At 27.9% G+C, this 50948-nt stretch overlaps 5 protein-coding genes across 5 annotated transcripts; 1 reads left to right on the forward strand and 4 right to left on the reverse strand.

The window, feature by feature from the left end:
• Nucleotides 1-1524: 1524 nt before the first annotated feature.
• LOC132926336 (cytochrome P450 307a1-like) lies at nt 1525-6577 on the reverse strand. The gene is made up of 3 exons (XM_060990684.1): nt 5577-6577; nt 2901-3752; nt 1525-2132 (listed from the first exon to the last, which is right to left on the reverse strand). Exons 1-3 carry the CDS (start codon nt 5956-5958, stop codon nt 1783-1785), a joined length of 1584 nt encoding a protein of 527 aa, XP_060846667.1. The 5' UTR covers nt 5959-6577; the 3' UTR covers nt 1525-1782.
• Nucleotides 6578-14598: 8021 nt separating this feature from the next.
• On the forward strand, nt 14599-17787 carry LOC132927320 (seipin). Its single transcript, XM_060991833.1, has 5 exons — nt 14599-15132; nt 16095-16240; nt 16339-16541; nt 16622-16853; nt 16929-17787. Exons 1-5 carry the CDS (start codon nt 14909-14911, stop codon nt 17060-17062), a joined length of 939 nt encoding a protein of 312 aa, XP_060847816.1. The 5' UTR covers nt 14599-14908; the 3' UTR covers nt 17063-17787.
• Nucleotides 17788-18759: 972 nt separating this feature from the next.
• LOC132925035 (cathepsin B-like cysteine proteinase 6) lies at nt 18760-21907 on the reverse strand. Its single transcript, XM_060989466.1, has 6 exons — nt 21890-21907; nt 19828-20058; nt 19522-19722; nt 19291-19438; nt 19063-19173; nt 18760-18968 (listed from the first exon to the last, which is right to left on the reverse strand). The coding sequence occupies exons 1-6, from the start codon at nt 21905-21907 to the stop codon at nt 18760-18762; spliced, it is 918 nt and encodes a 305-aa protein (XP_060845449.1).
• Nucleotides 21908-27999: 6092 nt separating this feature from the next.
• On the reverse strand, nt 28000-34870 carry LOC132926817 (cathepsin B-like). Its single transcript, XM_060991221.1, has 6 exons — nt 34682-34870; nt 29102-29326; nt 28803-29003; nt 28589-28736; nt 28387-28497; nt 28000-28297 (listed from the first exon to the last, which is right to left on the reverse strand). Exons 1-6 carry the CDS (start codon nt 34799-34801, stop codon nt 28089-28091), a joined length of 1014 nt encoding a protein of 337 aa, XP_060847204.1. The 5' UTR covers nt 34802-34870; the 3' UTR covers nt 28000-28088.
• Nucleotides 34871-43632: 8762 nt separating this feature from the next.
• Nucleotides 43633-45707, reverse strand: LOC132926567 (cathepsin B-like cysteine proteinase 3). The gene is made up of 6 exons (XM_060990936.1): nt 45506-45707; nt 44923-45141; nt 44598-44798; nt 44373-44520; nt 44166-44276; nt 43633-44037 (listed from the first exon to the last, which is right to left on the reverse strand). The coding sequence occupies exons 1-6, from the start codon at nt 45623-45625 to the stop codon at nt 43829-43831; spliced, it is 1008 nt and encodes a 335-aa protein (XP_060846919.1). The 5' UTR covers nt 45626-45707; the 3' UTR covers nt 43633-43828.
• Between the last annotated feature and the right edge of the window lie 5241 nt (nt 45708-50948).

Consider the following 50948-nt stretch of genomic DNA (forward strand, 5'->3'; position numbering starts at 1 on the left):
AAGTATTTATCGATATTGTTTTACAATTCATTTTCTGGTTTAATGAAACTTGATTTAATGTTTATATTAGATAATGACAGTTTTTTTTTATAATTTTTTGATGTAAAACATCTATTATCGACGTGTCTTGGGAGTAAATCGATCCGCGACGATTCGATGCCGTCAAGATCTTTCACCGTGACCGTTCCTGTGGCCTACTGCCGTTGTTGAGTGGCGGCGGCGCTTATTAGTTATTAGTAAATGTAGCCTAAAACAACGGCGCACGGCGACAAGTGTTTCCCTTCATAACATTTTCATACGTGTGTTGTTTATTGTAAATTGTATGGTCGCCACTCGTACACACGGTATAATTACTAACTTTTTTCTAATATTTTTGTTATTGCATAAGTGTTTTATAGACAATGTTAATGATTTTACTCCATATTAATTTAAAAATATTGTGCTTCTCAACAATAAGGTTATTAAAAGTAAGATTAATACTGTGACATTTATGTGTTTGTTACGTATGTATTAGTTATATCATATATGAAATTATACTTCGTTCTTGAGCACTGGACATTAACTGATTTAAGGACAGTAATTTTCTGTCCACGTAGGTAGATACTCTGTTTAAAATTTGTGAGGTAGATACATACCTAATATTAAAACTCGATATCTCTACTTACGATATAAATATATAACCATGGTTTTGTATTACTTGGTATTGAAGATAAAAAGAATAAAATAATATATTTTTTAAGTTCAATAAAGCATGAATAAATTAGACGTACATAATGTATATAATATAGAGGTATATTACGATTAAGACATTCACTTAGGAAATAAATCTTAAATATAATTTATATTTAATTTATTAAATTTATTAACATAATATATTAAAAATATATAAAAAAAATATATATACGTAAAATAATTAACTGCACTATGTTAAGCAATTTATTTTAAAAAAATGACCGATATAAAAATACATTTTCTTTAAATTACAATTCAAATAAATATAATATTATAAAATATTACATTATTACAATATTAATATAGGCCAGTGGTCGGCAACTTTTTTTAACTTTCGGGCCACATTTTCACAAACAGCTCGTGGGCCGGACAAAAATAAAAATTTTAGATTATTAAATTATGTACTATGAAAAAAATTTTAAAACTATAAAAAAATTTCGTCATTCAAGAATTTAAAACAGACCGTATACAATAGCTACGCGGGCCGCCGGTTGCTGACCACTAATATAGGTCACGATATTTATTATTTTTTAACATTTTTTTGTATGTATACAATTATTAAATATTTTTTTTTCAAAAAGAAAATGTGAAGAAAAGAACATAAAATATCCTCAAAGTTTTAAGTAGAATTTTTATCAGTATATTGAATTTGGATAATTCATACGAAGAGAATAGAATGGTTAATTATTTTAACCTAAATTTAAAATAAAATTATATTATATAAACTATCATATCATATTACATTACATGTACCTACTAGATACAAAAAGTTCGTATGCCAAATCTAAACAGTATTCTTCAGTTTATTTAAAAAATATATACCTATTACCTATCAATATTCAATACGCTACTGAATCCTACATCAACGTGCTTAATATATTTTCAATTCCTTGCATATACGAATAAATTAAAATCAAACAGTTTTTTAAATCAGTATCTATAAATATGTACTTGGATATTAACAAAAACTTACTAATTCAATGAATAGTGATAATGAATGCCGTTTTAACCTAATGTCGATGATATATACCACACATACAACATCCGATTCTATAGAGATCCGTCGAGCGGTGTCAATATCAACGGATACGTGTCGGGTGGAAGAGCCAGCCGCGCCTCGGGTATCGCTAATTCAGTAGTGGCCTTTACTTCGTATCTCTGTAGTATGCCCGCGAGCAGTACGAGCCCGAATCCAGAAACCAGTTGCTGTCCAATGCACGTCCTTTTGCCGGTGCTGAACGGCAGAAAGTATTCCGGTTTTCGGATGCATGACTTTGCCCCGGATTTGTGATGTATGAAACGATTGGGGTCGAATACGCTAGGATTATCCCAGTACACCGGACTGGTGTTGATTTCATAGTTGTTAATGATTACACACGTGCCTTTTGATATTTTGAATCCTATACAAAAGCAACCAAAATATAAATACATATTTTATTAAAACAAAATATATAATTTATCAATGTGTAAATATTATTTAACCAACCCTGCGGACAGGCGCGTTACCAGAGTGGTGTTAAGGTGTAGTAACACACCTCCCCCATCAGCCATGGTAAACAGGTAAACTCATAGATTTACATTTTTTTTTATTAATAATAATAATATTTACATTTTTTCTCATAAACAATTATCTATTCACTTATAATGCGTTTGTACAAAAATGTATACGTAAATTTATTAATTGTATGTGTATAATTTTGTCAATTAATTTTGAATAACACCCCCCCCCTTGAAATTCCTGGCTACGCACCGCCTGCCTGTCCCCCGCAATTAGTTTTGCATCGCGATTGGTTTTAAATATTTTTCCCTATTGCCAATGTGGCATGTTAAAAATTGTTATGTTTGATAAATTATTAATTTAATCATTGCAACCATCATGAAGATCGAAACATATTTTGTCAATGATTTGCTACATTGGTGGTAAAAATTTAAAAACTGTATTATTTATTATCGATTGTAGTTTACTGTATATATAATCTCTAAATTTACTACTTTTATCTAATACTGTCTGATTTGGGTTTACCACCCATTAAAATTAAGTATAATCGGTTAGGTTAGGTACAGACTTGTTGTAGAAACCCTCACGACATCGTAAGGAATTTTCAAGTAAACCAAGATTTTAGTCTCTTCATTAAAATTCGAATTATCTAGACTATTGTTTTCCTCACCTCTGATAGTAGTGTCCTCGGTAGCCACGTGAGGCACAATGGGTGATGAAATGACACGTAGAGTCTCGAACATAGTGGCCTCGGTGTATGGCATGTCCGGTTTATCATAGAGACGTACCAAACGTTGACCACCAGTGACTTGTTCGGCCTCGTCCCGAATTGCCTGGGCCACGTGTGGCCTTGTGGCCACCATGGACAGGGTGAGCATGACCATGTTGCCGACGGCTGAATGACCACCGATAAAGTCTTCCAGTTCAAATAACACGTGGTCCATTTTGAGCCTGGGCTCCTTGCGCAAGTTTATGAGCAGAGCATCCGTAAAGTCTGTGGGTTCTTCCTCGTCATCGTGCTCGTCATCATTACCTCGGCAGCCGTTATCCATTGTAGCTGACATAGCCTTTGTGTAGCTGCTCCTCTTTGATACGATCGCATCCATCATGAAACGTCTAATGTACACCGACCATGTAGACAGCTTTCGAATGTGGCCCACGTAAAATGGCTTTAACCACGGTAAGAAGTCCATCGCGTAACCTTGGTTGATGTCCCAAAATATCTCGTCAAACGTTCGGACCATGGTCTGGAACTCTTGGTCACCGTAATCAAACTGTGTCGAACACATGAACCGTGTGAACATGTTTGCACAGGCCATCAGTAAAGGCTGTTTCACCTGCACCACACGCTCAGAACCGTGAACGGTGATAGCAGCCAACGATCTTAAAAACACTTCTAACTCATCAGACGCTATAGAGTCTAGCAGACCATAGTTGGACGAACATACTTTGGGTGAACAGTATGTTCGAGCAATCTTCCGTCTGGTCTCTTGAAGCCATGACCAATCGCACAATGCCAACGCTAAAGAAAAGACAAAAAATATATGTCGTGATTAATCAGATTTTCCAAAATTGTGATACGGATTTTACGTAAAAAATATTTGCTAACTTATCAGATAATTTACGTACCGTATCAAATTTACGGTAACTTTTATTAAAAATTGATTTATAGTGTAATTAATGTTGAATTTTGTTACAATATTATGTAAAGAAAGCAATACAAATATAAAATAAAGCAATAGCAGGTAGTCTTTAATCTCTTTAGTAAAAATAACAATTGATAATTGATAATTGTCGTTTTATTAAAATGTAGAATAACTTATTTATCAAAATAAAAAATATTTACAATAATTCTTATCTCTTTATAAGTATAAATATAAACATAATTATCAAATATTACGCTACTTATAGCGTTATTATATATAATATTACTATTAAATACTATAGAATACTATACGATTAAATAAATAAATCATCAAGTAAAAAACAAGCGGCTGAAGTTCATGTACAATATTATAATATTTAGTATTTAAAATCGATATATTGATGTTTAGTGCTAAAACGCCTAAAACAAAATACTCAAGAAGAAAAGTCCAATAACTTATAAAATTATTTTCAATAAAGTTAACTATTTAGTCTAAAATGAACATTGTTTGAACTCAAATAAATCCTTTAATAAGTAGTAAGTATTCAATTTTTTGTATACAAAATAATAAGATAGTAAATCTTTATTTTGACGTTTAATTGGTAATTTGATTAACAATTAAATCAGTAAGCGTAAATATATATATACAATATACATATATAATTATAATAAATAGTGGCGTTAGATACAGGTTTATCGAATCTAGATTCCTCCCCCCTCTCGAAATTCCGAAAAACTACGAGTGACCTGAAAACATTACAATATATTATTATACCTACAAAACCGCGAAAGGAACTAAGCTTACAAATTATTTTTATAACTTACAACATTATTGAAGAGATGTATTGTCGTCTATATATATAAACATTATAAGTTACTATTTATTTATTCATAGGCATCAGCTCATCTACAAAATATGTAAAAAAATAAAATATAACAAATGAAAAAAATTGTAATCTAAAAATAAATATAACATGGTGTATTAGTGAATAATTTAAATGGTACATAAATAACACTATTGTTCAAGTTATATAAGGAAAAATTAACAATATAAACAAAATATTATAAAATATAAAAATAAAAAATGACTTATTAATTTAATATGCACCTAATGACAATCGTACACAATCAGAAACATATAAGGTACAGTATTTTTTTTATCTTTCTTTTAAATTATTTTTTTCTTCGATTTTCATTTTGGTATTTACTTATAAGTTATAACTAATTAATCTTTCCTTTTTTTCTTATTTTTGTCTAATTCCTGATTGTTATTTAATATCTAAAGCTCAGATTCCAATGTATTTGCATTTGTGTCTTACAAGATCCTTTCCATACTACACATGTATTTCAAGTACTAGATACTCCGTGTTCTGATCGCAAAATTTGTTTGTATACTTTTGCATTTTGCTGATTCTGTACTTTTTAGGACAATTTTTGACTTTTTTTATGCATTTTTTTAATTTTATAGTACATTTATGACTTACTTCTCGTATTATGGCTGAAAAAATTGACTTGTATAAGTACTTAAAGACTAAAGTATTACATAGTACTACGTAATATAAATTATTTTCATGTTGAACTTAATATCAGGTAATATTAGGCATTTTTTGAAAGGGCATTTATATCCAAACCTTATTAATATGGTATTTCAACAACAATATCGATTTGAATTCAAAAACAGTTATATTATAATATACTCACAGTTGTTTCGGTCGCCGGCGAACAGCACGTTGTACCGGAGAAAGTCGGGCCGGCCACCGAACTTGGAACCGTTGGTGATGAGCACTTCCTTGATGGACGGATAATCGTTGACGATCACGCACGGCACCGATCCCATGGTCATGGCGTAGACGGGCCCGTACTGGCGGGCCAGCTCGGCGAACCGTCGGAACGGCCTGTCCCGGTGCCCGTCCATGGCGTGCAGAGCTCCGATGATCGGGTAAGCCGCCGGGCCGCTCAACCCGGTGGCCCGCCGACGACACGCTGACACGGCTGCCAGCACGAGGAGCAGCACAAACAGCAGTGAAGCCAGCACGACGGCGACGGTACCGACCCCGTCCACTTCCCAGTTCGCGGTGTTCATTGAAATTCTGCGCGTTTGCCGCCCGTTGGCCGGTGGTGGTTTACTGAGCGCGTCCCCGATGACTACCCCACACGACGGTGAACACGCACGCACGCATGCGCGTCAACGCGTACGCCTGAGAGTGCTGCGACCACCGTAACAGTTGGCTCAGTCTCCCACCCACAAAGGCGCTTCCTTGGGGATATTTTTTGCAATATTATCGCGACGACGGTTTGCGGATGATGTGACAGAGAAACTCGACCTCGACCGGTTGACCACTGGGGTATATTATCGTAAGCGATGCAAACGGATGCGGAAAAGCAATAAAAATAAAGTTTACAGTAAGACCTGAACCGTACAGGAAATGTCGAATGTCGCAGACGACGTAAAATGACTTCTGTGGAGCAGGAGACGGTGACGGAGATGACGACGATGGTCGATGACAAAGAGACTTCACGCTGTAGAATATTATTTAATATTTTATACGCTCGTAGATGGCAATATTATTATTTCGTATGATTATTAGATTCTTTGGCTGATGTGTTGTGAGTTTCGACGGTGCGAGAAACGAAGACGAAATCGTGCCTCGAACTTGCAGTGCAGTCAGCGATACTGGCGATGATCGGCAAAGGGTATTTATTTGTTTATCTCAAAAATGTAACGTAACATATTATCATATTATAAAGCAATTATTTTATTATACATCGCATATTCTGTAAAAATCGGTTTTGTTGAAGTCACGCGCGCGCCCGAAAAATGAAATCGCAGATCACACTATAATAACAACATAGGCGCGTGTCCGTGTTTGAACCCAGCTAAATAGGTGAAATAGCGGTTTAATTTCTTAGTATTAGGCCCCCTCTCACTCCCCCCAATGGTACCACACTATTTCGTACGCTCATTCGTTATTGTGAGTGAGAATCAAACGGGAAGAGGAAGAATATAGAAATTTAAAACGAAAATATAGTATTTGAATTGGAGAGGATGAATAGCTGAACGAAGCTCTTCTACTATTTTTACTATTTTTTTTTAATACTTGAGAGAACCCTTTATACTATTCAATTATTTTCATCTAGACTGGAAACAATGGAAACCTAAGATTTATTTTGCTAACATAATTGTTTCATTAAGAATTTATTGAATAACATATCCAAATCCAATTTGATTAAATTGACAAATTATTACTATGATAACATTGATAACAAGATTAAAATTATTCATTCAGTTTAAAAATCAATATACTCAGTTACTTAAAGACTTATACATAATATTATAAATAGAACCAATTGGGTGGACAATAATTTCGATATTCAATATGCAGATAATTCTATTGGAATATTAGCTGAAACGTTCTCATAAATTTAAAGATCTTATAATCAAATCTAATACATTTTATCTATATTATGTTATGCTTAAAACGAAGTTATAAAATGGTTCATCTAGTTTCTCTGCTTAATAATGATAGGTAATATATTATAAAATCGATGTTAAAATTTGTTTTTCCGTCCCACAATAAATTTTATGCATTTATTTTGATCATCCTTTATAATAAGGATTTTAAATTTTAAATATTTCCAAATTGAAAATTGTACTCTTCTTGAAATTTTGAAAAATACTTTTTCTTCTTTTAAACGTGTTCGGTGATAGATGATTAGAAATAATATATTGATTACACACAAAGCATATTGATAATAAATATGCAAAAATATAATATTCACTATAAATTTTTAATATTTTTTTCGTAGTGTCTGGGAAAAGATTTCTAGCTTACTAAGCAATATATCTAATAGTCCAAAAAAACATGAAAATACAATTTCCAAGCCTTAGTCTTTATCATTTATTAATTGGATCCTTAATGGCTATTATTATTATTACATATCATATAATAAACCAATTTTTTAACATTTGCAAGTTGACACTATAAACTTATAGATATAATACATTTTTTATATTTTCATTCAAATGAAATATTTCAAGAAAATAAATTTTATGAAATTTTAAAACCTTAACTATCATATACTCGTCGTAACGTTGTAATTCCATGTATACCATATTTGATATCTCCAAGCAAGGATGATAATAATAATAAACAGAATTTTATTCAGTAAATATCTTATAAAATATATCATATATGTAAGTATTTATGGACAAACTTCTCGATTTAAATTTATAAAAACTTTTTTATTTCAATTAACAAAACAAAATATTTTATTCTTGTGAAAAATATTGATTTGAATTTATCAGCACACAACTTGTGTTAAACTTTATAAAACAGTTGGGACTCAATTCGTGTATCCCTCTTTTATCACTGGGACACAACTCGTTAACTGCGAGACCGTCAGGGTCCGCGATGTTAATTATAGGTACCTGATAAGATTTACAGATTATAACGAATCACAATACCTATTTGTTTCCAAACACGATTGTCGTTTCAATACTTTTGACGAAAACCTTTTGAGAAATTTTTAAATTAATATAATTTAAATAATTCTGATTACGATAAAAAAGGGTAAATTGAAAGACACAACAAAATGTATTAAAATCACAAGCTACATTTTTTTCAAAATATTGTTAATTATTTATTATTTATCGATAAGCCGTGGCTACCATAATCTAAACTACTGACTATTTTCATTAGAATTGTATCAACATATTATGCATTATCTTTATACCCATGACAATCTTAAGTGTATAATGTATTTATTATTCATTGATTTTTAGTTGTACCTACTTAATAATATAAAGTAGATAAATATTTTATATTTATATTTTCTACCCAAAATCAGTGACTATAAAAAGTATTGAGATATGCACAATTATTTCTTATAGACACTTGAAGTTCAAATTTGTTGAAATTACATATTTAAACAAAAAATAATAGACTCAATAATTAATAATATAAATATAATAATATGGTATAAATCTATACTATTATAATAATTAAATATAAATAACATAATAAATCCAATGCTTTCAAAAAACATTAAATTAATTATATTAATATTTTCAATTTTTATTTTGGTTCTTTTTCTATAAATATCAAAAATAAAAAATTCACTCAGTCAAATTTTTAAAAATACAAGGTTCCTCATCATATTATGTTGTTTATTTACAAATCAAAAAATATCTTAAATACATATTATTATAGGTATAAATGGTATAATCCGGATCATTTTTTTACACGTTTTAAATTACATTTTTTTTTTCAAAATTGTAAAAATTTGCAAAATCATTTTGTAACTAAAAATTTATAAAATGTGTAATTTTTATAGCTAAAAAAATAAAATTTAAAACAAGGTTTCTTTTAAATTGGTTATACTATTATAACTAAAAAATTTTAAAAAATGTATAGATATAGTCTTTATACTAAAAGCCGGATAAAACATATCTTTTTTTCTTGCTTTTTCCGACTATGGTAATAAATTCTAAATTTGACTACACGAATTAATGAATTAATCGATATCAGTTTTGACAGTAATATTATATTATTATGTATACATTTTGCATGTGCTCAATATATTAAATGCTTATTAAATTTTAAGATATATGATGTCTTTAGTCTTGCAATTTATTTTTTAATTATTTCGTCGTGTTTTTTGTTCACATGTATTTAAATTTAAAAATTGGTGAATTTATTTCACGTGTATTTACGACATGACATTTATTAAACTTATTAAATTATAATATAAAACTTAACACGTGCAATAGAGACCTCCACTATACCGAGTATAAACTTAATTGACTGCCTGAATGGTCTTTTTATTCTATACTGATATTCTAGGGGATAATATAATAAGGAACAATACCTTTTTTTGTATCGATATAAATTTAAAAAAAAAACTTTTTATTAATATTCAACACAATGGATTTTGACAAGAAAAATATTAATATTTCTAATTTCTATTAGTTATTATGCATAATACATTAATATCTTATTAATATATAGTACATTCTGCATATATCTTTGGGCTCGATATTTTATTCGGCATAATTGAAAGCTTTAAGTGCATTAAATACACCCTCTAATAATTATAATAGGTGAACTATTTATAACAAATGCTAGAGTACTATTGATTTAACTATTTAAATAATATAACATTATTTATTAACATAATGAACCACTTGTACGAACTCCTTGATAAATATTTAGTTCTGCAACTTGACAAACACCACAATCAACAATTATTAACACATCAGTATAATATAATTTTATCATTCTATTTTTTAAAGGGCCACTAAGAAAACTCCTTAATGTTTCCAGAGGACTACCGCTCCTCGAACACATAAATATTGAAATATAGCGACGGTTTATGGTTACGCCTTATAGTCTACAGCCACAATACTGTAAGCAACAAAACGTACTCAACTATACGCATTAATGCATTATGATGTACGACAAAAACATGCGGGGATGATTAAATTTTAACAAGGTAGGGCATTAATGAGTTACAATGTTAAAGTTAAGGTGTTTTACATAACGAGTTACCTTTTATTTTAAAGAAAATTCTAACTTGACAAGTTGAATTGTTTTTCATGATACGCAGTTTTTAATTAATTCATTCATTTTATATATACATAATCTCACGACAAGTTAATTTTTCCCAATACATAAACAGTAAACACTAGTGAACACACAGATTAAAATATATTTTGTTTTGTACATCATACAGTTTTATATGATATATAAATAAAATAATAATTATAAATTAATAAATTATAATTTATAATGTTATATAGAATAATATTATGAGATTATGACGTGACGTATTGCAGTAAATACTAAATATTTTACTGTCAAAGTATTGAATCTTGAATACACTATTTCTGAATTTCATCTGAATTTCAATAGAGATCAAAGTAACGTATACAAAAAAATAATTAGTACAAATTTATATGAATTTCCACAGAAAATTATAATCTTACACTAACACATTAATTTAAAATCTTTTATGAATATAATATTACCAGATAACCCAGATTGACGTTTAAAGAAACGATAGTGCAATAATATTGTATTAACCTAAATAATTATTAACTTTTGTTCGCAAGTTGAAAATTATATCATTGGATAATGGATATCATTGCTTCCTTCCCGTTACCCTTTCTTTTAATAATTAACTCTTAGTTCTTATATAATATGCAAGGCTGGACATTAACGAGTTGCATTAACTTTACTAATTTGTCTGTACATTAACTTAAAATAAACTTTTATTTTTTTTATATTCTCAATAAATTAGTTAAATTAAAATTTCAATAGAAAAAACCATGGTTAAATATTATTTGAATTTTTTGGCTGCAATATTGAATAATATAAAATTAATTTAATGCATGAGGAACTTTATACTAAACTTTCAAGCCTTAAATATAATAGTTGTACAATTAAAACATTTTCAACGGCAGCAAATTTTCGTGATTTTAACGAAATTTATAAAAATATGAGTTTCAAAAGTTTATAAAAATAAATTGTGCATAGCTATGTATTTTAAATATTTATATACATATTTGTATAAGAACAACTTATGAGGAACTTTGTATTATATTTTCAAGCATTTTGACCCAGTGTAAAATGTTAATCGAATTCAAAAAAGAAAAATTTGAGAATTTGAGAATTGAGAATGTACATAAATAGCTATAAAAGAATTAATAATTATTGAAAATTGTATTATACATAAAAAAAATTATCGCAAAAACAAGTGGTGGACATTTCAAATATCTATACGTTTATTTATTTTTGAACTACAACAATATATCAAATATTGTCTGAGAGAAATTACCATTTTACTTGTGAATATCTAATAAAAAATTTTTAATTTCAAATGCTCATAAAAAAGAAAAATGACTTTCTAGTAATTTTTATTTTATTTTAGGTAGAACAACTTATAAGCACTTGTATTCAATTTTCAAATCTATGGTATAAAAATAAAAAGTTTTATCGAGATTTTATAAATTCCAACATTTATAAAAAAATATTATGCCTATATATTTCACTACTTTTTAATTAATAAATCGATAACTTATGAGTAACGTTTTATAATTTTTTTACTTTTGACGTAGTAACAACTTTTTTGCTGATATTTATAAAAAAAAAGTTTTAAATATCTGTAGAAATGTCCAAAAGAATACAAATATTAAACGTATTTTTATACATATATTATAATACATTTATTATATATATATGAAATGCGGATTTAAATATTACGTGAAAACTTCAAGTATCTACGATTATTTGTTTTTGAGTTACACGCATAAATCCATTTGGTCAACACTAATTATGCGTAAAAATTCCTACTCTTTCTTAATTTTAGATTCTGAACGGAGTAATGAATGTATTGATTTTACAATGATGTGTGTTTTTTTTTTTTTTTGTGTCTGTCATCACTTTTTGGAGTAGTAATAATGCTTTGATTTTTGACTTCAGCCCCTCTTTGAAAAGGAAAATTCATCTAGTTGGTACTTTAGGGGATTTCCAATAGTTTTCAAAAGCGTCGGGAAAAACCCTGAAAAAATTACGGAAAAACGGGAATTTTTACGCATAACCACTTTTTGACAAAATCAAATTTTTGATTTTGCTGTAACTCAAAAACGAATCATTGTAAATACTTGAAATTTTCACCAAATGTTAATATTATGATTATCTATTTACGATTAAATTTTCAAAATATTTAGAATTTTTTTATGCTACTTATAGACAATTGACATTTTCGACTTTTTAAAGTTTTTTTTCTTAAAATGCCGATAAAAAAAATTTGGCTATCCAAAAAATCTTTAAAATTTAATACAAGGTTTAAGTTGAACTTATCGTAGTAAAAAAAAAATCAAAAATCTTTGGTCACAATTTTTATTTATAAACAATTAAAGTTCAAATATTTACGAAATATATCAAAATCGCGAAAATTTGCAAGGAATTTTGAAGTTGAAAATTCATAAAATTATTGTGATTTATACTTAAGGTTCAAAAATCCAATACAAGGTTATCAATAAGTTTTCCTTTAAGTAATTGTAAAAAAAAATTCCAGCGTCAATATAGAAAACATTTTATGAGCATATGAAATTTAATTTTTTACGAAATCGCGTAAAATAACGATATATTACAATATTTAAATATAAGTAATAATAATATAATATATCCAACTAATTATCATTGACTGACAAATCATCTCCGTTCAGAATCGTTTTTCGTATACAATGATACCCGTCATTGCATTCAAATTTAACACATCCACACGACCAGTGACCTACTCTCCATCTCTACTATACAGCAGAGCGATACCCACTTGCCCACTTTTTTTTCTTTTTGTTTTCCCCGAATTTATTGAAAAGTATACTAACATTTTTTTATTTTTGACCCCTCATAATATCAAGTATCAACTAAAAAATCTAATATGCTATTCGGTATTTGTAAACTACTCCCAAAGTTGAAAATTGAAGTATTTTTCTACCTCCAAAAAGTGATGGCAGACACGTCATAAAATCAATACATTCATTGTTCGCTTAGTATCTATGTAAAATATCTAGGTTATATACTGTACTGAAAAGTTTTATTCTTTCGCCAAATTGTCACCGCTCAATCGTCACAAATTTCTTAATTATTTACATATTCAATTTTTATTCCTTCTTCAATAACAACTTTTACATAGTTAAACTGAAGATTTCAATCGATGACCCTGATATCTTAAAATTGTTGTTTATATCGTTCGAAAAAAGTTTAAATGTTAAATACAATTTAAATAACGATCTATAAATATCTACGTAAAAAGTTTCATCATTAAGCTATTACTTACGCTTTCAGTTTTCAGATGATTTATCGCCATACATCTAATTTTATTATACTTATCTTTATACAATATATATATAATTTTTTCGAGTAAACCTTTTAACTTCTCATTAAATTAATTGCAATACAGTGCTTATTCGCGGTTTAATATATACATATATTAACACTTTGTAGTAGGTTCATTAGCGAGAAACGGTCAAATTAAAACAATAAAATAATTGACATTGATTATATATACATTAAATATAAGTATATTTAATCAATATGTAATTGATGTAATTATTATAATACATTTATCGTATGACAATTTTGTATGATACCGAAATAACTGCAGCATACCCAATTGAGTATAAACAAATATTTGTTTAAAAAATAATATTTTAATAATTTATTATTGTTATGTACCTACAGAACACAGACCAGTATTACGCGCGGGCTACAGGTGTTTAAATTAAAAACGATAATATTTTCGATAACACTATTTATAGTACTATTTGAATTTTGAATTTTTTCCAATTCAAACACTCGGTACCTACTTGACGTTGAACGCCTAAAATAGTATTGGCTGGACGTACCTGCGGCGATATTATATATATATTATATAATTAATTATTCGACGATGGTATTTCACGTCTTATCGTAAACGATGATTGTTATGCGGTGCAAAGTGCGGACTTCCTTTACGCAGATTAAAATAATAATATATTCATTAACATTTAACTGTGTTGTGTTGTCTCATTGCTATCGTTTAACGTTTTGATCTGTACCGTTTAACCTTAATTATCGCGCCGTCTATCGCGCGTTAACGCACACACACTAGCGCGGAAGTCGTTATCTCCGACGCTGCTGCCGCCGAACCGTTATCAATTTTGTTTTTTTCAAACCTGTCACTTTTCATAATATTTTAGTTCGAACTCGAAATGTTCGACGAATAGTATTCTTTATCGTCGATCGTCGTTATTATTTATTACCCGAAATCGTTTAACGCCAACCAGCCACGATAAATCATGTAGACTCCAAAACATAACAATAAATAACCATATTATTACAATATATTATAATTATATAGTGCGCGTGGTGTGAACGCGCGCTAGACTGCGTACAACTTGTTGCTGGTTTTTTTTTTTTTTCACGTATTCCGATTATAAGTCATAACCGAAAGGTACGGTGTTATAGATTACAGACGCATCGGAAACGATGAAAATGTTTGGATTAAAGAGAATCGTCGACGAGAAGGTCGACAAAACCGTCGATATGGCCTCAGACATTGTTAACTGTTTGCTAGACACGTCGTATAAAGGTGGATTGTTCTCGATGATTATTGTTACCATCGTCTGGGTGTCTATATTTTTGTATATAGCTTTCTATTATGCGTACATGCCGTCTCTAATGTTCAGCCGCCCGGTTCACATGCAATTCAAGTGAGTATCCAACTTATAAAAAATGTAGTCTGTCCTCTCCGATTGTGTGATTTGCATACTCTTTATTGGCTCTGTATACTTTTCGACGTTGATGTGAATCGAAATCGCTCGAGTAGAAAATAAAACATGGTGCTCAAAGTGACAAAATCATCCAAACACGGTGTAGGGATAGGAATAAATTCCCCGGCGACACAAAATTTAATGTCTATAATATCAATTATTCACCGTTATCGAACAACTGTGACCCGTTTACGAATAAAGGCTGGTCAGTTTAAACTATCAAATAGATATCCAAAATCTGAATAAAATAAAGTTGTATTGATTTGTAACTTGTGAGAGTCAAGTCACTATGGACTTTTAATGATAATAGTTAATAATAATTATATCAAACGTTTTTATGTTACTAATGATAGTAAACAAATTAATTTAAAACGCATAATAATTATTTTAATTTCTATAGTAATAACAATTATATTTGTATATTCATTATAACTTATACTTGAGGCTTTAAATTGGTATTATAATTGGTAATACAATATAAATGGATCTGCTCGATGTCTAATTGTAGGTAACATAAGTGAAAATTAATAATTTAAAAAGAAATGTATCAATTAAAGAATATTACCAATATGTGACTGCTGTGTTTATATGAAATATTAAATATAAAACTTTTAACATCAAAAGTTTTGTCTTGGAACACAATAGAAAACCACTGTTATTAAATATCAAACACAATCTTTAGAATTAAGTAGGTATGCTTATAATACTTGAATATTTTTGAAGTAGATTATACAAAATTCTAAATAAAAACATGTATAATAGATATTGTATTATAAAATACAATATAAAATTATTGTATAATATATTATAAATTATTAACATGTATGTACAATAGTTAAAAATGTAATTACATTTGTATAAGATTTAGATTTGAAATAATTTTTGTAACGTTTTGATTACAGATCATGTTATAGCAACAAAGGTTTATGTGATTATCCATCAGCACATGTGCAGTTAACCAAAAACCATCAAATGTTAATGATTGGTCAAAAATACAAAATGACTGTTTTTGTTGAGCTACCAGAATCGCCAGTTAATGAAGATATCGGTGAGTTGTTTGTAAAAACTTCAGTTTTGTAAATACTCTTTCATATTCTTCCCCTTGTCACTATACAATTATTAAATGTTGGCTTAATTTTATTTTAGGAATGTTTATGCTTTGTGTCCGTTTGGGTGACAAATATGGTTATCTTATATCGTCTTCCTGTCGATCCAGTAGATTAAGGTACAAAAGCAAACTGTATCGTATTATTCATACATTGTTCATGATACCATTTTACCTGACAGGATTATCCTCGGAAAAACAATTAATCCAGTTAGAAATGTATACAGATTTTGAAGAAGACCAAGTATTTATATACCTACATTTTGTTGGGCATAGTTTTGTATTAATATTTTATTATAATATATGATATATTTTATCTATTAGTTACATCCAGTTACAGACATTTACTTTGAGATGTTAAATCATGATATTCAAATTTATTCTGTCAAGTTAAATATTATTGCTAACTTGGGCGGTTTACGTTACCTTATGTTTCACTGGCCGATAACGTCTGCTTGTCTAGGAATTGGATCAAATCTCCTTTTTGTATTTTTTGTGTTTTCAATGTCATGGCGGCATATATATGGATCTGAAGTGTATAAAAATGAATCAAATGGTAAATAATTAATAATTTTAAAATAATTTTGTTATTATTCATTATTTAGTATTTTTAATTTATATTTATTTGCAGATTTTTTGGATCGCTCTGAACATTTGAATGAATTTGACTCCGAGGACGAATCTGAAGAATCAGATGATTTGTGTAAAAAAGGTTTTCTCCCTTATAAATTTTCATCTTCCCGCCTAATGATTCCTGAGCAATAATTAATTGTCTTATTTTTAATTAAAAATATTTTGATTTTCACAACTAGATTATGGTACAATTTTATAACTGATAGGTTAGGAAAATTCTTTTATTGTACTTATAATACTTTTGTAATCTTTGTTTTGGTTTTGAAACTGATGGGTACTAGAAAAATTAGAGTATAGAGTATAGACTATTAAACTATTTCTGTGGTGCTTTTATTTAGTGTTTTATGTTATACCTAAGATTAGAATGTTTACTATTTAATATTATTCCTTTCTTTATTTTGTTTTAATTGGTTATTTTTTAATAGTTATATTTTTTTTAGATTTATACGCCATTGTAGTTACCAAATTGTTAAAATACTTATATAATTTATATTCTGAATGGTTTATTATTTAAATTGTTTTATGTACCAATATAAAAAAAATTGAGTACCAGTCACTTTATCATAATTTTAATTTAAAAATGAATGTATTTTTTACAATTTATACCGTGCAACATAAAACTTATATTATATGAATTCATATTATTTTTAATTGTACGAATAAAACATTGAATTAATTTTTCAAATGTTATTCATAAATTATTTTATATTATTGTTAACCAAATGCTCCAGTGCTCATAAGTTCATATATTTGCATACCAACTTTACTGAGTCATATATTTAAAGCTATATGAAATTAAGATAGGTATCTTTTACAAATTATGTTTTACAAAAAATACAGGTTTTTTATTAATTTTATATGTTTAATTATTTAAGTATTTTTGAGAAAACCTTGTTTTAAAATAAATATATTAAAGTTCTCAAGTGCTTCCATTATATTCTATTAAATTCGGTTTTAAAAATATAATATCATTTTTATTTGTCCATTTTGACACTACAACTCAACTCGATTACTGATGCTCAAAAATAAGACAAGTTATTGTCAATGGAAAAAAAAAAATTACAAAAATAAACATAACTATTTTATATTGTACATTGGTATATACTATATAGATTGATTACTTGCAATTTACAGTTTCTGAGCTATATAAAATTGTAATTGGATGAATATTTGAATCGCCTAATATTTACACTAATTCATGGACATTGTCAAAGTTGTGTATTAACTACTTGACGATTTTCATAAATATTATGTCGTACAGTCATATACACCTATTTTAATAGAAAAGCCTTATTTTATATTGATTTCTATTCTTTTTAGTAGGCATGGGCACTTAATAATTAATATATTGACAGATCTTTTATAACGTGTTAGGGCACGGTATGCATGATATTTTTTTTAATTATTTCCCTTTTTTTTTTATGGAAATATTCTAAGTTCTGCTTTAAACGAATTGGAAACTGTCCGTTATAAAGTAGTTAAACATAATAGTTAATACAACAGTCGGCGAGCACAAGTGGTTGTGTATTTTTCTGCATAGAGTAAAAGTAAAATAGGTAAATGATCATTATGTGCAACACCGATTATAATATGCATTATTTAATTTATTTATGTATTAATAGGTGCATGATTAACTGTGATTGTTTGGCACTGCTAAAATATTAAAATAACATTGTTTGTAAAATTAACAATAACGAGTACCTAGGTAATAAAGGACGAATAAATATTTATTTCAAGTACAGCCGAATTATTAGCTTGTAAGTATCTAGTTGAATGATTAAAATAAGTTGGTTTAAACAATAAAAAAAACATTAGTATAATATAGCATGTTAGGCATAAGGTACACCTCCGGTAGTTGAATTGTCGATTCCGCATTCATTTGTGCCCCTTCGTATTTTGAAAAGCCCATTCTGTCCCCACTCATGGCCCCATGAGTTCACCATTAACCAATAGTCTACACCATCTTCGACTCCCCAGCCAATTAACTTAACAGAATGGCCTGATAATAATGTCGCGTTCTCAGTTTTTGAGTAAACACCTGTTGGCAGATGACAGATAAATGTCGTAAAATTCATTAAATCGTATAATATTAATATTATAAAATACATGAATGTCTGTGTTTATAAACTAACCACTTTTGTAGTGCAAAAAATCGTCGTATACCAAGAACGATGCTTCGACTGGCCCGTAAGTTAGTACGTCATTTTGAATAGCGCCGAATGAAAGGTAATACGCGTCTTTAGCTGTAATATTCAGTTATAATGTATAATATTATACGAATAATAAAGAACGTCACAATACTCGTAAATGTCAATCGCATCAGAAAACTATCATTATTATTAGCTACGCTGTAGACTTACTCTTCACGTGATCACTGTTATAATCGATCGTTTTGTTGCCGTAACACTTTTTGATGCATTTATGATTCTTTTCTCTTGGAAGGCTGTCACACGAGCCTTCTATTTTTGTATGGTGATGACAAGGTGCAACTTGGTACGGTTGACATCCCTATACAATGCGATAAGTATAAAAAAAAAATACCGAACGTTCTATATTATCTATAATATACTTTAATCGATTATATAAATTACTTCGGCTGAATTGTAGTCGCCGCCGGACACCAAGCCGTGACTTCTGAAATATAACCAAGCTCGGATCGGGAGGCCTCCATTGCATCCGTAACCGCAATTGCGACAGCAGAACGTTAGCTCTTCGGTGGACACGAGTTGATTGTATTTTCCTTTTGACGCTATACACAGTCTGTCCGAAAATGCCCCGGTGGTGCCAAAAGCCTGTCGAGGATCGATGGTTAGTAGGACTATTTTATTTAAAATGCACTTGCTTTAATTTTTACAGGTATACGGTGTTTTCAGCAAATTATCGCGCGGTATATTTACCCAACAAGAACCACAGTTTCCTTGATCGCGGACTGTGCCTATCGTTTTGCAGTGGCGCCAGTATTTTCTCGCGTCAAATTTCTTGGGCGTTCTGAAGTACCACCTGGGGTACATGGGATCATAGGTTTTTTCAGGACCAAGAATTGATTTACCATTAGTTCTAACTCCTTTAGAACCAAACAAGTTAAAAATTACTTCTTTTGGCGTATTCGGATCAAAATTTTCACCAGCCTGTAATGAGATATTATGGTTTAGCTAGTTCTCTAACTCCAGAGGGCAGAGATTTTCTGAAAATGAAATTCCAAGGCAAGTGAAAACTCAGAAAATTGGTAACTGATGGCTATAATCTTTTTTTTTAACATAACATTTTGAATTTTGAATTTTGATTATTGAATTATTATAAAAAATGAAATACCTATTTTTCAAAAAACCAATGTTTTATGTACTTACCTATTAATGAGGACAATTAGTTAGGTACTATTAATTAAATTGTGTATAATTATATTTATTTATGTTTATTGTACATCATATTATATTACAATATTGCTATACCAATATTTTTTTAAGGTAATGTTCATTATTAATAATTATTAATAATTATGGTGTAAACTGTATGTGGTTTTATTTTATTTTTTTATTAATAATGTGTACTACGCTATACCCTATACAATATTTAAATTAATTTATCTATAAACCTATTTATACTTATTTTATTAATCAGTATATTTTTGGTTGAATAAACACTTGCTTAAACAAACTACATTTTAGGTCGACTCACTAAACGATCTATATGTGCCGTTTTTACGATGTAGCAAGTTTAGTCACGGAGTACAAATATTAGACAACAATTTATTATCAATATCCAATCACTCAATTTTATATAGTTTTTTTTTTAATTATTTTAGATATTTTATTATTTCTTAATTTATAATAGTTCATAAAAAAATTAATGTGTGGAAATTATTCATTTGTTTGTAGATATACAAAAAAGTGCACCTGATAGTCGTAACTGACAAAATACAAATAATGAGATATCGAATTCAATAATTTAAGTATTCGCAATATGCTTAATGTCACAGTAGTAAAGATGTTTATTGCTTATGGTTGAAAAACATAGGTTAATTAATTTGTCAACTAATATAATAATATTATGTATTTACGTTGGAGATAAAGGTATATAATAATTATTGCAAGCTGCAAGGTAATATAATGTGAATTGTGTATCATTAAAATATTAAAGCCTAAAGGCCGATTATAATTATAATTCAAAAATATTATTTTAGTTAATTTTTGTATCAATCCCATATTATTCAAAGTGAAAAATAAACACAAAAATAGATCACTTTTTACTTTACAGATAAAAGGAAGATATATGATTTGCAATTACAATTCAGACACATATAAATGCTACTTTCCGTATGAATTCAAAAAGGTCGATCAATATTTTATGAATTGCCTTTTGGTCATATTATTCAAGGTCATTGGCGTAATTCCGTTAAATTTTAGCAGAGGAAAACAGGCATTGAATCAAGGCATTACACATGGGCTGCTAAGTAAATTGAGTCCGCGTTAATTTTTGTTCATTTTGAAAGCGGTAAGTTGAGTCCCGGGTATAAAAAGGTAATTGGTTAGTTGGGTCCCGGCTATAAGCCATCGGCGCAACTACGTCTAAAATATTAAAATTTTTATATTTATTATTTAATATTTATACAATTTACTTTTAAATAATTCAGTTACAATAATACGTCATGTTGCATATAGTAGTACTGGTACACCGGCCAGACCTATTAATTCTACGCATCATGTTAGTGTGTGTGTGTGTGTAGACAGCTATTCTTATCGTGGATTTTATTACACTGGGCACTGGCCGTAGTTTTTTTAAACATTTTTGAAATGAAAATAATGGCTAGTGAAAAATGTGTATTAACATTTTTTTGATTATTTATACCATATATTATTTATTTAGAACCTGGTATTATAAAAACCACATATATTTAAATTTATAAATTTTTCTTCCGGGACTCAACTTACCTACTACCTTTTTTTTCGGGACCAAATTTACCAATCCCGTGGGCTGCATACTTCCTTCGTCCCCCCAAAAAGTATATATTTTTCAACAGGTAGACTAATACTTAGATTAGAATAAATGTACACCCTAATATTTTCAAATATTCTTATGAACTATAATTTTGATTAAATATGATAACTGGTGTACAATATAATAATATATTTTTAGATACATTTGTACGTTAATGCATTATTGATATCTACAATCTACAATATAACAGTGTGTGTAGTATCAAACGGTTGATTTTAGAATAACTGTGTGGAATTAGTGTATAAAAATGTGTGGATTTGAACGACGACCTTTTTTTTGAAAGTTAATATTAACGGTTCAATTTTAAAACAAATAAATGTTGTAGGTGGCAAAAAATACAACATTTTGGATTGGAAAATGAGCATAAAATAAATAAGAAATCGGTTTATTCTTAGAAATTGTTCTGTACTGCCGGCATTCCGGCAAAATGTTTAGAATTTACTGACTATATATTAGAAAATTATGTATCTGAAATATTTCCTCCAAGTATGTGGGTACAATGTTCGTCTTGTGTACAACCATTAAATACATATAGTGTATATATATATATATATAAATTATTTATATTATATATTTATATATACTCTAAGTCTATATTATAATCAATGGTACAGCGAACACATGAGAAGCATTTCATTTTAAATTCAACTCATCTTTTTACTCAAGTCATCCAAATGTATTATATAGGTACATCAAATATCAATATATAAATGTTTTGAAATCATTTAAAATTAATATTTGTGCACTTTATAGCATAAGTACAGTGTATACACCCAAAAAAGACTATAAAACAAAAAATTACCAAAAAATTTACTATATTTAAGTAAACAATTAAAAAATTTAAAGAAAAATAAATTCCGCTTATATAGGTATAGTAAGTACCTATATTTCAAAAATGTTTCACTCAAATTTCAGCCAACGTTATTTTAATAAAGTAATTAATAATTGTTGGTAGTGCAATAGTTTTTCTACACATGTATTTAACATTTTTAACCTTATAAAATAAATTTTAGAACTTTTTCAGTTTACTCTTTATATTGTTGTTATTAAAAATGCATTTAATTAATTCAATTATATTTATATTATATTATATTATATTATTTTAATAACATAGTTAATAGTTATACGTAATGGTGAAAAGTTTTGAATTCGCGATTAATATTTTTTGTATTTCAATATATTAAAATTAATAACTAATAATAATAATAACCGAAAGTGTCAAAGGAAAAATCGTTATTTTGAATTAATAATTAATTTTCGTTAAAATTAGAGAGTACTTTAACAAATATAAATTCAATAATTTACAAGCATACGGAGAACTTTGTACTGAATTTTCAACTTTTTTGACGATATGTTGTAAGTTTACAATCCACTTGATGTTATTACAGTTGGTTATCATAGGTTATAAACTTATGGTCTATTATAAATTTATAACTATAGCTATAACTATTCGCAAAACATCACAATATATAAGTACATATTATATTATAAGACCGTCATGTTATTTACTGTCGATATTTTTGATATTAAATTAAATTAATTATTTAGAACATTTATATTTATATTAGTATATATATCTATGTATAAACATAAAATATTTTATTCTAATTAATCACGAGCTTGTTATTTTAAATAAAAAACATCAACTAATTAAAAATTCTGTTTACTTGTATTATTAGGTATACCGCCGTATACCTAGCACATACAATTAATCAAATGTTACTATACTGTATCTATTGTAATATATACTCTGACTTAACAAAAATAAAAATATAATATTGGCGTACAATTGAAAATATTAAAAAATTATTTTTTTATATTCTGCAACGCTGTCGTACGATTCCATACAATATATGTACGTTCTGTAACTCTGAAATCTAGAGTCTGCAGTGCCGTATACCGAAAATTAGTATAATTAATAATTATTTTAGATGTTAACGTATTGTATATATTATGCACAATTAATTATGATTATTAATTACAAATATTATGATAATACTTACCGTCCATGTCTTAGCGACACTGTTTATTTTATGAATATATTCGCGTGATAAAAAATTTGTTTTTTCTCGTTGTTCGGTTAAGTAAGCTCCGAGCAAAATTACGGACAACAAAAAATATATAATCATTGCCATGATGAAAAAAAAAAATATACAATTATTAATTTACGCACAAATTTTCAAAAGAACAACCGTATATCATATAGTTTATAAGTTGACTGCACAACTAAAGTAGGCAATGAAGACCAGATGAACGGTTCTTACCTTATAAACCGAAATGTTCCCGTCTTGATGTAGGTACTATAGGTAGTGCTGTTCGATTATTTCGATTGTTGTCAATAAACCGATTGTTAATCGGGATTCAATTAATCGAATATTAATATCGTCTAATCGATGTATTTAATATAATATATAAATATGTGTATCCTAGCTGTTGAAAGCGTTCAAAATTATTTTGTAAAGAATACAATTTAATATAATACTCTACATAATGGAAAATTAGAAAAGCTTCTTCTCTTACAAACAATTCGAGCACTTGCACAGTCGTACTTTGTTATTAGTTATTACTATTGTTTCTAATATTATGTACGATAATCGATCGTTTTTTATTTTTTAATACGATTCTTTAAATTTAGCAAGTAATAGCCTATAAAGTCATTAAATATTTTATCAGTATTTGTACGAAATGGTTTTTTTTGTAACAGCAATCACTAGAAACTTTTTTATTATAGTTTTAAGTATTTTCTGATTATGTGTATATATAAGGTGGTTCAAATCACGGTGGCGGATCCAGTGGAAGGGGGGGTATTATAAGGTATTATGTATAATATTATACAAGAACACTTTTTAAATTTTTGAAATATTTTACTCTTTTTGAGCTTTTATGGTTTTATTATCATGAGTGAGGGATTTTCCAAAAATTTCGCACTAAATATTCGCGCAAAAAAATGTTGAAAACAATTAGTTTTTCATGGGAGAGCTGTAGAAACGTTTCCACACTCCCTCATACTGTTTTCCTTTGAAAATAAATCCGTATAAATTCTGATTTTCATCATACAAATTCAATGAAATTTCATTCTAAATATTTATGAAAAAACATTTGAAAACAATTTTATGGGGGAGGGGGTGAGGGCTGGAGAAACGTACGTCTCTTTTGCTCAGTCTTATCTATGGTCGAGGAATTCGGTTCTTCCGTCACGCCTCTATATAGGTCGATACTTTTAACGATTGATATATCGTGTTTGTTCGGTTGTCACAGCCAACGTATACACTGGATGAACGTTTTCGACAGTCGTCAACAATTGTCCAATCACTTATGTTTGCTTGTTTTTTTGATGATTTTTCGATGGATTTTCTTACGAAGGGTTTGTTTTCTGTTTTAGACTTCTCCTTGTCACTCAACACCAGATTACATGATAATATTATAATTATATAATAACATAGTATAATTATATATAATATAGGTGTACCGTCATTTCGTCGTGGTAATTTGGTCTCATGACCAGATTTTTTTTTTATACATTTCATTATTTTAAAGTTATAGACAGTATTTTTTATTTCATAGTAAATAATTTAAGAATATAAAATTTTTATTTTTGAACTCTTAATTCGTGAATGTGGCCCGAGAGTCCAAAAAGATTGCCGAAATGCTAGTACTAGAATATTTAGTACTTGCTAACATCGAACATAGACTTAGTTTACGTGTATGTTGTACCTGTACTTATACAGTACACAAAGAAGAAAATACAACAAAAAAAATTAAAAAGTTATAGTTAAAGTTGAAATTTTAAATAGTTTTGATATTTTAAATCTTATTAAAGAAAAATATTTTTATTTTTTACTTTTCTATTTAACATATTGTATTATATTTAATTCATAGGTACCTAGAACTAAAATTATTAAAATTTATTTTTTATAATTATATATTACACAATACAATTATACATTAAAAATTATATTGAACATTTTTTGTTCAAAATATATTCATTTTTGCAATGTTTATTAATTATATTGTTATATTAATACGTTTTTAGTATATTTATATAAAGAATGATATTTTTACATTTAGAGTAGAGTTATAAATGTGACCTGTGATAGAGAGGTAGAGGGAATTTAATGCATTGTTGACAAAAATCCTTAGAATAGACTCTGAAGAATCAATATACATACAGTTGTAAGTTATGTGATTTAAATTAAAAGTATATTTAATCCAGAAAATTTAGAACCATGCGATTTTAAACGCTCGTTTACCTAAAAATGGTAGAAATTGAAAAAGGAACACAGCAAGTATTATATACAGAGAATGATTTCGAGTGAGTTATCATTAAACCATTTATATATGACATAATTTGAATCAATTTTAATAATTCTAGTTTTGGTTTTGTACAATCAATAGATAAATTAATATATTGGTAATCGGTTACACCAACAAAATAAAAAAATTTTTAACCATTTATAATTAATTATAAGTAAATAGTTTATATATTATATGTATAACAAAAAGTAAAGGACAAGAATAGTTTTTTTTTTGGAAAATCGATTTTCGGAGCCAAAATTTGTGTCTGTTGATCTAGTTGGTATTTTGAGATACAAAAGTAAAAATTAAAAATTGGAAAAAAATTAAGGAAACAAAAATTTTAACGCTAAAATTGTTTTTGACAAAATAGAAATGTAAATTACATTAAATACTTAATTCGTACGTGTAACATAAAAACATATTATTTTAATTCAACAATTAAAAAATCGTAAAAATTTTAAATATTTACTAAGTATTAAAATTATTTATACATATATAGTATAATTTTCTAAATATTTTGACTTTTTGAGTTATTTTAGATATTTAAAATTGTCAATGAAAAAATGTTTATTTATTCGAAAACCTTAAAAATTAAATACAAGTTTCCTCATAAATACTGGAACTAAAAATGTATGAACACAATAAACATTTTGATTTCAATTTTGAACAAATCTATTTATTTAAGCAATTAAAAATAATGATAATTATTTTCTTATAATTCAAAAACATTATTTGTTGGGATTTAAAACTTTATCTTTTACTTGTATTATGAATTTCACTATATGTGTGCAACGAAATGGTATAATAAAATTTTATTTGTTAGCCTTTACTACTCAAATTATATTTTTTAATTTCTCTTTTAGGTATATACGTTGAATTGCTGTATTTTTATTTTATCTAATGAATCATTTATTGAATCCCAAACCTTTTTTAGAATAATTTCAGGAAGCTTAATTTTTTATTTAAAAAAGTACACATCTTTTAAATTATTACTTCTTTTGTTTCTATAACTTTTATATATATAATTGAGTTTTTTATTGATAAGTTCTTGTTTTAGTTTATTAAGAACATTTTATCACTATTATGTCACATGGAAATAATTATACATTTATACTGTTATAGTTTAATAAGTTTGATAAATGTATACAAATATAATATGTATATATTATACAGTATGAAGAGTACGTGCATACTAGCGGTAAGTTCGTAGTAATTAATTATTTAACGATCACGTGCAATGTGACTAGATGTAGGTGTAGACTAGATATCGCACACCTGTTGCTCTCCTTAGCATGCAATTTGAGGCTTTTAAGAATATGTATCAATACCGAGACCCATAAAATATAAACTAAAATTTAAATATGATAAATTATTTTATGATAAAAATAATAATGTTTTTCTAAATTTAAGACTTATTATCAAGTCTTTTATGCCTACTAATTCCTGATGAAGTTTTTTAGTGAAATATATCAATCATTTTTTGTACTATGACATTTTTTTTATACCAACTAGTGCAGCTCTTTGAAAATAATGATTTCGCAATTATTTGAAAAATGGCTCATTTACATGTAATGAATGATTCCGGACAACGATACAGACTCATAGTTAATAATCATTTTATAATATAGCCCCGATTGTACGACACAATACAATTTATTTATTTATTCAGTACGCAATAAATTAAAATTTCTAAGCACTTCTAAAATGTAATGAAACTGATTGTTGAAATATCAATAAACCTCAAATAAACATATATTATTATTGAATACACATAAGGATTGAGTATTTTTGTAATTTATTTGTAAGTATTTGAAAATTAAAATCAATTTACTTAAAATAACAAATATTATTATTTTATGAGAACATATTATATATAAGGTACGCCTCCGGTAGTTGAATTGTCGATTCCGCATTCATTTGTGCCCCTTTGTATTTTGAAAAGTCCATTTTGTCCCCATTCATAGCCCCAAGAGTTGAGCATTAACCAATAACTTACACCATACTCGACTCCCCATCCAATTAACTTAACAGCATGTCCTCCTAAATATGTCGCGTTTTCAGTTCTTACGTAAACCCCTGTAACGTATTAAAGATATAAAATACATTAAATTATTTTATAATATTTATAATATAAAATATATGACTGTCTGTATTTATAAACTAACCACTTTTGTAATTCAAAAAGTCATCGTATACATCGAATGATGCTTCAATTGGCCCGTAAGTTTGCACGTCCTTTTGAATAGAGTCGTATGTAAGGTAATACGCATCTCTGGCTGTAATAATCATATTTGGAATAATCAGTTGATGTAAATATAAATAAATTTTTATCAAATCAGTATATATTATTAGTAAATGTAAACTTACTCTTCACGTGATCACTGTTGTAATCGATCGTTTCGTTACCGTAACAACGTTTGGAGCATTTATGATTGCTTTCTCTCGGTTGGCTATCACACGAACCTTCTCCTTCTTGATGGTGAAGACAAGGCGGAACTTGGTACGGTTGACATCCCTATGTAATGCAATGACTATTTTAGTCAATTATTATATAATATACCTAATCAGTTATATAAATTACATCGGTAGTGTTGTAGTTGCCACCACTAACAACGCCGTGTCTTTTAAAATACTCCCAAGCTTTAATCGGGTAACCTCCGTTACATCCAAAACCACAAGTATGACAGCAAAAAGCTAGCTCTTCAGCGGACACGAGTTGATTGTAATCTCCGTTTGTTGCCACGCAAAGTCTGTCTGCGAATGCCCCTGTAGTGCCAAAAGCCTGTTGAGGATCGAATATCAGTACAGTTATAATTTTGAAAATGCATTTGTTTCAATTTTTAAAAAATCGTTCGTCAAATAATAATAAATTATATTTACCCAACAAGAGCCGCAGTTTCCTTGGTCGCGAACTGTGCCTATCGTTTTACAGTGGCGCCAATGTTTTCTCGCGTCAAATTTCTTGTGAATTCTGTTGTCCGATACGTAATTGGGGTCGCTGGTTTTATATGGGCCATTTGTTTTAGCAGCAGCTCCAACTCCTCTAGAACCCAACAACCTCAAAATTGCTTCTTTTGGTGTATTCGGATGAAAATTTTGACCAGCCTATAATCATTTAATGTTACTTTAATTTCATAACGTTAAGGCCGTTTGGATGGAAATTAAGAGAAAGCAAAGACTAAAAAGTTCCGACTAACTTATAATTTTTAATTTTTAATTTCATAATAATTTTAACATACTTTTATAATTAAATGATTAATTAACTCATTAATGTATGAATTTAAAACGAAATGGTAAAATAAAAATATTCAAAATACATATAAGTTCATTCAGTCAAAATTATTGTAAATATTCTTTACTGATATTTTATATTTAACATATTCCAGTGACGATTTTGGCGGTTTAATAAGGCAGCGCCTCACTTAAAATTTAGAATTATAAGTATGTTTTGTTGAAAATATTAAACTACATTTTTATACATATTCTATATTGTATTAGTTGATCAGATTTCTGTCATACTAAAAAAAGATTTTAATACAAAAATTATTCTATAGTTACTAGTTGTGTAAGTTATAACAGTTTATACAATTTGTATTATTGTGGCCTTTGAGCAATTATAAGTACCAATCATAAAACTCAAAATCATCAAGATTCTTCTCTAGAAGTATCAATATAACTAGCAAAATTGTAAATATAATATTTTAGATCAGAATTAGATTGTAAAAATTAATCATCTATAAATTGAAAAATATTTTAGACGACTTAAAAAAAATCAATGTTTACTGTACAGTGAAAATGTTCATTAAATTATGTCTTTTATTTTATATAACATATTTTTCAATTTCTAATACTTTAAATTTTTTGTGTTGTTTTCTTTAAAACTTGTAATGATTGGTAATTTTAAATATGTCGTAAGCGATAACTAATAGTAAAACTTGAAATCATAAAAAATCATTACCAATAATTCAAATTTAGAAAACCACGTAAAACTGACCTAAATCTAAATAAACGTGTTTAACCACATCTAAAATATGTGGCCGAGCAACTGGCATCCAGTGGGCTGCACTCGGTTTCTGTCATTCATCAGCCCTTGTCGGCGTCATCGCAAAATCTACCACGTAATCTGCCATAAAGTGGGTATGTACAACAAGGCGGTCAACATGACGGTGCATTTTTCATTTTCAGCAGGACAGATGGGGTGTTGCGGCAGCTGCACCACTGCGACATTTCAGAACGCGTCAGTAGGTTACGGCCCATACATTATCGTACAAAGAAACAGCCGATTCAAGGTTAGGATAGACACCTATCTGTCACCAAGCCACCCCAACGCGTCCTTGGCGCGCCATGATCGCCGGCCGCCGCGAGTGGCTTCGCATCGATCGCATCACTACAGTTTGTTCCATGACATGCGTCGTGTGTCCGTGACCAACATTGTTGCTGATTGGTGATCCGTTACTCGACGCACGCGTATATTCCGGCTAGGTAAGTTAGTCATCACTCTATCAAGCCGGTCGTCCGCCGATATCGCTCGTTTTTTTCGTCACCCCGTCGATTTTTACAACTGTGCGTCTGACGATCAGTGCTATTCGACCGACACGGACGAACTTGACGTACTCCTACCGGTTCCGGAAGACTTAAGACAGGGCCTCCTAGACATCGACAGTCATTCAAACAGGATTTTTGTTTAAGAATGACGACGCTGACGCCAAAAACTATGTCGGAGTCGATACCTTTGCTGTGTTTCCGTCGTTAATAGAGACATTAACACTAATGACGAGAGGCAGCTAAGGTACCGACACCGACACTGACACCGAAGCCGACGTCAAACCTCAGCCCGGCCAATATCAAAAAATAATAACATCAATCTTCGTCCAACCTACTTGAGGATCAGGACGGCAACAGATCTATAACACCGGTCGTGATACGATACGGAGATCACAATAATTGCTTGAATACAATCCGATCGGCAGACGCGCTAAACGGACGTGAAAATCGACAGAGCGATTAAAAAAACAAATCACTGATATCGTTGGACGACCGGCTTAATGAAGTAATGACTACCTAATCTATACGCGCGTGCGAAGTAACGGATCACCGATCGGATACGGACATACGACGACGTAATTCGGGTAAAATGGCGCAGAACAAAACGCGGTCTGATCCTTGTATACGTCCACTCGCGGTGACCGACGAACGACCGCGTACACAGTCCATAACGGACTGGCTACACAGATTTTATTAGAATATTTGGTAATATTTACTCTGCATATTTTATTTTTCATATTATTATATTTTTGATGACTTTTTTTTTGTGTCCTTTGAGGTTTTGTTTGAATTGTCAGACCATTTTATCCATGACCAATAGATAGTAGATAGTAGCCTACTCATTTAAATACAAATATACAATGCCTAGTGGTTGTAGAGGACTTTGACAGGGAAAATTGTGGAACTCCAAGACGTCAACAACATCGATCTCGTCCCCTATTATCGCATCAGCTTAGATATCGACAGCAATTTTAACAGGGTTTTTGTGAGAAAATGATGACGCTGACACCAAAATCGATGTCGGCGTCGATTTCTCTGCTGTATTTACGTTGTCGAAAGCGATACCGACAATAACAACGAGAGGCAGCAGAGGTTCGGGTTGACATCGAAAACATGTCGCCACTCATATCGTAGAACTACGTATTGTCGACAATATCGTTCTCGTCGCCTATACCTTATTCGCTTCGGCTTCGGCTTGGCTGCGACAGGCTTAGTGATAGAATATAAATCTACGATGTAAATAAGATGTCCGAGTCTCCGGCGGCGCCCGGTCGGTTAGTTACACAACCAATAACAAACAATATATTCTTCATAAAGTCATAACTACTATATAAATTAAAACTATATGGTTATAATGTTCAAATTAATACATTTTTCACGCGTCTTGTGTAGAGTAACAGTTACTACGTTTATATGCATCAGTTAATGGCTTAATGCGCATTAAATTAATTCGCATTAGAGAACGGCTTTATATGCACCAATGCACCTAAAATATCAAGATTAGACGGAGAATAAAATTATAAGTTAATGTGAATGTTTTTTAGTCCGTGCTTTATACTTTGGATTCCATGACCAAAATAATTATAATTTGACATTTTTAAATTCCCGCTAAAATATTAATTCGCATTAAAGCGTTTACATGCATTTTTTAATCCCGAAGTAAGAGATAATTCGATTTGACGAATCGAATTAAATAATAAATGCGCATCAGCTTAATGCGAATTAAAGATGCGTTTATATGCATCTAACTCTCGGACTAACTCAATGCGCATTGAGTTATTGCGCATCAATTACTGCATAAAAACGTAGTAAATATGGATTAAATAATGAATTTTTATTAGATTAAACGAGTATTGAATTCGAATTTAATAGTTTATTTATTTATTTCATTCGTTATATTTATATTTTATATTTTTATTTATTGATAACGTTGACTAATTTTTTCCAAAAAAACAACATAAACTATTGTCGTAATAAATAATATTATGTAATTTATTATCTATTATTGTTATTGATTTATTAGTTATATATATCGTAGTAATAAATTATCAAGTATTTTGAAAATGTCATTGTACTTACATAATAATAAGTAATTAATATCATACGCAGATATTGTAAAAATTTTCAAATCCCTACAATTAGTATTTTTATATTTTTTTTTTATAAAGGCTATATAAATATAATGACTCAATAATGTCATTGAGGAAAAATCGATATTTGTTGATTTAATATCAAATTTTGTTAAAATTAAAACTTTAATTAACCCTTATAAAAAAATGTGTTTTAGTATTTTTTTTTTATTGATGTATAATTTATGAACAAATATAAGGAAGATTGTATTAAGTTCTTCACTTTTTGACATGCATTTTTTAACTTTATAAATTACATAATGCTAAATGTTTATGTACTTGTTTATATCTATAAGGTTTTAAGTCTTATAGGTTGTAATGATTCGTTAATAATTATGTAGATGAAAAATATGAGTGTATTAAAACATAATTATATAATTCACTACTTATATTTTTGATCTGTAATTATATAATTTTTCTACATTTATATTAAATCTACATTAAGTATATAAAAAAAAAATGTATTATATTTATGGTTCTGGAAATATTTCAATAAAATTATAAAAAAATTTCTATACGAGTAAACAAGTATATGACGTGTTGCTATTTCATATTTGTATAGAGCTAAAAAATATTCCTATGATTATTTTGAGAATAAAAGTAAATAATAATATGTACCAATTATTAATTTTATAAATATAACATACAATATAATTTATAATACGTATTATATACGAAAAAATAGAATCTAAAAGTAAAAACCAATGATATAATAAACTAATAAATTATAACCTTATAACACTACCATACTTTTATTATATAAAAATATATTAATACTCAATGCAAAATTGCCTCTTCCTTCATGGCACCCGTAGCCATTCATACTCTGATCAAATGTATTCATTGTAATTAATGTATAAATTGTAAATATTCAATAAAATGTATATAAATGTATAATGTATATTATATACATATTAATTTTAACTAATTATCAAACAATATAAAGTAAGTACAAAATGTAAATATATATTAAGTAAGTATTTCATAACATAAAATAATTTATATTTTAGTTATGAAATGTGTTATGTGTTATGAACTTATGAATTATGTTGTTATAAGTTTGTGACTTTCAGACTTTATGAGGCTATATAATTATGCTTACATTTTTTTGTATAGAACTTATAGATAATTAGTTTTGTAATTTGTAAGGCCTTTTCAACGTTACATATGGGTGGATTATCTATATTTCATACGTAGAAATCAAAACTTTTAACAATGTTTTCTCCAATGTATGACTTTTATTCTGATTTTTTACTTAAATGAAACATTTCAAGAAAATAAATGTCATGAAATTTTAAAACCCTAATGATAATTTTGTATTTAAATAAACGAACTTAGTAAAATAATTCATATACCTATATTCATACAAAAATTATCAATTAACTGAAAACTACTATTGTTATACCTTATAGGGTACTCCCTATTACTAAAATAAATCTATTGTTAAAAACTTATAATTGTTTATTGCCCCGAGGGATAAGAGTAGAATAGGTATATACCTAACTTTACCAAACAACTAAAATATACCTAATTAAGTACTCATGGACCATGTAAATTCCACATAATTATAATCTGTTTAAATTAATTGAAAATAAAACGACGCTACAATCTGTAATGCTGTCATAACATTTTTAAGCACCTACCCATATACCGTATAATGCACATCATATAACTAAAGAATCTAAAGTCTATACTCAGTGTCTTATACCAATTATTTATTATAATATACAGGTAAACGGTAATTATTATTGCAGGTATTACATATGCAAATATTACAATTACTTACCTTCCATGTTGTAGCTACATAGTTTATTTCATCAATGTAATCTTGTGATAAAAATGATGCTTGTTCTGTTAAGTAAGCACTAAACAAAATTACGAAAGTTAAAAATATAATCCTAACCATGGTGTTAATTAATAATGCACAAATTTTTAAAATAACAACTCAATAGTTGACTATTCAACTAAACTAAAGAATGCTGGTTCTTACCTTATATATACATACGTAATACGTATAGATATGTATATATATATTTAATTTGAAGTAGGTATATGTAAAACCCATTCGAATATTTTGGCTGTTACATCGATTATCGGTTTAATTGTTTAGCTTCATCATCTTCAAACAATTCGAGCACTGCTACCAGAGCTTATCTAATATAATTTTAAAAAAAAATAATGGGGCGACTGATTACTCTATTTAACATTTTTAACGTTTGAATCTAACCTTCTCAGTGAAAATCTTAAATCATTAAATAATCGATTACCTTAAGTATTTCACACTTTTACAATCCGTTGGGTAGTATAACAATCCAATTGTTATAGATTATTTAGGTAAATTCATACTTCTAATTTTGACCACAATTTATTATTATATACCTATTGAAATGATATCATAAGGACTTTAGAATGAATAACACATATTTTAAAATAAACTTTAAGTTCCAAGTATTTTATATTTGTGTATAAATCAATCAAAAAAGTGTCGATAGTACCTATCATATTTTCAAGTGTGTGTAAACACAGTTCAGTTCTAATTTATATTCGTCGTTAAAATGTATAGCATTTTTATTTATTTTAATAGTATCTAATTCAGAATTCTGCTTTTTAAGCATTTATAATTTTATAAAATATATTATCACGAGTCATAACCTACTAATGAGTAATGTTTACATAGTTTTAATCATTAAAATTTAAGTTATAACTGTATAGATTATATGATAGTCTTCGTTGAATTAAATTATAAGCATACTCATTAAATATGTACCAATGTACCTATTATTACCTTATTTTTAGTAATTTATTCAAATCATACGTGTTCACGTATTAGAATTAGATTAGAATTTTTTATATACCATAATTAATCATTGAATTCTAATTTAACACAGTGAACTACTAAATAATGATAAAGTAAAACACTAGAATCCTACTAAAAACAAGTTCTTTGAATTATACGTAAAGATTTGCATATTCCTTTACTAATAAATTTTTTTTTTGATTGATTACGTTTTAATTGCATACATTTTCAATCAGTAATTGAATGAGTAATAGGAATAATAGGTGTGTTTATTTATTTATTTGTACTCTGATAGTGCTCCTCGTGTGCCTAGTACCTTAATGCTTATATTGAATTATATATACGTACATATATCGGTGCACACGAATTGCGTACCAATATAGGTAAACGAACCTTTTTGGACGAATTGCGTGACGGACGAAATTCGTGTTACCTTTTCACCTACATTTAATTATTATAAGTGGTTCCTAAAGTGACATTGCCAAAAACTGAAATCTTTGACACTTAATATCATAAATCATAAATGTTAACATTTCATTAGGTATATTAAGTTCTGTATTTTATATTAATTGGTTAATGTGTTTAATGTTTACTTGTTTACATAATCTTTAATTGTGATTATATTATGTGATTATTATTACCTATATTTAATTGATTTATTTTATTTTATATAAATAATGTTCTTTCTCTTATTGGTTTTCTGGGCACTCGTCTTTCTTCTAGACTACTTCTTGTCAATATTATAGGATCTGTTTGTATATTTTAACTTCTATGAATGTTTGTATGTTTGAGTGAAAAGAATCAAAAATACTGTTAAATTTTGAATGAACAGATTCAGAAGCGTTGATAGTTCTATGTGAACTAGAACTTTTTTCTGCCCATAACTTCAGACGAAGTATTGAGTTTTTATTTATATATATATATATACAATATACATCCACTAAATAGTAAATAACTGTAATTGTATGTTTGTCTGGTTTAATAGCACTTATCAAACGAAAAAAATCTATTCTTTATTCTTATTTTTTTTTGTCCGAGACGCAATTCGTTCAAAAAGGTTTGTTTACTTGATTTGGTATACAATTCATGTGAACCCATATTTATTTTACTAAGTAGCCGAATAACCCGGCTTCGCTCGTGTGTTAAATAATCAATTTGTATATAAATTGTTTTTTTTAGATCCTGAATGGAGTGATGAATGTATTGATTTTACAATGATGTGTGTTTTTTTTTATTTTTATTTTTTTTTTTTTGTGTGTCATCATTTTTTGGAGTTTACAATAATGCTTCGATTTTTGACTTCAGCCCCTCTTTGAAAAGGAAAATTCATCTAGTTGGTACTTTGGGGTGTCAAAAGTAAAAAATTTCCAATAGTTTTCAAAATCGTCGGGAAAAAACCCTGAAAAAATTACGGAAAACGGGAATTTTTACGCATAACAACTTTTTGACAAAATCAAATTTTTGATTTTGCTGTAACTCAAAAACGAATCATTGTAAATACTTGAAATTTTCACCAAATGTTAATATTATGATTATCTATTTACGATTAAATTTTCAAAATATTTAGAATTTTTTTAAGCTACTTATAGATAATTGAAATTTTCGACTTTTCTAAGTTTTTTTTCTTAAAATGTCGATAAAAAAAATCTTTAAAATTTAATACAAGGTTAATTATAAGTTGAACTTATCGTAGTAAAAAAAAATCAAAAATCGTCAGTCACAATTTTTCTTTATAAGCATTTAAAGTATATTTACGAAATATATCAAAATCGCGAAAATTTGCAAGGAATTTGAAGTTGAAAATTCATAAAACTATTGTGATTTATACTTAAGGTTCAAAAATCCAATACAAGGTTATCAATAAGTTTTCCTTTAAGTAATTGTAGAAAAAAAAATTCCAGCGTCAATATAGAAAACATTTTATGAGCGTATGAAATTTAATTTTTTACGAAATCCTGTAAAATAACGATATATTACAATTTAAATATAAGTAATATAATATAATATATCCAACTAATTATCATTGACTGACAAATCATCTCCGTTCAGAATCGTTTTTCGTATACAATGATAATCGTCATTGCATTCAAATTTAACACATCCACACGACCAGTGACCTACTCTCCATCACTACTATACAGCAGAGCGATACCCACTTGCCCACTTTTTTTTTATTTTTGTTTTCCCCGAATTTATTGAAAAGTATACTAACATTTTTTTATTTTTGTCCCCTCATAATATCAAGTATCAACTAAAAAATCTAATATGCTATTCGGTATTTGTAAACTACTCCCAAAGTTGAAAATTGAAGTATTTTTCTACCTCCAAAAAGTGATGGCAGACACGTCATAAAATCAATACATTCATTGTTCGCTTAGTATCTATGTAAAATATCTAGGTTATATACTGTACTGAAAAGTTTTATTCTTTCGCCAAATTGTCACCGCTCAATCGTCACAAATTTCTTAATTATTTACATATTCAATTTTTATTCCTTCTTCAATAACAACTTTTACATAGTTAAACTGAAGATTTCAATCGATGACCCTGATATCTTAAAATTGTTGTTTATATCGTTCGAAAAAAGTTTAAATGTTAAATACAATTTAAATAACGATCTATAAATATCTACGTAAAAAGTTTCATCATTAAGCTATAAACTTACGCTTTCAGTTTTCAGATGATTTATCGCCATACATCTAATTTTATTATACTTATCTTTATACAATATGTATATAATTTTTTCGAGTAAACCTTTTAACTTCTCATTAAATTAATTGCAATACAGTGCTTATTTGCGGTTTAATATATACATATATTAACACTTTGTAGTAGGTTCATTAGCGAGAAACGGTCAAATTAAAATAATAAAATAATTGACATTGATTATATATACATTAAATATAAGTATATTTAATCAATATGTAATTGATGTAATTATTATAATACATTTATCGTATGACAATTTTGTATAATACCGAAATAACTGCAGCATACCCAATTGAGTATAAACAAATATTTGTTTAAAAAATAATATTTTAATAATATATTATTATTATATACCTACAGAACACAGACCAGTATTACGGGCTACAGGTGTTTAAATTAAAAACGATAATATTTTCTATAACACTATTTATAGTACTATTTGAATTTTGAATTTTTTCCAATTCAAACACTCGGTACCTACTTGGCGTTGAACGCCTAAAATAGTATTGGCTGGATGTACCTGTGTTGATATTATATATATATTATATAATTAATTATTCGACGATGGTATTTCACGTCTTATCGTAATTTATGATACCCATTTGCCCACTTTTTTTTTTATTATAATTAAACATTTTAAAGCCTAGCAACGTAATATATAATTTTTTTTATAAATTAATTTAATTTATGATATTTATAACAGGAATGATAAATAAAATAAAATTTAAAATAATAAGAGTGATTTACTAGTAGGCTCATTTGGTACACCCTTGTAAAAAAATAATCGTTAAATTATTTAAATAACACGCTAAAAACCTATAACCTTTAAATACAAACCCCTCTCTCTCCCATCAGACGAAAAAATAATGAAAAATCGGTCGACTTGGTGAAACTCGGGAGAGTATTTGGAACAACTCTGTGAAAAAAAATTGGAAAAAAGTTTTTAAGTTTGTCGTCACAAAATTGGAACATAAAAAATGCCTGTTCTTCTTTTATATATATAACATTGGTAAATTAAAGTAAATTGTGTTCCCAAAACAAAAGCGAACTAGCACCGTGATTTTTTTTAAAACATGCAAAACGATATATGTAATAGATTGAAAAAGATTAGTCAAATGATGGAAAAATATACATAATGATACTCAGGAATTAATGAAATAATTGCAAACAGACTTTGTGCGAGAATTATTATACATAATTGATTATATATTCATACACATTTTTACCATGTTACTTTATTGATTATTTTTATTTTTTTAATACAACATTTATCATGGATAACATAAAAAGTAAAACAAAAATATTATTAATGATACAAATATTAATACAATTATTAAGCTAGTCCCAAGTCTGAAAAATTAAAAGAAAATACTGATTTTTAAAAATATTTTCAGACGTATAATTTACGCGTATGAATAAAACACATTTACATTATATCTACAATATAATATGTATTTTATAATATTGTAATATTCTTTTCTTTTGATTTCTTTTAAGTGTTGTATATCGTATATATATATCTAATTAAAATTTGTTATTAATAGTTATATTATAATATATGTTATATTTCATCATAGTTACATATAATTATATAATTTATATCGTATGTTTAAATTACGTCCGTTAATTTAAATAAATAAATATATAACTTATTTTAACATTATATGTTTTTGTTGAACGGTAACTAAACTCACACTCTTCAAACCATTTGAAATTTGTTATTAATTGTGTGAATTATAAATAAAGTATTTAATCAATAAAAATTAAATTTGCATAAAATATAGAACTAGAGTGGTCTAGGTTCATACATGTTGTGTGTTCTTAGTCATTCTTAATTACAAAAACACATTAGTGTGTTTTATTATGCAATTCATTAAAAAAAAAAATTGCATACATTTGTAGATAATATTATAATGACATTGTGGTCTAATAAAAATAAAACTTAAAAGCGTATATAGCAATTCTAATTAACGACTGTCATAACTCAATAATCAACCAAGCAAAATTAATTTTAATATTATTGTAAATATCTAAATTTTCTCAACAGCGAATAGAATACAAATATAATCATTTATCTACGATAGATAAAGCTAGTTTTTAATGTTTTTTGCTTTACTGATCGATATTCATTTGAATATTATACGTATATTTTTGATAAATTCAGTATGTATACTCTATATTTGCAGAGGTCAAAACTTATTCATAAATATATTACTGTATTTATTATGTAATATGTATCTACCTAAATAGTAGATAATAGGTATACCTACATCGTAATATATACCTATTAAATCATATACACAGTAATAGTAGTTTTAACATGCAATATACGAATACTTCGTAAAACAACATCCATTTACCTGTAGTGATTTAGGTATAGTAAATTTGCAAATTATTTTTTACCATAATACTAATAATAAAAAAAGTCTTTAACAGCTATTTCTAAAAACATATCGTTTTATAAACAAAGAAATAAAAACCATCATGCGAGTTCCGGTATCGCCCGAATAAAATGTTGCAATATTCAAGTGATGACATTAACATTATTAAGATACATTAAGATTAACATTATTTATACAGACTGTTTTAAAAAAAAATTTGCCACAAAATCTACGATAACAATATATTTATAAAAAAATATTTAAATAATAACGATAGCTGTTTTGCAAAACACAAATATTTTTAACCTCATCTATCAATTTCTTTTAAGTCGCTTGTTCTAAAGTCCTAAAAAAACCTATGTAGTGAAATATTGGTGTCTGCAACCTACACGATTTATATTAACTCGATGTCCGTTTGTCCGTAATTATAGTATATTGAAAACGAACCCGTGTTCGCAATTGTGACGTTATAGTATTGACCTGAAAAATTCATCCGCGACTTACTAGTGTAAGTTGTCGTGAAGTTTACTTAATGATACAGGCTAACGCGGAAGCCAACCCAAATATGATCTTGCGGGCCACTTAAGAAATACATTACAATGCCGCAGGTCACATATAAAATCATATTAGTAATTTGCCCTAATCCAAAAAATATTTGGAGTAAACATTTTAAACAAAATTAATTATTATTATAAAATAAGTTTTGGTGCATTAATTATTTGAAATAAACAGAATGAATTATTATTGCTTTTACTATGACTCATCATTTATTAACATAAATAATATATTATATATAATAGTTTTAATTTATTTATTTCACTATTTAGTGAGATATTTGTTTCTCAACTCGTTCACTAAGCTTTTGTATATCAACAGAAATGTTCGTATTTGCACATCGTAATTGATGTTGCAGGTTTTCATCAGTTAGGTTTGAGCGTGATTTGTCTTTGGCGAATTTCATTTTTAAAAAAAAAACTATTCACACGTGTAAGTCGATCTAAAAGCACTCATAACTTTTTGTGCCAGATTTCTCAAATTGGAAAATTTTTCTTTTGTGATATTAGTGTTATAAAAATCTAATTTTGATATTAGTGTTATAAAAATCTATTTTTGATTTTGATGTTTCAAAAATATGTTTTAGTTCATTATTGCATTATAAGTCTATGAGTTCCATTTGCAGATATTCTGGGGTCGACATGACATCAGTACGAAAAGGAGATGAATACATTTCAAATATTTTCTTGTATTTGTCTAAATTAGTGAAACGACTTTAAAAAGCATTTATAAGTTTCCTTATTTCTTTTGCATATTTAATGTATCGGTATGACGATATGTTTTGGATTTTTCAATTCGTTTAGCAATGGAAAGTGTTGAACGTTATTATTTTTTAATTGAAATTCAAATAACAATAATTTCTTCTGAAATGTATTGATGTGATTGAATGAGTCAATTATTAAATTATCTTTTCCCTGTAATGATATATTTAATTGGTTTAGTTTTTCGACAACATCCACTAAAAAGCATAAATCTAATAACAATTCATCATTAGTCATTACTTAATTCTAATACTGGTTTTTTCAGATTAAATTAGAATTATTACTTTTGTTGCGATTACGTATTTACGTTGTTATAATAATACGGATACCGCGTCGTGCGGGCATTCCAGAATATTGTTTTGGCGTAAAAACAAATTTTTTTAAATATTTGATAAATCTCGAGGGCCACAAAACTTTCCAAGGCGAGTCATGAGTTGACCATCCCTAGGCTAACGATCGTCTCTGTTCAAAATCGTTAAATATGTTTATTACATAATTATTATGTAATATACAGGGTTAGGATTTATATATAACAACATGTTTTTTTTTAAATTTCTGATTAGGTATTTATTTTGCCAGTAATGATGAGATGAATTGTGATGTTTTTATCTTGCATGTTTTTGCATATTTTGGATAAAAATACATATTATTGCATATATTGAATATAATTAATATTATTGCATATTTCGATTACAAGAATGCAAAAAATGCCTGTTTTATAGTATATTTCGTGATTAATATTTCGTATTCAATTATAGCCTTGCGCTGAATAAAGTATAAAACTTTGTTTTTTTGTCAAACATAAATTTTATTTTTATAAATACAATCCTATGGTACAATAGGTACGCGGTAAAATCTTCAGTCAATATAAATCAATACTACGATCCAATCGCCGATCATTTATAATCGAAAATTTAAAAATTATGTAATCGTAACTCGTAGCATGTAACACACGTATTTCCATTATTGAATGTGAATTATAAATTTTATTTTTAAATTATTTTATTTTATTTCTCGATTATACTATATTAGGACAAACAGCCAATCACTGATGTATTTCAATAAATAAATAGTTTTTTTGTAATTATATTTTTGTTTTTATCTAATAAAAATGTAAATGTTTATTTTTGCATATTTTACAATTTTTTATTGTCTACAAATCCTAGCCCTGGACTAATATAATATATAATCTTGATAAAATATTTTCATAAATAATATTTAAACGATTACACTCGAGGATTGGCAAAAACATCAACGATTTTGTGGGGAGGTATCATTATAGTTATAAGATAACTATAAAAGATTCGCAGACGTTCTCAGAACAGAGGCCAAAGATTATAGGAAGTCTGCAGAAGATATAAACACGTAGGTTTATCGGGAATATTCGACGAGTATAATAATGACTATATATACTTTTTAAATTCGTACTATACGACTAAAATTATATCTTACCGTACAAATTCCTATACAGGCACCTCGTAGTAAAGGTTATTATTAAAAACTAGTATTGTCGTGAAAATAAATAATATCGATATTTATGACTCTAAATTCAATTAATGTGATTATATTTGGTTCATAACAGGCTGACATCGCCGTATATGCATATGGTAAAATGTATATTAATAAAATCGACAAATATCATAACACGTAATCTTATACATAAACAATAATATAAGTGGATGAAGTGCATAATGACGTGTATCAAAACAATAATAATTGGAATGTGCGTCTCATACTAACGGCACGCCCGCTGTGGACGAATCTTCAATTCCGCATTCGTTTGTGCCTCTGCGTATTTTAAATAACCCTTTGTCGCCCCATTGTTCGCCCCAAGAGTTGACCATCAGCCAATACGGTGTGCCATTTTCTTCGCCCCATCCGATCATTTTGACCGCATGTCCTCCCAAGTACGACGCGTTATCGGTCTTTTGGTAAACTCCTGTGTGAAAACAAAATACATTGTAATACGATGGAAATATAATACTGTGAATATGAAATTGCACGTGACCGTTATTGCAAATGATATTAATAATTGTAATAAAATGATCAAAAACAACAGGTAGGTACCGGATTCGTAATTCACAAAGTCGTCGTAAACGTCAAATGACGACTCGATTGGTCCGTATATCATCGTGTCTATCTGCATTGTATTGTTGGAGAGGTAATATGCGTCTTTCGCTGTAGACATATACACAACAACAACAAATATTAGTTTTGTAATAAATCACACAACCGCGGTCTTGGTTTGATCGTGTGATGGTCGTTTCGATTTACTTTTGTAATGGCCATTTTTGTAATCGGACGTTGTGTTTCCGTAACAACTCTTACTACATCTGTGATTGCGTTCTGTCCGTTGTCCCGAACACGAATTATGTCCTTCTTCGTCTCGTATGCAAGGTGGTACTTTGTACGGTTGACATCCCTATATTGTGTATATATACATTACATAATACAACAATTATTATATTTTACATTATACAAATCGATTTATTAATTTACATCGGTGGTGTTGTAGTTGCCTCCGGTGACGACGCCGTGTCTTTTGAAATATAGCCATGCTCTTATCGGGTTACCTCCGTTACATCCGAAACCGCATGTATGACAGCAAAAAGTCAGCTCTTCGGCGGATATGAGTTCATTGAAATCTCCATTCGTCGCTACGCACAGTCGGTCAGCGAACGCTCCGGTAGTACCATGTGCCTATGTGATATTATGTTCATTTAGTTCAACAACACAATATTATAATACACTGTATATGATTAATAAGTGCTGTTAGCGGGTAGATGGTACCCACTAACTATGCACAGCGGTATTCGCGCATTACCCAACAGGATCCACAATTTCCTTGGTTACGGACTTCCCCAATTGTTTTGCAATATTTCCATTCTATTCTTGCGTCGAAAAAATCTGGGACTTCGACGTCATTCGTGTACTTACTATCATATTCCTTGATTGGACTTTTAAGAGCGCCTTTGACACTTTTCGAGCCTAACAATCGGACGATTTGTTCTTTGGTCATATATTCGGGAAAATTTTGTTTGGCCTAAAGTACACATTAATACATATATAATACATTTTTAAACTGTTAGGTACATATAGTTATATACAATAGTTGCGTATATTTTATTTATATTTATCTATTTAAAAATAAACATTAAGTCTAACTTTTAACTAAGTTCATTTAATTTTTTTGATTTACAAGATTATATTTTCCTTTGCGTAAAACCATTAAATTTTATATTTAAAAAATGGTATAACAAATAATATTCACGTAATATATACATTAAAAAAATTAATATTTATTACACATTTACGTAGGTACACATTGTTATGTATAAGTAAACTAATAATAAATTTATGTGCAATTTAATTAATTTTGTATTAAAATAGGAATATGTAAATCTTACCTTCCAAGTTATAGCGACTTCGTTAATTGTGTCTACATATTCTTTACTTAAGAAATGTGCTTGTTCCGTAAGGTAAACACTAAGTAATACCACAGATATCAAAATTATAAATTTAGCCATTTTTCATGAAAATTTAAAAATGATTAAATATCTATCCACACATATACTGTGGATCGTACAATGATAATTATAATGAATAATCTAAAGTCAGCGTAGGTAATTTATATAATTTTCCTATAGCCAACTTTTACGCCGTGACTCACGTTAAAAAAAAATATATTAATATTGATGTACACACTTATAAGAGTAAGAAAACACTTTTATTGTAATTAACTATTAAGTTTTATAAATCTTATCGGTTTTTCTTTTATTATTTAAACAATACAATCAGTAATATTTATTACATTATTACGGATCTTATATAATTGTACTAATGGATTCTCAAAATGCATAAGAAAACGATAAGATTAGTATTCTTGTATAGGTTTTTCTTACATACAAAACATTTTTTTTTTATTAAAAAAATGTTTATATTTCAGCCATTTATTTTCAATTTAATTTATGATGGAGACAGTTAATTAGTACGTAATGAAAGGTCTAAAGTACTCTAAACATTCGCAGTTAAGAGGACGTCTCACCCGCATGTGTTGTCAGTGTTGTCACCGTCTTACACGTACCACATGTAAAATTTTCGTTCACCAGTTTCAATAATGTGTTTTTAGTTTTAATATTAGAGTGAATTGACCTATTATCAAACTTTTAGGTAAGAACATTATCTGTGTTCTCTCGTTGGCTTTTTACGATATTTTAATTTTTAAGTGAATTATGAGCATTAACAAATACTTAATAATTTCATACTCATAACTCACCTAAAAATTAAAATATCGTAAAAAGCCAACGGGAGAACACTGATAATGTTCTTACCTAAAATTTTGATAATAGGTCAATTCACTCTAATATTTAAACTAAAAGCACACTATTGAAACTGGTGAACGAAAATTTGCCATGTCGTACGTGTTTAAGACGGAGACAACACATGCGAGTGAGATGTTCTCTTAAAGGGATACTCCATTTAGGTTAAGTCTATGAAGGCTTTAAAGGAGATAACAATTTTAATTAATTGAAAATTGGTTTTAAAAATCTCATTTTATTTAAAAACCTTACAACAGAATGCTTCAACATATTATGAGCGTGAAAGTTAAAATTACGATAAAATAAAACCGAAGATATTCACGCATATATTATTATGCGTCAATCTTAATATAACGTATTAGTAAATTATAACTGTTATGAATAACATATTTAGAATGATTAAGTAATAAAAAAAAAATGACTATACAGAAGTGGCTTTGATGTATAATAGATTTTGAGTGTATTTTATAACTTTAAAAGATGTGTCAATTAGAATTTAATCATAAATCATTGCACAAAAAAAAAAGATTTTGAACTGCGATGTTGAGTTATTGTGTATTACCCTTATTTCTATTTAATATGGCAAAATTTGCTGATATCAGATGTCCGTCGTCCTAAATCGTTATTATCAAAAATTATGATTGGAATTTTGTCCTTGATTAGTATATTATTATATATTTTATGCACGCGATTCGTACGTCACCTTTTTTTGGTATCGTTCATGACTCACAAGGTTTTTAATTCCTTGTCTGCAATTAGAAAACACAGTATTTCAAGATATATTTTTTGAAATAACTATTAGTCATTTATTTTATTATTAAGTAGGTTTATTAAATTTTTTCCGAAAAAAATAATTAATTATATTATTGGTACTTATTTAATTATTATAATTATATATATTTTAAAAATGTCATCGCATAAAATACAATTTACCTATTCACATCTTTTTTATTATTTTTTATTAAAGTAAATTTAAATAATCTATTGAAAGTAGTTATACGTTCTTCAAGACTAATTAATATCATTTATTATTTATTCATAAAGTTTAAAAAAAATAGACTGCTATTAAGATATTCCAAGAAACTTTTTATTGTTAGGTAAAATATTTTTAATGTATAATACTTCAAATTTACAGGTTAAGTGTTTTTATTGGAAAGTGTATTACATTTATATTATCATAAAATTATATTATGAATCAATAATAAGATTTAAAACAGTTTTTGGAAATACAGTATAATAATTACAATTGTCAAAGAAAGGACAATGTAAATTTAAAAATGCATATTATAATTATATTGTAGGCAATATAAGATTTATCGATGTAAATTGCGTTTCATTTTTTTTTTTTTTTTTGAAATTGTGGATTTACTTTATTTTAGATGTATGTTAATTGCAGGTTAAATATTTTTAAAAATCAATATTTTCTTTTAATTTTTCGTAGTTGAGGGAATGGCTCAATAATTTTATAAATATTTATTTATTTATTTACGGACTAGGAGTCCAAAAGAATAGTAAAATTAATAGTGATTCAATATTACACAATTCAATTACAATATAGTTAATAGTAAAAGAAAAAATTGGACAATATAACATAATCATAAATATAGCAAACAATAAAAATAAACAAAAAACCGATTAAAATATTAGTGTGGTTAAAAATATGTTGTTATGTTCGTGATAAAAATAATTATTAAAGTAACATAGTAAAAATGTGTCTAAATGTATAATTTTCCTTTGCAATTTTTTCATTTATTCTTAAATATAATTTATGTATATTTTTCCATCATTTATCAATTCTTTTTCAAACCATTAAAAAAATGTTCAAAAAATTATTGCATAAATTACTTTACATGTTTTTAAAAATGTTCCGGTGCTTAATTCGCTTTTGTTTTAGGGCTGCAATTGACACTGTATTATACGACTGTAACCTTTTTTTAGGGACCCTGCAGTTTATTTATTCCAATGTAATAAAATATTTAATATATATAATATATATATATCTACGTATATATCATACAATGAGTATTGAGGTACTTGGCCCATGAATAACACTAATAGAGTACTTATTGTAAATACGATTATTATAACTATAGTAGGTCAATTACTGATTTACAATCTATATACTGTTGAAATATTGTTAACAATATTGCATTAAGTACCCATTATTCCTGTATAAGTAACTTCAATACAACTCGACTCAACGCTTATATTTATAGTATAATATATGAATCATCGAATAAAAATATGGCGATTCGTTAAGTAAGAACAGAGTATAATTCTATATTTATTATACCTACACTGTTTTTTATATTAATTTTATCAATAATATTACGTTTTCATCTAAATATTTATTTAATACAACTATATAATATCGTTCCAATACTTTCAATACCAAATAAACTTACATTAATTTGAGTTTAATTCGTATACATCTTCTTTTATATTTGTAAATATTAAAACAACTTCAGCTTTTTGCGCATTTTGTATAAATAAAATATTAAGTACTATTGTATGAAATTAAACGTATGTATTTGCGTATACCGAATGCGTAATTAATAGTATTTAGCAATTCTTAGTTATATAATAAGTAACAATAATCTACGCATATTGTTTAAAATGATATTTATAATGTCAACGTGATGTGTACGCTTTTAGGTAATGGTTTTAAACATTTTATTAATAAGTTGATAACTGACATAACAATCGTAGTATATATGCTTAATGATTTTTGACATTATTCAATTAAATAAAATTCAAACAGCACAAAAATAACCAACACGTCGACATTGGACACATTCGTGAGTCATGTGCTCGTGTAACAAAGCCTGCACGAGGGTTACCGTCATTTTGCAGCCACACATCAGTGCATTTTGTCACGATAACGTAAGAATCATATCCGATCGGACACCGTGTCTGTGGTCACTCCTTAGAGTAATGAATACTAAGTGGTCACTCGCTGACACCGTTATATTGCCTTTTCTTTGTGCGTTCCTTTTAAACGTAAACGAGTGCAACGAGAACCCGCGGACGAGCGGACGTCTGCGACGTGTGATTTCACTAGAACCAAGTCGATGTGCACCGTTATGCGTTTGGCCAGAACGAATATAATATATTCTGTGAAAATATACATGTTGTTGCCTAACTACTCGTGTATTAACACTCGGCCGCTACCATAATACTATGATATTATATGTATAGTTATGTCATCCAATGTATATATCTATGTTATATAACTATAAACTATGGCCGCGGCATGAAAAAAATACAAAATAAAAATCCTTAATCTTTATCTTTTTATCTTGAGTTTAAAACTGTATTCAAAAAATGAATTGGCTGACAGAACAAACACTATGCGTGCACAGCAATGTATTTAAAATACGCCAAATAATATTCAGGTTTGCATTTATTATGATGGCGTATTGGCGTCCTCGGACATAATAAAAACTATTGTTTAGAACAAAGCGCAAATAAAAAGGAATTAAATAAAGAACTATCCACTTCAAAAAAAATTGTTGACATCTCCAAAAATGAATTTATGCTCCAATAAATTTTATACGAATTAATTTTTTTCAACAACTAAAATAACAATTAATAGTATTATAAAATTAATTTTAACTCGAAAAATAGCTTAACTATTTTAAAAATTATACTATGTATAAAAAACGCTAATGTAAACGTTTGGTAACAATGTCAACTATATAAGGTTTATCATTTTTTAATTTGCTTTTGAAAATACCGATTTTGTTGAAAACTAATTTTGCGTAAAGATTTCCGTATTTCCCTAATTGTTCTTAATTACGAGTATTAAGAAAACTAATAGAAATGTTTAACATTTCACCTTGCAAAATTAGATTGTCTAGATTTACTCTTCTACCAGAAAAATTTTAATTTAAGATTAAAGAATTTAATTGTTTCAAAAGGTAATAACTGACACAAAATATCCACATGCTATTGCTCCACTCCGAATCTAAAAGTGTGTTAATTTTCTACTACAACATATTATGAATTACTTAGTTACTATACTCACATCATTATTTAATATATTTAATATTAATTCATCTATTATTCCAATTAATAAAACAAAAAAATTGTATAACTTATACGTAAGGTAAATAATATAACCATTTATCATCATATTTAGAATGCGATAGATTCCGCAAGCCAACAACGTATTATTGTAACAAAATAAACAAGTAACATTGACTCTAAATTGCCTATCTAACGCGCCGCCTTCTTGAGTATTAATTAAATTATTACAAAACTTACTCTAGAAGATGTACCTTCTAAAGTATAATCATTATTTCGAGTGTGCCAAGTAACTTATAGGTTTTTTGATTAACTTGAAATTACTCATATACTCAAGTATATATTGCAACTATTTTTTTTTTTGGCACCAAGTACTGCCATACATTTTTGTCAGTAAACGATCGGTATTTGAGGATGTATGATAATATTGATACACATAATTATTATGACTTTTACATACTGCTATCGCTTACTAATAAACCTTAGTACAAATACAAAATAACTC

Source organism: Rhopalosiphum padi, chromosome 3 (assembly GCF_020882245.1).
Source record: "Rhopalosiphum padi isolate XX-2018 chromosome 3, ASM2088224v1, whole genome shotgun sequence".
Taxonomy (NCBI): Eukaryota; Metazoa; Arthropoda; class Insecta; order Hemiptera; family Aphididae; genus Rhopalosiphum; species Rhopalosiphum padi.

What these genes read in the sequence shown, in the direction of transcription:
- LOC132926336 (XM_060990684.1), bottom strand. Translation starts at nt 5,958, where the DNA reads ATGAACACCGCGAACTGGGAAGTGGACGGGGTCGGTACCGTCGCCGTC. An exon ending in CGCCGGCGACCGAAACAACT is followed by an intron (nt 3,753 to 5,576) that starts GTGAGTATATTA and finishes TCTTTTCTTTAG; the next exon opens with CGTTGGCATTGTGCGATTGG. An exon ending in CGAGGACACTACTATCAGAG is followed by an intron (nt 2,133 to 2,900) that starts GTGAGGAAAACA and finishes GCTTTTGTATAG; the next exon opens with GATTCAAAATATCAAAAGGC.
- LOC132927320 (XM_060991833.1), top strand. Translation starts at nt 14,909, where the DNA reads ATGAAAATGTTTGGATTAAAGAGAATCGTCGACGAGAAGGTCGACAAA. An exon ending in CAGATTTTGAAGAAGACCAA is followed by an intron (nt 16,542 to 16,621) that starts GTATTTATATAC and finishes TTTATCTATTAG; the next exon opens with TTACATCCAGTTACAGACAT. An exon ending in GTATAAAAATGAATCAAATG is followed by an intron (nt 16,854 to 16,928) that starts GTAAATAATTAA and finishes ATTTATTTGCAG; the next exon opens with ATTTTTTGGATCGCTCTGAA.
- LOC132925035 (XM_060989466.1), bottom strand. An exon ending in GAAACTGTGGTTCTTGTTGG is followed by an intron (nt 19,723 to 19,827) that starts GTAAATATACCG and finishes GATCCTCGACAG; the next exon opens with GCTTTTGGCACCACCGGGGC. An exon ending in GCGACTACAATTCAGCCGAA is followed by an intron (nt 19,439 to 19,521) that starts GTAATTTATATA and finishes CGCATTGTATAG; the next exon opens with GGATGTCAACCGTACCAAGT.
- LOC132926817 (XM_060991221.1), bottom strand. Translation starts at nt 34,801, where the DNA reads ATGGTTAGGATTATATTTTTAACTTTCGTAATTTTGTTTAGTGCTTAC. An exon ending in GCAACTACAACACTACCGAT is followed by an intron (nt 28,737 to 28,802) that starts GTAATTTATATA and finishes TGCATTACATAG; the next exon opens with GGATGTCAACCGTACCAAGT. An exon ending in CAACAGTGATCACGTGAAGA is followed by an intron (nt 28,498 to 28,588) that starts GTAAGTTTACAT and finishes TGATTATTACAG; the next exon opens with CCAGAGATGCGTATTACCTT.
- LOC132926567 (XM_060990936.1), bottom strand. Translation starts at nt 45,625, where the DNA reads ATGGCTAAATTTATAATTTTGATATCTGTGGTATTACTTAGTGTTTAC. An exon ending in GCAACTACAACACCACCGAT is followed by an intron (nt 44,521 to 44,597) that starts GTAAATTAATAA and finishes TACACAATATAG; the next exon opens with GGATGTCAACCGTACAAAGT. An exon ending in CTTTGTGAATTACGAATCCG is followed by an intron (nt 44,038 to 44,165) that starts GTACCTACCTGT and finishes GTTTTCACACAG; the next exon opens with GAGTTTACCAAAAGACCGAT.